At 34.4% G+C, this 72089-nt stretch overlaps 3 protein-coding genes across 6 annotated transcripts; 1 reads left to right on the top strand and 2 right to left on the bottom strand.

Moving 5' to 3' along the window:
• Positions 1 to 1138: 1138 nt before the first annotated feature.
• Positions 1139 to 38376, top strand: LOC106053410 (multidrug resistance-associated protein 1-like). Of its 4 annotated transcripts, none has more exons than XM_056018829.1 (33): positions 1139 to 1157; positions 1812 to 1947; positions 10514 to 10693; positions 11618 to 11743; positions 12632 to 12760; positions 13532 to 13657; positions 13794 to 13855; positions 14437 to 14577; positions 14670 to 14924; positions 15729 to 15909; positions 17629 to 17815; positions 18684 to 18817; positions 19164 to 19301; positions 20659 to 20802; positions 21178 to 21259; positions 21415 to 21481; positions 22077 to 22203; positions 23634 to 23810; positions 24465 to 24632; positions 24803 to 24989; positions 25082 to 25163; positions 25993 to 26161; positions 28168 to 28399; positions 29409 to 29553; positions 30182 to 30347; positions 30576 to 30775; positions 31530 to 31653; positions 32579 to 32680; positions 33931 to 34077; positions 34196 to 34354; positions 35276 to 35442; positions 36558 to 36752; positions 37055 to 38376. In XM_056018829.1, the coding sequence occupies exons 2-33, from the start codon at positions 1912 to 1914 to the stop codon at positions 37164 to 37166; spliced, it is 4647 nt and encodes a 1548-aa protein (XP_055874804.1). In that variant the 5' UTR covers positions 1139 to 1157; positions 1812 to 1911; the 3' UTR covers positions 37167 to 38376. The 4 variants fall into 4 exon arrangements, with proteins under 4 accessions (XP_055874804.1, XP_013064409.2, XP_013064411.2 ...); XM_013208955.2 differs by lacking the exon at positions 32579 to 32680 and adding an exon at positions 32407 to 32508 and having other exon boundaries at positions 1140 to 1200; XM_013208957.2 differs by having other exon boundaries at positions 1140 to 1200.
• Positions 38377 to 39016: 640 nt separating this feature from the next.
• On the bottom strand, positions 39017 to 49098 carry LOC106053411 (chitinase domain-containing protein 1-like). The gene is made up of 12 exons (XM_013208958.2): positions 48807 to 49098; positions 47785 to 47915; positions 47138 to 47287; positions 46291 to 46423; positions 45975 to 46016; positions 45655 to 45761; positions 44999 to 45060; positions 44080 to 44172; positions 43481 to 43579; positions 42290 to 42463; positions 41019 to 41099; positions 39017 to 39935 (listed from the first exon to the last, which is right to left on the bottom strand). Exons 2-12 carry the CDS (start codon positions 47893 to 47895, stop codon positions 39794 to 39796), a joined length of 1194 nt encoding a protein of 397 aa, XP_013064412.1. The 5' UTR covers positions 47896 to 47915; positions 48807 to 49098; the 3' UTR covers positions 39017 to 39793.
• Positions 49099 to 53811: 4713 nt separating this feature from the next.
• On the bottom strand, positions 53812 to 71206 carry LOC106053414 (oligopeptidase A-like). Its single transcript, XM_013208960.2, has 18 exons — positions 71051 to 71206; positions 69374 to 69537; positions 68739 to 68878; positions 68529 to 68597; positions 67589 to 67746; positions 67268 to 67372; positions 66336 to 66524; positions 65838 to 65939; positions 64670 to 64810; positions 64002 to 64098; positions 63435 to 63501; positions 62456 to 62536; positions 62224 to 62345; positions 61870 to 62074; positions 60660 to 60735; positions 59621 to 59774; positions 58654 to 58733; positions 53812 to 55684 (listed from the first exon to the last, which is right to left on the bottom strand). Exons 1-18 carry the CDS (start codon positions 71149 to 71151, stop codon positions 55570 to 55572), a joined length of 2166 nt encoding a protein of 721 aa, XP_013064414.2. The 5' UTR covers positions 71152 to 71206; the 3' UTR covers positions 53812 to 55569.
• Between the last annotated feature and the right edge of the window lie 883 nt (positions 71207 to 72089).

Consider the following 72089-nt stretch of genomic DNA (forward strand, 5'->3'; position numbering starts at 1 on the left):
GGATGGGTGGGTGGATGGATGGGTGGGTGAGTGGATAGATGGATGGATGGATGGATGGATGGGTGGATGGATAGATGGATGGATGGATGGGTGGATGGATGGATGGATGGGTGGATGGATTTGATAAAATTGAGAAGACGGAAGTTTTGAAGTTTTCCTTTTTTAAAACAATTATGACGTAGTCGTAGGGGTGTCGCCACTATCTCCTAGTGTCATTAAGCTGTATGGAAGAGCTTATCAAGATGAGCTAGCGATCACCTCTAGAATATAGTAGAATATAAGATGAGCTATTGAAAATCATATATCAAGTAGGCTTTTACAATATAGGCTAGAGATACTAACGGATCCAGAACTTTTGAGGGGGCCCGGGGGGGGGGGGAGCGATTTTTTCCAAACCCTAACTCCTAAGTCCAGCCTAGAGTGGTATAATTCATTGTAGAGACTTGGTTATATATACAATTGACCCTTGATAGTCCGACACTTTTTAATCCGACACACTCAGTAATCCGACGCAATGCCAATATATGCTTCAGATGCCTATTCGTATTTTGACATGCAAGTCTCGCCTCTTGCTTCGTGCTGTGTTTGGTGGGTGATACGTCCTTAAATTGAGTCTTTCTTTGATTGATATTAGACAGTTTATCTGACCTAGTTTGTTTTTTTAGTGTTTAAGCTTTTGTTACGTCTTATATGATGGTGTGCAAAATAGTGCCTTTACACCGTCCGAATGGAGCTCCAACAGATCATGTTTTATTTTTTTTTTATAAAGGTAGTCTTACCATCGTAAGCTCATTATGGGTGATATAATAAGAAAGATTCAAAATTATGCACACTTGTTTTTTAAAGCTATCTTTATTTAAAGAACTTTGCCAGGTGCAAAAATAACATGAAATTGTAATTTCAATATCTTTTCTATTTTTTTTTATATGTTTACGCGACGGACAGACATGCCACACAAAACTATAATAGTGTCTTTATCTCCTCTCGGAAGCCGCTAAAAATAAATTACAGTAATGCTATCCCGAGGGAAAAACGTAATGGTAGTTTTCCTATAATGCACCGTAAGTCAAATCCTTGACCTTAAAAAAAAAACTATGTTATCCAATGATTGTCTTGGGCTATTAATAGCGACGCCATATGACCACAGTGTAGAGAAGGTGTGTTTTCATTCTCAAATGTAAAGGATTATTTTGGCACTGTGTAACAAACCATAACAATTAGATTCTAGCTATAAATCCATATCTATCTAGATAATATTACAAAGGCATATTTAATAGAGACAAGATTAGATGCATTGAGTTAATTATAATGCAATAATATACCGAGATCTAGATCTAGACTCTAGATTATAGTAGATTACATTTTTTTTTAGCATAGGGCATAGGCATAGGCATGATAATTAATTATAAATAAATAGATCTAGATTTAGACATCTAACTAATAGAACTAAATAATATATCTAATACTATACTAATATTAATAGTGACTATAGACCTACTATTAGTAAGTATTAGTAATATTATATTAGAGATATAAAATATAGACTTCGTTATAATAATACTAGAATCTAGATTATCTAATCTAGAGTCTAGAATAGATTTGGTAATAGTTTACAAATTCTTAATTAGTCTTAATAATAATAATTTAAATAATAGCTGCTAAATTGGCCATTCTTTTTTTTAACTTTATCATCTTGAATCTGTGTTAATAATTATAATTCTAAAACATCTAGGTAGGTATTTACATGTATTCTATATTTTCAAGTTCAAGATTTTAATTTCTATATTATATTTATATATTGAAAAATCTAGATCTTATCATTCAAAGATGTTTGCCTATTTCGATGTAACATTGAGTTAAAACTACAGTGTATTTTTTTATGGGATATTTAAAAATAAGAAACTTACAAAAATGCCAGAAAGCTTCTGTGGAAATTCTGTTTTCTGGGTAAGTGAAAAGAAATGTACCAAAGCTGCTGTAGATGTAGGCCCTAACTTTCTTATGTGTAGATATTAACCTACATTTTTTTTGTAATGTATTTTTAATATATAGATCTGTGTATATATATATATATATATATATATATATATATATATATATATATATATATATATATATATATATATATATATAATCTATGTCAAATTTCGATTGTTTTGCACATATATAAATATACTTATATAGGCATATAAATATAGGCCTAATGATTATACATACATACATATATATATATATATATATATATATATATATATATATATATATATATTATATAAAATAATCTGGACTTTATTATTAAAAGTCTACATATAATACTAATACTACGTGCTCTTTGCTAATAACTGTGTCACACAAACTATATAATATCTAGATAAGTTTATTTATAAGTTAAATCTTTGGCTGCCTTCAAACGATAGAGTGTTGTGTTCTTAGTGTCAGTCTAAAAAGCACATTGGTTCTCTCAGCCCTTTGATATGGTTCTGAGACTTGGTTGCTGTACATAAAGCAACTTATAAGGCTTCTTAAGTAATATTACCAAAGATGATTACACTAAATTATGGGCATATTAGAAAAAGTGTCTTTTTGTGCGTATGGATTGTCACGTGGTCGTTTTTTTTTTCGATTGTCTCCCCTCCGTTCATACCCGCCCGCTGCCATCCCCGTCTTCCTGCGGGAAGTTTAGGCAAAGATGTAGATTATCTTCAACTCTGAAGAAACATCCAAAGCTTGTAAAACAATATACCACACTACATATACCACCATTTTTGTTGTAAATGCTGTTGTTTAGTATGTGGAGACACTGCTGACTGTTCAACAGCTATTCTAGGCAGAACATCTATCCCTTATTGGGAGATGACCATTTAGTATGGCAAATGCAATCAATTTTGGGCCAGCTTAAGAAGTCAACGTAATAGAAGTGCATGTCCAGCCAGTGGCGTAGCTAGGACATCACCATCATTGGGGGGGGGGGGGGGTCACATGAGCAGCGTGTTTAGGTGCTTAGTTAAATGTACATATAGGGTCTCAAGTGGATAAAGATTGTGGCTTGTGGTCACTGATTGAGGCATTTACATTGACAATGGGTTGGTTTGGTAAAATTGATATGACGGTGAAGGCAGGATGAGGCATTCGAATTAAATGAGGGATTTTCCCAATAAAGAACGATCCAGTAGATTTTCTAGTATATACCTATATACTGATATAGGGCTACATTTTTAGAATTCTATACTCAATGACCTGAGATTTTCTCTTTTTCTCCTGATATCGAACGTTTATCTTTTCATTGCGTGTCTGATAAAAGGTTGAACAGTAAGACAATCGCTCATCTTTTACAAACATTTTAGTTGGCATGATACATGAGTTGTCGAACGTTACGTTCATGTTTAACGGAGCTCTCACGAAGGCCGTGAGACACACATTGAGGCCTAAAGAAAAGTCAGGCGAAGAATACAGGCGAAGAAGACATAAAGAAAAATAATTAAAGGGACCCCCTGTGGACATCGACTTTTTCTGCATCAGGTGTGGAAAAATATGTAGGTCGCAATTGGGTTTGCTTGGCCACGTGAAACACTGCACATCCGTAATCTTCGGAATCGAAAATATTGTCATTAATTTTTAACAAGAAAATGGTAAATAATTATAATGCTGCTGGTCAAGCATTGGAGCGTTCGGCCCAACCTTCTATGAACTTCGCACCCCAGGGGGAAAAGCTGTTTTGTTAATTAATTTTACTCCGGCAGAGGCCTGGACTACAGTTCTGGAGACCACCCAGCTTCAAATATTACCCACTTGGTTTTAGCTGTGTACAAATGTTTGATTGGTCTGGTCACATAACATTCTCGTAAACCCTGGCTTACGGACACTATTGAAATCCAACTCAACATCGACCTTGCAGACGTGTTCATTTTTATAATAGCGAAATTCGTTTTGTTGTTAAGAACCTTAGCATCAGCGTGGTCGAGAGGCCAAGTGCGCTTGAACTTGGCTTGGCTTGACTACCTAGAAGTTCGACACCCGACTCGGGCAGGGTTGCGTTTACTGAGCGCCTAAAGGCAGCACGGAAAACCAACTCCTAGATACCCCCCCCCCCCACTGGTCCACAAATGAGATTGGACCAAAAGCGCTCTGAGCATGCTATAAGCATGAAAGTAGCGCTATATAAAAGCTATAATAATAATTTAGAAAGTACTTTTCTACAACAAGCATGGGTAGGAGCCATGGAGTTTGATAGCTTATAATCACATTTGCTAACCACTGTCAGAAAACGTCAACTCAAACTCGATGGCCACATCTCAAGGTGAGAATGCAGTGCTATAACTAGTTGAGCAGACCAGAAGTGACCAAGCTTACATATTGGTCTCAAAAGTGTGTTCCATAGCCTTTGTAAGAGTTCTTCAGTTATCTCAACTAGCAGTTGTTTTCCTCTCTGTCAATTCCTTTCTACTGCGCCATTCACCTACTAATACTCCAAATACCCTAACAGCAGAGGCGTAGTGAGCAAAATTTGCGCCCGAGACAAGTTACTATATTGGCGTCTCTCCCCCCCCCCTCCCATTTTCCATAATAAAAATAATAAGGCTTTTCCTCGAGTCCGAAGATAAGTGAGGAATGCAGTATTTCCCATGGCTAAGCAGCCCCAGCTGTGACCTATATATTTTGCTACAACCTGGGCAAGCATAACCATTGTCCGCAGGTGGCCGATTTAGATTTTCTTTTCGCCGTCTGCGTCTGTCCTCGGCTGCGGATCTTCTTTTGGTCTCAAATGTGTATCCCGCTCTCCATCATGAAAATACGGTGGCAAGACCGCACTACAAACAGCGATGTCCTTGCGAACGCCGGTATGAACAGTATAGAGGGACTTCTGGTCTGACAGTTACGCTGGGCAGGGCACGTATCCCGTATGGGAGACGAACGTATGCCTTAGGCAGACACACGAGACATTTTCCATAAACATCACATAGAAATATAGCTTATAAATAATTAAAAAAAAACAGACTTAATAATAATATAATACAAATTAACATAAGAATGTATTACCTAACTAAAATATCTACAATAATGTTTTTTTTTAGGCGCCCGGTAAATCGTGCCCCCTTGTCCCCCCCCCCCTCACTACGCCTCTACCAAACAGACTAATATAAATTTATAACATGGGCCCTATGTTGATTGAAAAGGTAGTTTTGCGATTGACCTAAGCCAGGAGATCAAAGGGCTTTAGTTTGGTGAAACTGTCAAATCTCATCACATCGTCTGTTGTCAGATGTGACACTGCAGATGTCTCAGTAATGTGACCGTGCTGGTTGGCGCAGTATGGCACTACTTTGTTTTGTCTAAAATGCGATTTTTTTCAATATCTGATTTACGACTATTTCTCTTCAATACGTTTTGTATTCCATGATTTTAAATAAATCCATGAGTTCATCCCAGGGAATATCTTTCTATCTATCTATCTATCTATCTATCTATCTATCTGTCTATCTATCTATCTATCTATCTGTCTATCTATCTGTCTGTCTATCTATCTATCTATCTATCTGTCTATCTATCTATCTATCTATCTATCTATCTATCTATCTATCTGTCTGTCTATCTATCTGTCTATCTATCTATCTATCTATCTATCTATCTATCTATCTATCTATCTATCTGTCTATCTATCTATCTGTCTGTCTCTCTGTCTGTCTGTCTGTCTGTCTGTCCGTCAGTCTGTCTGTCCGTCCGTCCGTCCGTCCGTCCGTCCATCCATCCATCCATCCATCCATCTATCTATCTATCTATCTATCTATCAATCAATCATCAGGTCTGTACACCGTGACAACAAGCTATTGGTCTAAACTGCCCACAGGTTGTGACGTGGCAGGCCAGTGTTGAGGCCCTCTATAAGGAATGGTCTCGGTTTGGGGCCCCTGTCAGCTACAAACAAAGAAGACGAATGATACACGCAAATAAGATGATTAGTTTAAAAAGAAAATCTGTTCGATGTTGTTTGCTATCAGACAGAAGTGATCTCAGGCCAGTGTAAAAGCGCGGGAAATCGGAAAGAGGCATGTTGAGGATAGAAGTGTGTGACAATGTCACCTTGGCGCTATCACGTGTGCTGCGGCTCTGTTTGCAAAATGTTGTACGTGTTTCGGATGTTCCTTCAGATTCTGAAGATAATTACATCCTAGCCCAAACCTCCTGCAGGGTACGAACTCGAGACTTTCGAGACCACCGAACGTTAGTCTAGAGCGCAAAGCACACGACCATCCTAGCTGTGTCTTATCTGTGTAGTGTATTGATATCCACTGTAAACTTCTTCCTCTGAGCTAGCGTAGCCACTGATCGTATGCGAGACCTGTTGGATTCATCGTGCTTGTAAACGCCAACACACAGTATACACTTTTTGTTAGACTTACTTAAGACTTATGTCCTCCCTCAACATTCGGCCACAGGCGACTCTCGCCGCCTTTTCCCAGCTGGTTCTCACGGTTTTAGGTTTTCTAAGAAAGTGCGACATTGTTATTTTTCAAGTTGTTTAGTCCATAAATGCCTTCTCTCTCCCCCTACAATGGACAGAACTGTAACAACGAACGGAACCACTGTCAAAATTACGTGTCTCTGCATATGTTAGAGTGTTTAGAAGATGCTTGCAGTGACGCAGCAAATATCTTGCAGGTTCCGGTACCAAACAGATTTAGATAGACTTGTATAGTTTATAATCTGACTGTGAGTTTAAAGATATGATAATGACAAGTTAAAAATGACTAAGATAAGACAATTTAAAGCAAGTAAACTTTTTATATGTTGGGCTGGGTGGGGGGGGGGAGGTAATTTGTTAAATAGAGAAAGAATGCCCTTTTTATTTATTTATTTTAATTATTGTTTACAGTTTAAAGTATGGCCTAATTTTGTCTGAAATGAACTAAAGGTTTCCAAGCAGAAAATAATATGTTGTATTACTAAGTCCAAAATAGTGTTTTATTTTATTGTCATTCATTTAAACGTTAAAAAATGATACGTTCCTCTATAAGAAGTTTGAAATACCTGGCTAAAAAAACGTATGTTGTTGTTTTTTTTAAAGCATGTAGAATTGTAGATTGTATAAACAGAAAAATAGCAGAAGAAAAGTTATGCATAAGATTATAAGGCAGTGAAAGTAATTATTTTGCATTTAACTGAGCTGAGTGGAACCAGGATGCAGTTGTCTTACTTAGGCTTAGATCCTCTCGCGCCGTTCGGCTCATTGGGTGGCAAGCTGACTACACAAAGATCTGTCATTGGCAATGTCTGAAGCCTCCTTCCACCTGGTGTCCACTGCTCTGAGGACTTCCATGACAGTGTGGCGTCAAGTTATAAGAACTTCACTGTTTGCGCTTTCCTCGTATTGGCCTCCATGTCATCGCAACTCTTGGTATGCGTAGTTCATTTTGTCGTAGAACATGTCCCGCAAACCTCGTGCAACGCTCTTTCACAACCTCACTAAGTGGTCGACTCCCAGTTCGGCTTAGGATTTCATTGTTTGAGACCCGATCTCTAGAACTGAAATTCAGTTATCTAACTAAAACTCCTAAAATGCGGACGTGGCACTCCTATAACTGCTGGTGCAGTGAGTGGTCCAATAATCTCATTGGATATCTTCCTCAGCCTGATTTGTCATGTTGCTGCAGAAGTGACATGTCACTTGAATGATTATTTTCAGAGTTGACAGCCTCTTAACAAATTAACAGATTATACTTAAAATGTACTGTTAATTTTACTGGGACCTTAATGCATTTATGTATTGACTCTACATTTTCCTATCTGGGTGATAGTCCTACACACGGTTACAAAAGTTACTTATTTGGAATTGAAACTGTAATAAATGTCAAGTGGGTTCAGCTGTTCTTTAAAGTAGATTCTATAGCCTACTTTACTACACAAATTAGATGACTTGTGTTCAAAGACAGTAATTTCAGTCAAGGAGGGTTTTCTCTAAATATCAGTCTCGGTCAGTAATGTGCCAACTCCGGCCCGCTTAATGGTTTAACTCTGCCTGTCAACTGTTTGGAAATAATTAACATTTTCCTTCACAATGTAAAAAGGGTTGAACTATTGGACTAATTGAACTATTGGACTAATTGGACTAATTGAACTATTGGACTAATTGAACTATTGGACTAGACTAACTGAACTATTGGACTAACTGAACTATTGGACTAATTGAACTATTGGACCAATTGAACTATTGGACTAATTGAACTATTGGACTAACTGAACTATTGGACTAATGTTGCAAAGTAAAATTTAAATGCTTCACTTCCGCATCGTCTGCTATCTGATATTTGTAAAAGCGCAGTGAACAATGAACTTGCGGTCTATGTCAAGGTCATCTGTTTCTGTGACCCACGGTTAACGAGTTTGTCATGTGGCCAGCACAACGCCCAATAGCATTTACTTTTACCTTTTAAAGCTGGGTGGACTCAAAGGCGCCTTTAAGACTCCGAAATTAAAAATCACAGGCTTTTTACAGGATTAGAACCCGAGACCCTACAGTTCGAAGGCCAAGCGCTTTACCACTCAGCCTCCTAGAACACAATTTGGTGTACGTTAAATGTTAATCAAACAAACGACGGTCGAGTTGGTGTTTCTTTATTTGTTTGTTCTTGTTTGTAAAACACTTCAACTCTAAACAAGCTTGGAAATTGTGAAGACAACTTGAAGTAATTTGATGGTTAGGAGATACTTTCAATTAACCGGGTTACCCACATCAGTCAGTAGATACTTTCAATTAACCGGGTTTACCCACATCAGTCAGTAGATACTTTCAATTAACCGGGTTACCTACATCAGTCAGTAGATACTTTCAATTAACCGGGTTACCCACATCAGTCAGTAGATACTTTCAATTAACCGGGTTACCCACATCAGTCAGTAGATACTTTCAATTAACCGGGTTACCCACATCAGTCAGTAGATACTTTCAATTAACCGGGTTACCAACGTCGATTAGGAGATGCTTTAAATTAACCGGGTCACCCACATCAGTCAGTAGATACTTTCAATTAACCGGGTTACCCACATCAGTCAGTAGATACTTTCAATTAACCGGGTTACCTACATCGGTTAGGAGATGCTTTAAATTAACCGGTTTACCCACATCGGTTAGGAGATGCTTTAAATTAACCGGTTTACCCACATCGGTTAGGAGATGCTTTAAATTAACCGGTTTACCCACATCGGTTAGGAGATGCTTTAAATTAACCGGTTTACCCACATCGGTTAGGAGATGCTTTAAATTAACCGGTTTACCCACATCGGTTAGGAGATGCTTTAAATTAACCGGTTTACCCACATCGGTTAGGAGATGCTTTAAATTAACCAGGTTACCCACATCGGTTAGGAGATGCTTTAAATTAACCGGGTTACCCACATCGTCATGCTAATGCATTAACAAATGACTGCACCTAATACAAAGTACATGTTTAACAAACGAACTTTGAAACTTGAATAAATGGTCAATGCTCATTTAACAAGAATAACAAAATGAATGGATGATGAATAGGCGGCTTTTTATAGGCCTATTATGACAAATCATGCTGCGTTACAGTACCAATAATGTTAGTGTAACATTTGAATCAATAAGACAAATTTGAACGAAATTTTGGTGACCTACTTCAGAATACTCGAACTTTACAGATCTATAAATGCATTAGTTTTTGTTTTTTTTTAAATATTATGGCCCGCCCCAAAAAATGTTTTCTCTCAGTTTTTGGTACGCTTGTTAAAAAAGGTTTGTCCATCACTGGTCTAGGTTTAACGGTTTAACTTGGGATTAAGTGTTGATAAGAATTCTCTTTGTTAACCCTTAAAACGCGTGTGGTAGTTTAGCCTCTATACATCTTAATTGTAACTCCATTTTGTATGCACTAATTGTAAAACTGCTCAGCACTTTCAGGGTTAAATAGGAGGATTCGGTTAGTCACATTTCAATGTTTGAACTCTAGACAGTGAGATTTTTTGGTGGAGTCACATTCCTAGATATGGGTGTAAAGAGCTTACGTTGATCTAGGAATTACCTCCTGTGTTCGCCATTTTGAGTTATGACAAATCTACTATTAGGTGATAGGCCTACTATTGACCTTTAGTGACTTTTTAGCTGAATCCAGTGAATTTGACCAGCCACTTATTCAGACCAAATTATAGAGCAAAGAAAAGATCCTGTTAAATCTGGCTAACTAGAGTCATGAACTAATGGATGTTATTTAATGATCCTCTTATTGACAGCGGCCTCCAGACAGAGGAGTCAGTGAAGCCAATCCTTCATCCTAGCTTTACGATAAATCTTTTCCTGGGTCAAAGGTTCATAAAAGGGATTTATCTCGAACCTTTTTGGACACTTCAAAGTGGTCAGCTGGATCTGCTTGTTATTATAGTTATTAGGATCAAAACCATTTTGTCCAATTAATGGAATTTGACTGTGTTAGAAATACTTCTTTTAACTTTTAACCTATATACCGACCTATATATATATATGCATATTACTATTTTACAGAACATAAGCTTGTTGACAGAGAATAGTTATCCAGAGTTCAGCAGATGTTTTCAGCAAACTGCCTTGACCTTCATCCCATGTGGTTGGCTCTGGCTGACTGCCCCTATCTACATACTCTACCTCAAAAAACACTCCCAGTTCCTGGTACTGCCCAGAACATGGCGGTCAATTATACGTTTGGTAATTGTAGATCTTATTAAATTTTGTTTGGTTCCTTTGGATATCCACATGAAGACAGATTCAACATCATTTTTAAATTTTAGTACTGACTGAAAATGGTTGCGCTTAGCTGCAGTGTCGTAGCTTGGGATTTGGGGATCTGGGAGGCTTGACCTCTTTAGGGGCCTCTTCATTTTGACATCATGACATGAGATAAGGGCATAATATTTAATCTAAAAAAAAAACAAATTTCGAACACTGATTTGCCCCCCCCCCTGAAATTTTCATATTTGGAGCCTCCCAACTATGCCAGTGCTTAGTAGTTGAATATTAATGTGCTGAGTAAAAAAAAAAAGTTTTACTAGTTGAGATTTGTAGCTTTGAATTGAAGAATAACCGTACTCTACTAAGTATTAAACATTGGCTGGTTAAAATCAGCCATGGTTGTTAAGGTTAAAATTGGCTGGTTAAGGTATTAGAAGTTAGCTGTTGGCCAAAGAAACAGGAACAGCTTTCTTCATTTGCTGAATGAAAATTTAGGTTTTGAATGGACCTCAACTTATCAATTACCCCATTATAATCTAGAAATTATATAGTTATCTTATTTTTCTTTCTTTATTGGTTATTTTGTTAAACGGGGTTGGGGGGTTTGGAAGATGGCTCAGATATTTCTATTGAAATTGGTCTTATTTTCACAACTTTTCCATTTTTGTTTTAATCTACAGTTGGTCTTAACTATCAATACACATTATCTTCTGTTTCCTCCCATCAGAGCATTCTTTTTTTAAAACTATTATTATATACTTTTGATTAAAGTTTAATTCAGTCGCCCCCAAAATAGTTTCTAATAAAATAAGAAGTTTAAAAATAAAATTGTTTCTGATGTTTTTTTTTCTTTAATTGAATCATGTAGTAGATTTTATCTTTGGTTTTTCTCAATTTTAGGTACTGGCCTTTACATTGGCACTAGTCAGTGGTTTCCACATGCTTGTCCCCCTTGAAAATGAAGGAAATGATGACAGTTATCCCCCTTCATTTTATGTATCACAATCTGTCTGGTCAGCGTCTTACGTAAGTTGATATATCTTTTATTTCTGTAAATATTTTTTTTAATTTTACAAGTAGATAAGCAATTAAATTGATAGCAGTTTTTAAGTAAATTACACTTTTTCTGCTGGGCATTTAAACTACACTATATCAGATGGAAAAATACTTCTAAAAGTCATCTGACTTCAGGAGGCGCTGTGGCTGAGTGGTTTAGTGCTTTGCTACCTAACCAAGGGTCTTAGGTTTGAATTCTGGTGAAGTCTGGGATTTTAATTTCAGGATCTTTAGGGTGTCTCTGACATTAGTTAGGATAAAGTAAAAGCGGTTGGTCATTGTGCTTGCCACATGACACCCTTGTTAACCATGAGCCCAAGAAACAGATGACTTTTACATCATCTGCTATATAGATTGCAAGGTCTGAAAGGGGAACTTTACTTATATCTGATTTCAAGTAAAAAACTTCAAAACTTATCATGAAAGTCAAATAAAATTTTAATGCCCCTGACAAGATGTCTGTTTGGTTTGAGTCTTTGTCCGGAAATATGAAGGGATTGATTTCATTTACCGTGATGAGTGCTAACATTTACCTATAAGCAACATAAGCTATAACTTAGGGCCCACGTTTGCTTTTGATGGCCTCCTAGAAAATGATTCCACTGATATTTTTTTTTATCCTTTTTAAGAAATAGCAAAGGAATAGTAAATTTTTAATACAAAACATAAATAATGCAGTTATAATGCTTGTTTTATAGATTTTGTATCAATTTTCCCTATTCCTAATCAGAACAAAATTTCAAGGTTTTAGAATTATTCATATGCATGCGTAAGAAAAGGCTAGTGAATGAGAATATTTATGTACAAATGCAATTTTATATTAACTTTTTATCATTTTTGTTTTTTCATTTAATACAGCTTTTTGTGAGTGTCATAATGATTCTGTCTCAGAGGTCTGGTGTGCCATCACCATGTGTTGTCTTCATTTTCTGGGCCTTAAGTTTAGTTAGTTACATCATTCCTACCTACACTCTGGCCATTCAAGAGGTTTGTAAGCATCGTTCAACCTTGTGCTGTGTACATTCTTTGAACTTTCTACACTGTTGAATCAATTTTTTTAAAAATTATTTGGAGTTAACTGAAAATTTTAATCAAATTTCATTTGTGATTTTCTTTTTAAATGAGGTGGGATGTCATAATTTTGTGTCTAGTTTTATATATTTGTGAAGAATAATTAATCAGTTTAATGAGTTATGAGTTTTTGCTGGACTGTCATTCAGTCTTCTTGATGGTCTGGGGTTCATTCCCTGCCTAATGCTATCTCCTGTCATCCTGCTGGAGGTTTGGACTAGGAAGTAGATTAACTTTAACTCTGAAGAAACATTTGAAACATGTCAAATATCTTACAAAAAGTTTTAAAGAAGCATTACAGATAAAAAATGTGCAGACTTTTGAGTGATTCAATATTCTGTTACTGATTTTACTTATGCCTCTGTAGAGAGACTGTATCACTAATTTTTAAACCACCTAGTAGCTTTATCACAATGGCCAGATAAAAAGTGGAAGAAGATATTTGTGGCAGAGTGGGAGACAAAAAAAAAAAGAGAGTTGACTTTTATGTTGAATATATCCAAAAGTAACAAAAAACGTTTTGGAAAGACATTTTATTTTGAACAATTTTATCCAGTTAATCATCTATTTTACTAACATATCCCTCATTTTGCTGTAGAGCTTTCGCTAAAATGAATGCCACCCATTTATTTATTTTTTATTTGGGTCACCGCTTCATAGCTTTTCATAAATTATTGTTTCCAAAAGGTCTACGCAGAAAACTTCTCTCATTTTGCTCTAGTCACGACAACATTTGCTTTAATTGTGTGTGAGTTTCTTATGCAGTGTTTAGGCGACACTCAAGTGTATCTGACAGAGCCAGTCACTAATGGGGTAAGGGTCTCTTTAATTCTTCTTTTTAAACATAACAGCTCTAATTAGCAAATCTTAATATACACATGTACTGCTCATTCAATCTATTCAGTCAAAAAAGCATCATAATTCAAAATTAAATATTCCTTTGTTTCAGGTACCGTGCCCAATGTTCAGATCATCTTTTGTGTCTCGGATAACATTTTCTTGGGTGTTCAGGTAAGTTGAAGTCATTTTGAAATTGATAGTTTGATAAGGCTCTAAAGATATATCATTATATATGCTAGTGCTCTGATTTCACAAGTATAGAAAGTGGAGTAGCCAAAGGTTTCTGACTTTTATTCTGAAATATTAAGTTTTAATTAGCATTATCATCTGCCCTTTTTAGCATTATTACATAACTTTAAAAAAAAAAATGCTTTTTATATAGCTCAACTTCCATGCTAATAGTAAACATAGAGCACTATGGTCCTATCTCTTTTGTGAACCAGTTGGGGGGTGGGGTGTCTGAAAGAAAGTTTTCTGTGCTGCATTCAGGCACTTGGTAAACACAACTCTGCTAGAATCAAGTGTTGAATTCGAGTCCTCTTGATAGGTAGGCAAGCAGTTAAGCCTCTCAGCCACACAGCCTGCTTACTATCCTGTTACTGCCTTGAAACTGCCCACCATTACCTTACTATTGTTTTGCTAAATTGGCCTATGACCAAGTATAATTTGATATGGATTTTGTTTTTATTTAGACATTGACATAATGTAGAAGAAGAATGAAATTTTTTTTTTTTTTTTTTTAAATCTCTTAGATTGGTGTACACAGGCTATAAAAAGACAGTTGTTCTAGCCGACATATTCGATGTTCCTATCCTGATGCAATGCCGCCACAATGTCCCAGATTTCATGGAGGCATGGCTAAAAGAGCTCAAACGAACAAGACCACCCAAAAAGTAAGTGCCACATACAATATAACAGATGTTTTTCATTCATCAAACGATTAAAAAGAAACTTGAAACCCTTATGTTGTTTTCTTTTGTTTCAGAAAAAAATTGGATTTATCTTTTGCCTATAAAAATGGCTCTGGAGGTCTAATAAAGAATGGGAAAACCAAGCGTGATGAGCTGAATGAAAGAAGCAAACTCTTGCCAGAGAAATCGAGCAGTGAGGAAAAACCCAAGGGAGAGAAGCCTTCACTGTACATGGTGTTGGCTAAAGTTTTTTACTTGCCCTTGTTTAAAGCTCAAATAGTTGGCCTTATTGGGGATTTAACAGTATTTCTCAATCCCTTACTACTAGAGTAAGTGACATTTGTGTTCTAATTAGTTTACATTCAAAATATTGTCTGTTGCTTGTATAATCACTGTCATTTTACTATTTCATAGTGTTAAAAAAAAAATTTTACTTATGAATTTTAAAATTAAAGCCCTTAAGACCTATGTAATTTTTGCCAAATGATAAACTAACTCTTTGTGTGTATGTGTATATTTATATATTTATAATGTAAAAATATAATGTAAATTTCCTTTTCTTGAAAATCTCTAGAGTTTAAAAAGGACTAATCTGATCCTCTATACTGTAGCACGTTAACAACAATTTGTTGGAATATATTTTCTCTTGATAATGCCTGAATGCAATAGTTTTACAAAGCTAGGGTACAAGAATTTTTATAACATTTCATTGATGAAAAGAGTATTGAAATTATTGCTAAAAAAAAACTAAACAAAACAAAAATTTTTTAATATCACTATTTTATGTTTGTAAACTGGTATTAAAGTACTTGCCTATTTGTTAACATGGAACTATTGTTTTATAAATTCATTATAAACCCATAAACTCATTCCATATGCTAGGACAAATTTGTACTAGTGCTATTAGAGCTATTAGAATGGGTTGCCTGAGTTAGCCAGGAAAACCAGTGACTTGGCATAATTTAAGTCATTGGTTAATATGAATTACGTGTAGGACGTAATCATCTTCTTTTTTTGAAGTAACGTCTGTATTATATAAGATAAGATAAGATGCAGGTGATAATTGTTTTCCCTTTATCTCTAGATAAGATGCAGGTGATAATTGTTTCCCCTTTATCTCTTTATCTCTAAAGTCAGATCATTGCTTATGTTGAGAACAAGTCCCAGTACCCTGTGTGGCAAGGCTATGTCTTGGCTTGCTCCTTCTTCGCCATCTCATTCCTGAGCTCCCTTATGAACAACTATCGCTTCTATCACTGCAACAACATCGGCATGGAAGTGAAAACTGTCTTGACTGCTGCTGTATACAAGAAGGTAAAACTACTTTCATAGTTACAAAGCTTATATCAACTCATTCTGTCTGTCTGTCTGGCCAAAAGTTTGTACACGTTATTTCTCCGACACCCAATATCTGATCAAACTGAAATTTTGCTCAATTATTTCCTTTACCTGGCAACACAAGAATCAATAAAAAAAAATTAACCAATTAGTTAATTAACTATTGGTAATAAATTACTTTGTTTGGTATCTTAAACAAAGGAAAGAAATAGTACTTGGCTGAAATGGTGCTATATGCTGAATTAGTCCCTTTTATAGATTGCCATTACAATTTAATTATATGACTGATCCAAACGAGTTGATACACATTGCTTTTTTTAAAAGTATTTGTTATATTTGGCTTGTCTCATTTTTGTCTTCTTTGTGTGACCAGCTTCTTGCTGGCTGATCTGTTGACTCTTGCACAATACTTACTTGCTTAGTCCTGTCTACCCCCAGGTCTGAATGTCTTTCTTCATCTGCTCTCATGTTGTTCCAATCTTCTTTTCTGCATTGCTGACTGACTTCTTCCAGGTTTTTTTTTGAGGGATGCTCAATATCCTCTTTTCCTGTAAATTCCAGTCAAGTGCCTGCCTTGCAACATTGATAGTTGTTTTTCACAAGTTGTGACCTATCCAGCTCCATTTTTGCTTTTCAGTGTTGTGGGCTATTGGTTTCTGCTTCCACTGCTTCTCATAAGTTGACAGTAGATAGCTTTATGGCCACCTAATTCCCAGTTTCCAGCTTAGGCCGCTGTTGGCAAATTGTCTGGAGTTTCTTGCACAATGTGTATTACAATTAAATGGCATAAAGTGGTTTTCTTCTGACATACACATTCAAAGTCTCTGAAATGTGGCATATTTGTATTATTTTCCCAACACACACACACACACATTTGGATTTTCTAAGAAGGTGCAAAGTTTGAATTCTCTTCCCTGCATTAAAAAAAATGTGTCACAACTAATAGAAGCACTGTTAAAATTGTGTGTCTGCATAGGTTAGCATGTTTCAAATAGGTTTGCACTGATAACATTATGGCTTGACTGACAGAATGAGCTGTTCAATAAGGGCCTACAATGGCTAACCATAAAAAAAATTTATCCTAATATTTCATCGTCTTTCTTTCATGTCTGTTATATTCATCCATCCCAGTGGTGCCCTGGTCTGCTTTTGGAATCCTTCCATTCTGATCTCTATGGAACTTTTTGTCTCCATTACCCAAAGCTGTAGATATGCCTCTACATCGTAAATTGTGTTTATGGTAAGCCTTTGGGTCACCTTCCTTTTGTACTCTGACTTCTTTTTTATTTCCGACTCAAAAGGTGGTTCTTCATACAATTGATATATATCATGGTTAGTGCATGTCCTTGACCCATGACTTCTTTTTTATTTCCGACTCAAAAGGTGGTTCCTCATACAATTGATATATATCATGGTTAGTGCATGTCCTTGTCCCAGTTTCCTCTTCTATAGATTTTTCTAAGTATTTTCCGTTCCCAAAGTAGATTATCAGTTGTCTATGTCAGTGTCCAGGTGTCACTGCATACATGGCTACTGGTCTTATCATGGTTTATAATGTCTCTTATAGACCCTCCCAAAAAGTACTATAATTCTTGACACTTTCTTGAAATATTCTCTTCAAATATTGTTTTGTTCTGGCCAGTGTATTTGCTTGCACAACTTTTTTTATTTTTTTTTATATTTCCCCTCTTCTAGTCATTGACAATGAATGCAGACTCCAGAAGAAAGTTCACTGTTGGAACAATAGTAAACTTGATGGCCGTCGACTGTCCCAGGTTTCAAGACTTGACCACGCAGCTTTTTGTGTTGATCTCCTGGCCGATCCAGATCTCCATAGCTTTCTATATGCTGTATGAGACGCTTGGCATAGCATTCATTGCAGGTACATTATCAATCTAATTTCTAAAGGCGCGCTGTAAAATATCATTATAACACACATTGAAATGTTGGTTCTTTTAGGTAAAAATAAGCAAAAGCATTAAAATTATTCAATATATTTGAGTTGGCATTGAACAAAATAAACATAAAACATAATCGAGGAGAATAATAACTGATAAAACTAGTGACTTGGTGAAAAGTGATATAAGATGAACCTTTTTTTTTTTAACATTCTTTGAAAATGTTTTGATTTTTTTTGTCAACATTGGCCTACTTGTTTCCATATCAAAATTCCCCAGTTATTTTTTTTTTCTCAAATAAAGACTTTTGACAACCAAAAAATAACATCTGATATATGATATTGATAGGAAGTGTCTGTTTGTTTTGTAAAATGTTTTACATGTTTCGGATGTTCCTTCAGAGTTGAAGATAGTTACTTCCTAGTCCAAACCTCCCGCAGGACGATGGGGGATGGGAGCGGGCAGGGTTGGAACCCGGGACCATCGATAAATCTGAACGACAGTCCAGCGTGCAAACTGCACGACCAGGCAGCCATCCTGTCTGTAAGATATATGTAATGTTTTCTATGATTGCAATACAAAAATGTGACCTACTTCTTCAAGTATTGCTATCACTCTATCATTACACTGAATTATTTCCCTTTCCATGTATTCTAAGAATCTCATTTTGTCTGTGTCTGCTCTCAGGTTCGGTTGATTGGACGAAGCTTAAATAAATTTACTGAGTGGTATTAAAGTCACCTAATCATCCTCCTGTTGTCTTGTTCTAATGTAGCTTAGCTCACACTTGCACTGCTGATCACTGCTATCAATAATATCCAAATGGTCAACTTCGTTTTCTTCTTGTCAAAGGCATTGTAGTTTTATCTCTGTTGATCCCCACCAATACCAAGCTGTCCACCATATCCAGACGAGCTCAAGCTAAACAAATTATTTACAAAGATCAACGAATCAAACTGTTCAATGAGATTCTGAATGGAGTCAAGGTAAGAAACATCACTGAATACAAATGTTTTTTGTTTTTTTTTATATATTAATTATTCCAGAATCAACCAGGAAAAGCAATGTCTTAGTAGATATTAAAAGGCATGATGAGTTTAACAGATAGGTATGCATACCACATTATTATAATATTCTTTGAAGGAATATTTCTAAATTGTAAGATAAAGATTAGTAGGTTTACAATCATTTATCTGTATTTAAAAGTTTATAAATATGTAACTCTAACTTATTTGTTGATTTTTTGCAAACTTTGTCAAAATTTTATTGTTGTTATTATTTTATTGTTGCTACTGTTGTTGAACATCAAATTGATTTACTTTCACCCTAAAGGTGTTGAAACTCTATGCTTGGGAAGAATCCTTCAGGAACAAAATCCTGGGTTTCAGACATCAAGAAATTATTCAGTTGAGAAAAGCAGCCATTTATCAATCTGTTCAAACTTTGTGTTGGCTCTTGGCTCCGATATTGGTGAGTCTTGAGTTATAAATGTAATATATACAAAGTAGAAAGTAAGGCGTATGTATGTGTGTCCAGAATAAAAATCTAAACCTTTTGACCAATATCGCTAAAACTTTGCATAAATGTTCCTTAGATCATGGCAGAGACTGTAGTGTTTGTTTAATGTCCCTGACATAACTTTAGGGCCCTAAAATTAGAAAATAATAACATTATTGTATCTCTATTAAAGAATGAAACTTTTTAACTAATCGGGTAAATTTGTTTTCACATTATTTTATATAGGATATGAATATTTCAGCAGAATGGGTAAACTCATTTTCACAATCTACTTTTATTTTTGTTGCAAAATTATAAAAAAAACGTGAAGGATACATGCTCCAAGTTTGACAGATCTAAATTCAGTACAGTATATCAGTAATACCTAAACAAAGGCCTGCAGCCAGCTAGTGAAATATAAATATTTTGATTTGATTCAATAGTTTTTATTAATATTGTTCTGTGTACTAAAGAAATAAAATAAATTATGGTTTTTATATAGCGCTACTTTCATGTTTATTGCATGGTCAAATCTCATTTGTGGACCAGCGGGTGGATGGGGGTATCTGGAAGGTGGTTTTTCATGCTTCCTTTAGGCGCTCAGTAAACACAACTCTGATTGAGTCAGGTGTCAAACCACGAGCCCTCTTCATAGGTAGCCAACCCAAGCCAAGTTAGAGTGCACTTGGCCTCTCGACCACGCTATAAGTAGTTATTACATTAGAACAGGCTGAAATTGTGAGTATATAACCTTTGTGTAAGCAGCAGATGTTCTATAAATATGAAGCTTATAAATATCTTCTATACAGAATAATATGAGGCATTATTTGAAAACTAAAAAATATATTGACTGTCTGAAGTGTTTACCAGATGGCCAGGCATTCATTCTGTGTTTAAAACCTGATAAAGTTGGATTGTGCTTTTGGTTGCCTATATTTCTGGCTTTGCCTTGATGTGATTTTCTTAAGCTGTACAACAAGCTGCTATAAGCAGCACAGTGTCTGAATTGGAAGGTTTCAGATTTGATAAAGATCTGGGTTTTCACTAGAGGCTTGAAATTGTTCCTTAGCCCACCCATCTCTAATAAATATCTTACATTGGTAGGTTTCAGATTTGATAATTTGGGTTATTGCTTAAAATTTTTCTCTAGTTCACCCATCTCTAATAATAGAGACAATTGTATTTGCCCATGTAACGTATTAGCTATGAAAACAAATGTTCTCTATTGAGCCCTATTGAGGTTAAAGAATTTTTAGATTTGCTCATCAGTCATTAAGTATACTGTCTTTGTTGTCTGTATATATGTGTTTATGTATTATACCTATTTCAGGTCACAGCATGTACGTTTATTGCTTATGTTCTGATCACTGACAACTCCCTCACTCCCAGCAAAGCATTTGTGGCCATGAACTTGTTCAACACAATACGTCAACCAATGAACACGCTGCCTATGTTGATCTCTCAAATGATCCTGGTTAGTCTTGATTATGTTTAGAATAGTTATGAACTTTTTAAGACTACAGTGCAATCTATGGCTCAATGTTTTACAATACAGTATGTATAACAGGACTGTTATTATTACTTTTTAATAATATTATCTAATAATAATTTACAGTTCTATTATTCTAATCTCATCTTATCTTATAAATTATAGATGTTCCTTCAAAAGAGAAGATAATTATGTTCTAAGCTAACATGCTACAGTCTTAACAAAATTCAAATGAAATTACTCGTAAAAGAACTTACATTATAGTAAAAAAAAAAAAACATAAAACAACTTAATCTACAAAATTATTTTGAGACTTTATACTTTCTCTTTAAAACTCTTTTCAAACTGTCTTCTCTTAAGTGTCATGTCTCTATGGAGAGACTCAGAGAGTATTTATCTGGGGAGGACCTGGAAGAGAAGAAGTCACCTGGAAGCTCTAAGGGTAAGGTTCTATTACATTTATAACAAAAAAAAATGTTCAACTATAGATAAACTTGAAATATTTGAAAGTTTGCTTTTTCTTTTATTGTTATGCCTCCGCTGTAATCATAATTAGATTGTAATTAGTATTTTTTTTTTTTTTGCCTGCTACTTAAGAATTTCCCATTGTGATGAAGAATTGCACTTACAGCTGGGACAGATCAATGCCACCAGTTTTAAAAAAGTAAGTATAGTCAAAAATTATGAAGTCAGTGACTTTTATCATCTAATTTCTTTCATTTGACAATTACATTTTTTTATAAATCAGATATTAGACTGATTTGAAACTGTGATCACTGAAAAAGTTATTTTCAAAATCCTTTATGTTGTCAACCTTGCTTGCAATATACAAATTAACCATCTATAGCGCACATTGGTATAATACACTTTAGCTCATGCATTCAAACTTTATGAAAGAAGCTATACATAGTCTCAGTAAAATTTGACTGCCCAGAAGATGGAAATGATCAGATGTACACTGCAAGGGAGTCTGTCCAAGATCAATCGTTGTACTAGTCCTCAACACTAACCTGCGACATGGCAACATATGGGCAGTGGAGACCAATAGATAGCTGCCACATCACTGGTCTGTGTTCAGGCCTACTATGATAGTTGGTCTTGGTCTGTCTCATGGAATTTGCTCTTATGAGGATTGACTGAATATTATATACATTGGTGTTAACTCCAAAGCTTGAAATTAATTTTGATAATCATACACTACTGGAAAATTGAAAAAAAATTTTACAGTGAAACAATATATTGATAATTATTTTTAACAGTATATCAGTCAAAATTCCGCAAGGCCAACTGGTCGCTGTAGTTGGCCAGGTAGGAGTAGGGAAGTCATCTTTGTTATCAGCATTTCTTGGAGAGATGGAAACAGATGAAGGCCTGTGTAGTGTACAGGTAAGTCTGATTATTTAACGTTTGAAACATCTATAGCATTTTTCATTGGCAAATCCACTATGGATCTTCTCATAGAAATTAGAGGAAAAATTTGGCATTAATGATGCTTGGAACGATGTCATCACAGTAGTCTCCCCTCTCATTGCCCCAGATGTGTCCTCAAGGAAGGGCAAGTTCCATACAATTTGGATTAGCAACATCGCAGGTTCTGCCAGGGTGTATCACTCTTTTCTGTTCTCCCTGGACCCTAAATACGAGCCCCATGTGACGGCCAGGAATTGAACTGGTTGTCAGAGACATTGTGCCATTAAAAACTTATTACGTAGTGGCTTGCTTATCTCCACTTCTAGCAACAAATAAACCTTTGAAACATAGAGGAAAGATTATTTGCTGTTCTTATCTTCTTCTTATATAATACAGACGTTACTTCAAAAAAGAAGATGATTACATCCTATGCGTCATGCATTTAGTCATGCATATTAACCAATGACTTAAATTCTGCCAAGTCACTGGTTTTCCTAGCTAGCTCAGGCAACCCATTCCATGCTCTAATAGCACTAGGGAAGAAGGAGTATTTGTACAAATTTGTCCTAGCATATGGGACGAGGAATGTGCCGTTATCTTTGTGTCTTTCAGAGTATTTTATTAAATTTTGTTTTTGTATTTGAAGATTATGGTTCAGTGTTTTATGTATAATTGGTAGTTTACTTTTGAGTCTTCTATCCTGAAGGCTTTCTAAATTTAGTGATTTTACTAATGGTGTTACTCTAGTCAAATGTGAATATTTGTTAGTTATGAGTCTCACTGCTCTATTTTGTGTTTGTTCCAGTTTCTTAATGTTTTCTTGAGTTGAGGGGTCCCAAACGGAGGATGCATATTGTATTATTGGCCTAACCAAGGTTAAATAACATTTTAGTTTTATGTTCTTATTTGATTTCTAGAAATTTCTTTTAATGCTCTCTTGTTTACATGTGAGTTAGATTATTTCAACTTAAGTTTTCTAACGTAGTCTTAGGTGGGGGAAGTGCATTATACTATTATCTAATTTAATATCCTACATTGATACTAAATGTATTTGGCTACTTCTGTCTCAAGAGACAAAGGATTTGCCATGAATGCTTTGATGTGTCCATACTTAAATAAAGGAATCATGTGTTACCCATGCGGCACAACATGGCCTAAATTGTGCCGATGTGCCTAAAATCAAAATCAATCAATCACTGTTACCCATGCGTCATGATTCCTAATCTCTCTCAACCTTGCCGCTGGGATCTCAGTTGTTCCTGTGTCTTGGACAAGATCACAATGTCTTCAATCCTGAAAATTAAGGATTGATGCAGAGTTTCACAATGGTCATGCAAACCAAGTAGCGACCTATATATTTTTTTCAACCTATAATTTAATTAATAATTTTGTTTCTTCTCTTCCAGGGATCAATTGCTTATGTCCCCCAACAAGCCTGGATTCAGAACATGACCCTCAGAGCCAATGTACTTTTTGAGAAACCAATGGATAAGAAATATTACCAAAAAGTTATTCATGCTTGTGCCCTTGAACCAGATATTGAACTTTTACCTGGTGGAGAATTAACAGAAATTGGAGAAAAAGTAATTAATCAATGTTTTTGTATATTTTTATATTGCGCATGTTTAATATTAGACATTCAGCATGTAGGTAATGTGTTAGTGGGCAATTTTATATGTTTGCTCCCATCAGTAGAACAATGCACAGTTTAAACCAGATTAAGTATCAACTATTTGTAGCGTGTTTTTCAGAAGCTTATCTAAATCCATGTATTCATTTCCAACTCTACAGAGCTTTTAAATATATATAGTACTGTCCAATATTGGCCATGGTAACTAATTAGCTTGCCATGGTAATTAATTGGCTGGCCATGGTAACTAATTGGCTGGCCATGGTAACTAATTGGATGGCCATTGTAACTAATTTCTAAAGCATTGAGCTCTCAAGTTCAAACCTGGTGAAGGCTGGGATTTTGAATTCAGGATTTCAGGATTTTTTTTAGATTCCTTTGAGTCCACTTAATACTAATGGGAAACTGACATTTATTGGGGAAAGGAAATGTCTTTGTGCTGGCTACATTAACCATCTTTACGTCTGCTCCATAGATCTCACGTTCTGAAAGGGAATTTTTTTTTTAATTCATAGTTCCTATTGAACATAACATCCTTGCAATAATTATAGATAGAATTTATACTTTTTCACCTATAAGCTAAACAAAAAATTATTTTTTTCTTTAGGGCATTAATTTGTCAGGGGGTCAGAAGCAAAGAATTAGTCTCGCTCGAGCTGTTTACCATAAGGCAGATATTTACTTGTTAGACGATCCGCTCAGTGCCGTGGATGCTCACGTTGGGAAACACATTTTTGAAAAAGTTCTCGGCCCTAAAGGAGTGATCCGAAAAAAAGTAAGTTATGTTTTTACTGTTATGATAAGAAGTTATGTTATACTGATGTTTTTGTTAGAACGCACTTTTAAAAAAAAATAATAAAATCAAAGTATTTTATTATGTAAATGACATAATGTTGCCTGAGCTTCTGTTTTTATTAATTTTACTTTCTACCCACTTTTCCCTAGACAAGAATTCTCGTGACTCATGGCATTCATTGGTTGCCATTGGTGGACTCAATCATAGTCATGGATCAAGGGCAGATAACGGAGTCTGGGACCTACCAAGAGTTAATGAGTCATGATGGGCCATTTGCCAACTTTGTTAGGACTTACTTAATGGAACATGAGGATGAAGAGCTAAATGACCCAGAGGGTAAGATACTGTTTCCTAAACATGACCGAGAAACTTTTTTTTTTCTTCCTAGTAGCTTTGAGAATTTTAACCTCCACCTTTGTTCCTAACAGTTCAGAAGTTAAAAGAACAAATGATAGAACAAGTTTCAGCTGTAACTTCAGATGAAGAACATACGTCTGTTCGACTTAGAAGGTATGGAACCTTGTCTATATGGAACTTATTAATATTCATCTGGAAGTTATCTAGAATTTATTGATATTAAGTTTGAAGGTATCTTGTATTACATGTCGCAGTGCAACACAAGCAAAACTTTAAAGTTCAATCCATATTCAAAGTAACATCTTAAAAATGACATTAAAACATTGATACACCAAAAATCTTTGAATCACAATCTATTTTTGGGTAAAACTTCCCATTGAAGGCCCATATTGAAGAATGTTACGCAAGTGGCAGCGCCGCGCTGACCATTGCTAAGGTAATCAGTTCAGAAGGTTACTACCGGCTTGACAGTGTCTGTAGTATCATGTAATAGTTCGTGATAGATCTAGTCATTCTCAAATAACTTGAAAACTCTGGATCTATATTATGTAAAATAAAATATTGTAAAAGGCTATAAAAAAAAATATGAGAATGAATTAATCTTTATTTTTTTTTTTTGTTTTTGTTTTTGAGGCTAAACAAATGTATGGTTTCCTATAAATGCCTATATAGGCCTATATATGGGTCATATTTATATATTTTTGCTGACACAATTTTTTTTTCATTTGTAATGTTTTATAGATCTAAATTATTATTTTGGCATGGCATTTTATCTTTAGATATTAATATATTTTTAAAAACTTATGCTTTGCTTATTATTATCCTGTTAAAATGATTCAATTGGAGAGTCATTTGTTAAAAAAAAAATGAGGGCGGAAAAACTATAGGGGCCTTTGATGGGAAGTTTTACCAGCTATGTATATATAAACAGAGATACAGAGAGAGATGATTTAATAGACCATTTTCATATTATTTTTTGTAGATCTATGTCAGAGCAAAAAGAGCGACAGATTTCCAGAAGTACTTCTATGAAGTTAACTCAAAGTTCTGTTCGATCTGGCACAGAAAGCAATCTTGTGAAGAAACCCAATGCTGGTGGAGCAAGAGGTGGCCATCAGCTGATTGAGGAGGAGAGAACTGAGAAAGGAAAGGTCGGCGGTGTTGTTTGTTTAAGCGACATTTTTATCTCATAGCTTGTAAATGTTCCTCTTGATTAATTTTATCTAAAGACTGCTGGTTCAACCCTTACATTTCTTGTATTCAATGGCCAGTAATACAAACCTTTAAGACTAGTGGCTGTTATTACCTCATTTAAATACCCTTTTCAGAACTTTCAATTTATGGGGCAGATGATGAAAGGGTCATCTGTTTCTATGGTCAACGTTTAACGAGCAGGTTGTCATGTGGCCAGGTCAATGACAAACTGCCTAAAGTCAGTTACCCATTTGAGTTGGGTGGACTCAGGTGTCATGGTGGGTGTTCCCGCTCATTGATTTAGGGGTATACATAAGTTCCTTGAACTCCCAGGTTCCCCCACCTTAACAGTAGAAACCAATGCAAAGAGTAATGGCAATTTAAACTATGCCTTAATGAACATCGAATACATGTCAATCAACTGAACAACAAATTGTTCAACATGAACAATATTAATATTAATGATGAGTTAACTTATATCAGTTCAACAACAAGAATGTAAATGCAACAATTTAATGAATAAATAATGTAACATGACATGAAAGATGAATACGGGTTTGGTAACTAGTATTATACATGGTCTAATACAAACAAGCAACTTATTCAAAATAACATAGCACACCTTAGTCTCAGTGTCACAACTCGAAGCTCACAACCTAAAGCCATGGAGGCAAGAACCAACCCATACAACCATACAATCAGGCTTGACTCTAACAGAGTCCCAAACCTGCATCCCTAAACAAGAAAAATAAGCATTCCTTGAGATCACAAGATTCACAAGATCATAGGACTAACAAATTTAGAGCTACACCACGAAGAATAAAGTAAAATAAACAGACTTACCCAATACTGGGGAAGAAAACACCAAAGAAAACCAACTCCAACCAAAGATCTGCCACCAGTACAGCCACAACAGAAGCAAGGAAGCTAATGACATCAACAAAAAGTGCGTCCTTAGAAACTAAAGTAAATTATTGTGCACAAAAGGAAACATCATGCAAGATGTGCATGACATCAGGGGCGTTCTTATAATCCTGAAATTAAAAATCCCAGTCATCAGCGAAATTTGAACTTGGGACTTCTTGGTTTCGGAAGCCAAGCGCGTTACCACGAAGCCACCATTAAGTCACATATCTTGTGCAAAGTTTGATTGCTTGATTGATAGATGAGTGCATGTTGTAAACAAATGACTGAAATCAGTCTCCACTTTCTAGAGAGCTTTTTGTTCTTTTTTCGACTTTTCTTGTTTCAGTATTAATAATGTATAGGGAAAAATTTATAATATACAAATATTTATAATAGGTTACAGGCTGAAACAGATGAGTGCAAACAATTGAATTTTATGGTCTTTTTTTTTCTCAATATATAGTACTGTACTATTCTAAAATTTTGGAGTAATGTGTTTCTGCTTAAAGTGTGCTACAAATGTTTGGGCTATTCTCTCGCCTCAGTGCAAGATTTGAATACCATCAGAGATTTAACAAATCTTTTTATTTTTTTTGTTTGTTTCGTTGTCCGTAAATCAGTTTCATCTGCACCTTAGTCTTATGGACCTTTTGGGCACCACTCTTGACTTAATCCTTTAGACTCCCAGTAGAGCGTAGCCCCTTGGGCACCACACTTGACTTAATCCTTTAGACTCCCAGTGGAGCACAGCCCCTTGGCACCACACTTGACTTAATCCTTTAGACTCCCAGTGGAGCATAGCCCCTTGGGCACCACACCTGATCTGTCAACTTTTTCTTTACATTCTTCTCTGTCTTTTGCAAGAATTAGAATCTATTCCATACACAGGCCCACCCATTCCTTAATTTTCTCATACCATCGCTTCCTTTGCCTGCATCCACTTTTCCCTGGTACTGTTCCCTAAAGAAAAGTATTTGTCATCTCAGAGTATCTCATTACTTTGTGTGTTATGTATTTTAAAATGTTTATAATTTTCAGATCTCTTGACAATTTTCAGGTGAGGATGGCTGTGTTTGTCACTCTCTTGAAAGCCTTTGGCTACATCTCAGCAGCCATGGTGCCTGTCACTTTGATTCTCTACAATGGCTTCAATATTTGGACAGGTATTTGGCTGTCTGACTGGACAGATGATCCTTTCCTTAGAAATGACAGCAATATTGGAACTGAAGATTACACTTCCAAGACTTACTATTACCTGGGTATATACTCAGCCATGACTTTAGCACAAGGTAAGTGTTTGTAACTCTCAGTTGAGAATTAACCAGAAAATTGTTTAAACCTTTTTTAATGCCATGTTCAAACATTTGAAAGTAGTTTAATTAGCTTTTAAAAATGGAAATGCTTCCTAAAACATTTTAAATTGAGACTTAATTCTATATATATTAAAACTTAGTTGAACATCACTTTGGATCTGGATGGCTGCCTGGAATGTCTTTCATCTAGATGGTCCCGGGCTTCTAAACTGCCTGCTGCCATCCCCTGTCATCCTGTAGGATGTTGTAAAAAATGTTTGTAAAATGTTTGACATGTTTCGGATGTTCTTTCAGAGTTGAAGATAATTTATTTCCAAATCCATACCTCCTACAGGACAATAGGGGATGGCAGCGGGCAGGTTATGAACCCTGGACCATCAAGACAACCAAACGACAGTCCAGTGCATGACCATGCAGTTTGGACTAGTACGTAGATTATCTTCAACTCTGAACCAAGACCTAAAACATGTAAAACATTATACAACCAACATTGGATGAAGTTTCATCGATCTTCAAAAAACAACAAAAAAACTTGAATAACTAAACTGTTAAATACTTTTTAATGAAATGAATAATAGTTAGATCAACCAATTGTTTCTTAAACTGTTAATGAAATAATCTATTAGTTTTAATCAAACAGTCCAATAATTGCTAATAAAAGTAAAAGTAGTAAAGTTTCCCTTTCAGACCTTGTGGTCTATAGGGCTGATGATGTTAATGTCATCTGTTTCTGTGGCCAACGGTTAACAAGGGTGTAATGTGGTAAGCACAAGGACCAACCGCCTTTACTTTTCCCCAACTAATGGCAGGTACCCATTAGAGCTGGGTGGACTCTGAGGTTCCCAAAGATCCTGAAATTAAAAATCTCAGTCTTCAACGGGACCCTCGATTTGGTATCCAAGCGCTTTAGCACTCAGCCACCGCGCTTTCTGATAGTTTCTAATGCATACATAATACATTTCTTTTTTCTTTTTGTTTTTTACAGTTATTACTAATGCTGGATTTATTTTGCTCATTTATGTTCAATTCGTCAATGCCTCTCGTCGCCTCCATAACTCCATGCTAGACACAATCCTGCATCAGCCCATGTCTTTCTTTGATACAACACCACTAGGAAGAATTCTAAACAGGTAACTTCTTGAGATTTTAGTGAAGTTCTAGATACTAATACATGCTAACATTATAATAGATTTGCTGTAGTAAGTTCACTTCTGTGTTAAGTGGGCTGCTTCTATCTCTGCCAGTCTTTACTTGACCTACAGGCTGTTTTTCAAAACAATTCCTTTTTCATTGATTGTATTGCAGATATGCATCTCCATGATTCCATTGACCAGATTTTTTATATTTTTTTTTTAGGAATTTCCTGTTTTGTTGATGTATTTAATAAAATGGCTTACTTTCTAAATATATATAGTATCAACCTTTCTTTTTTTACATCCTTTGTGTTGTTTCTACTTGTAGTTTTCTTTACAAAAATAAATCTCAAATCTTATTTCATTGTTTGGTTGTTGTTGTTTTTTTGATGTATTTAAAATATGGAGTTAAAAAGATGACTCTTGAAAGTAGCAGAAGTCAAAAGAAAGAAGAGAAAAAAAAATAAGAAAGAATTCTAAAAGTTGTATAAAGAAAAATCAACAAACTTGCCACCTTCCCTCTGGCTAGAGAAATACAAATTTGTAGATACATGAAATATATTCAGTCTCTCTTTTTTGTGTGCCACTCTTTGTATATTGTATTTATATCATTGATGCTTTGCAGGTTTTCTCGAGATGTGGATGTACTCGACAGCAACTTATCTCGCCAGCTCAGGATGGTCTTACAAACGTTTTCATCCATTTTGGGAATTGTCATTGTCATTTCTTACACCACTCCAATCTTCTTGGCTGTTGTCGCTCCAATCTTTGTCATTTATGTCTTGTTCCAAGTAAGACTTTTTAATGTATAAAATTGTCTATTACTAATGTGAACAATTGTGTCTAAAATAATAGTTTCTAATAAAACAAATTTAATAAGTATATTTTTACACTTCCATTTTTTTAGACCCAAATCTTTTTATTAAATGGTTTTGAAAAGGTCTTTAAAGAACTTTTTTTTCAAAAAGTTGGCAAGTGCTGTCATTTATTTAACCTAATTTTCTAATTCCTTATTGCAGAAATTTTACATTCCTTCATCGCGTCAGTTCAGACGCCTGGAGTCCACAACCAGGTCACCCATCTTTTCTCATTTCTCGGAAACTCTGAGTGGAGCCAGCAGTATCAGAGCTTACAATGTTTGCGATCGATTTTTCCAGGACTCTCAAAATCAGGTCGACGTCAACAATAAATGTTTCTTTGCCTCAGGTTCTGCTGCTCGGTAAGTATTTAGTGTTCTATTACAAACAAGCAGGCATTCAGGTTTTGAAACTTTTAATAATATGCCAATTCTTGACTTAATCCATATGGCAGAAAAAGTACTTCTCCATTGGTCTATGCCTATTCTGCCATCTTTGCTTCTCCTTCGACTAATGTTCTCCACGTCTGCTTTGGTCTCCAAGCCTTTCTCTCCCTCTATGGGTTCCAGTCCAGAGCCTGCTTTGCAATCTTTTCCCTTGTTTTAAATTGTATACCCAACCTAGGCCCACATAGAGCAGTGAGATTCATAACAAACGAATATTCACATTCGACTAGAGTAACACCTTTAGTAAGATCACTAAATTTAGAAAGCCTTCAGGAGAGAAGACTCAAAAGTAAAGTAGCAATTATACATAAAACACTGAACCATAATCTTTAAATACAAAAACACAATCTAATAAAATACTCAGAAAGACACAAAGATAAAGACACATTCTTCATTCCATATGCTAGGACAAATTTGTACAAATGTTTCTTCTTCCCTAGTGCCATTAGAAAACCAGTAACATGGCTGAATTTAAGTCATTGATTAACATGCTAGACGCGTAGGACATAAGCACCTTCTTTTATGAAGTAACATCTGTATTTAAGATAAATACATCTTTGATTTCTTGCTGTATTAGTGCAAACATGTTAAGTCATAGGCTTTATAATACCATTGATTGTACATTTTATTTTGTACATGTGTACTAAATTATAGCTTCCTATTTGTGTAGGTGGTTAAGAATAAGACTTGAAATTCTTGGCAACATGATCGTCTTGTTTGCTGGATTGTTTGCCGTGATTTCTGATGATGTTACAGGAAGCTTGGTCGGCCTGTCTATAACATATGCATTGCAGGTAGGGGAATCTAGAACTGTGTGTATATGCAAAGAATGCTTTGTATATTTCGATTCTTTTAGCTTTTAATTGTTTCATTACATTTATGAAAAGCTTTTAGGCTAAAATTTATAATATTTGAAGACTAATATGTTTTGTAACGGATGCATGTGTAAGTCAGATGTAGCTGAAGTATTTCTAAAGATGATTATGTAAACTAATTGCGTGCATACCTTGTATGATGTATTTTCAATCTGCGAGCTCTTCATGCACACCGTTACAAATATAGATAAGGTACTAAACAGGAACACAGACTCAATGACCAAGTTGACTCAAGGTGAATTTCAAACAAACGTTTAATACAAAATGGGTCACTGTCTAGTCTGTCACTATAGAGCGATGTTATCCCCTTGAGAATCTAGCGGTAACTGATTAATTAAACGTCTATCCTAATCTCTAACCCAAAGTCTATGTCGTCACTATAAAATATACGTTCACTGTCGGTCTAACAAAGTACGCAACCCAACTAACTAAACTAGCTATCTAACAGTTTTCTCATCAAAATTTGAGTTTGCCAAATTCTCTTAAAAGTTCCATCAAATAAAGGTGTTTAAAAAAAACTAACAGAAAAAAACAACAACTATTTTTGTGCAGTTCATTTGTCAGATTACTTCATTCTTTTTTTGTTGTTATTCAATAGGCACCTTTTGATATTTAGGTTGTTGACATTTAAAGATGATGTCACTTTTTTTGTTACATGACACATTTTACTAGGTGACTGTGGCATTGAATCTGCTGGTACAGAACACCACTCAACTTGAAACCAACACAGTTTCTGTTGAGCGAATGGTAGAATACTCCAATCTAGACAGAGAGGTTGGTGGCTTGGAACTTTTGTGCTTGTTTGTATTATGATGTAATGTTTTTTTCTATCCACTTTCTCTAGATCACCATTGCCATGAACCTGATGATTCAAAACATTACAGATTTAGAGTCTAATTCTGTTTCTTTGGAAAGGATAATTGAATACACTGAGTTTGGGCTGGAGGTTTGTCTTCAAACAAATCAAAGCACTGCTGCCGCTAATGCTAATGCTTTTGCAGGGTTGATGGTGAAAGCAAGCTGTTGCTAAGCTGCAGATAGACACTTGTTTTGTCACTATTTGTTTCACGCTTTTGTTAGCGAAAATAATGCACCAATAGAATACTATCTACTTTTTCTAGGTCATTTAACTCCCTTGAACAGTTCAATACAAGGTTAAGTAACTCTTAAATGCATTTGAATGCAACAAGTTGTTTCATTTCAGCTAGTTTGATACAATGTGATTGAACTTACTAAATTTAAATATGAAATGAAACTTAGACTGTAGAGTCTCTATATGAGTCCTTTTTTTTACTCAATGTTTGTTTGAATTTCAAAGTAATAGGCCTAATTATAAGATGAAAAATATGCAAAATGGATGTTGGAGTATTTTGAAGGAAACCTTAACCTTTGGTTGGATCTTGTGCATACAGTAGACATTTTATATGTTTGGTCACTAAGATGACATAATAAATAAAGACATCAATATTTAAATATTTTTGCTATTTTAATGAATTTCTAATTTTCAAAAAAAGGGGAGCGTTAGTGGACTTGGCATTTCTTTGTTAAAGCATTGCTACAAATCATCCTATGAGACATCTGCTAATTATTTCGTCTTGTCAGTTGTTTTTTTTAAATTAATGTTAAATAAAAATCTATGGAAATCTGGAAAGAAATTTGTGTAATCAACTAATTTGAAGTTTAAAAAATGTTTTTCTTTGACTGACAGAATGTAATTTACAAATAACTTAATAAGTTTATAATAGTACAAGATTAAAAGTTGCCAAGTACATGTTATGGCTATATGAGCTTAAGTTTTGTCATCCAATCTTTGTAGCGCAATCATTGAACATTTAAACTTCATATTTTCTTATAAATTCTTTATAAAATTTCAAATGCCATCTAAATCATTTTATATGAGAAGTTTAAGGAGTAACTAAAAGAAATATTGAAAATTCATGTATTTCTGTTTTATATTTTTAATTACAAAAATAATTTCAATTTTGAGTTAATTTTCTTTTTTTAGTAAATGAAATTTGATTAATTAACTCTGGACTAGCTTGCAGTTAATTTTTTTTTAGCTTGATAATATTAAAATTAATATATTTATATTTGTTTTTAATGTGTGCATATAATTTCCTCCTGTATATTAAAGGTATTTTTATATATGGTATACATATTCATACTGTTATTTTTCATCTAAAAAAAAACAATTAGCCTGATTGGATCAATCCAGACAGCCGACCACCAGCTAACTGGCCTAGCCACGGTCAGATTGTGTTTGATAACTACAGTACTAGGTACCGGGCTCAGTTGGACTTGGTCTTGAAGAATGTTTCTTTCACAGTCAAGGCAGGAGAGAAGGTAAACATTCTCAGTGATTTTATAATTCTTGAAATGTTCTGTATAAAATTTTTGTTTATTCATTACAAGTGAAACCAGTTTTATGTGCGATACATTATTGTTATTTATTTGTATCCAGATAGGAATTGTTGGCCGTACTGGAGCAGGCAAATCTTCATTGTCCTTGGCACTTTTTAGACTCATCGAATCTGCTGGTGGACGCATTCTTGTGGATAATGTAGATATCAGCAGCATAGGTCTGCATGACTTGAGGTCCAAGCTAACCATTTTACCTCAGGTAAGTGTTTCAGAAGGTATAGGGATTAAGTCCTTCCCTAATTATATTTTGATATAAGGATGCTGTTTAATTAATAAAAGGACAATGTACCAATTAGAAAACTGTTAATAAGTCCCTTTGGCCAGATGATAAGATAATTCAATTATAATAGTTTAATTTATATAGTGAAGTTAATAAACAATGTAGGCTCAAGGGAAAATCTAAATCGACCACCGGCAGAGAATGGTTATGCCTGCACTGAATATTGCAAAATATGTAGGTCACAGCTGGGGATTAATATGTTAGGTGCTTCTGCGCTGTGCATTATTCAGCTAAGTCAAACGAAGGTCACACTTAAATAACGAAATACAATAACTCAGGCGAAAGGCCAACAGTATAGCTAGTTGATGCTGATAGCGAAGGTCCAATTAGTTTAATATTACAAAGAAGACTAGAAGTTTCTAGGATTCTAGAAAAGACAGTTTAAAAAGCTATAAATTGTGTGAAAATTGAGGTCCTTGAGTTGTAGTGGATCCCTGAGTTGTGACTGGTCCTTGAGTTGTAGTGGGTTCCTGAGTTATAGCTGTCCTAGAGTTGTGTGTCCATAAGTCTTTGAGTACTTTATATTTTTGAAGTCAATTATTAGTGAAAGTTCAAGTTAAGAAGATAGAAAAGCTCAGTTGTATCAGTATATATTTAATTAATTTATTATTTCCGTGATTTTGAGAGATTATACCTCAAGTAGTGCTGTATTGTGAATTATTGAATAAATAATTTGAACGAGTTCATTAAAAGAAAAAGAAGAATAGAAATTTTTTCAGTGTATTTTAGTCATATTATATTGTAGGCACATAAAAATTGTAATCATTACAATGACAACAGGTCTTCAGGAGCAACAACTCTGAGATGCTCAGACTTCAAATGTATTTTGTTTTTCTATAGGATCCAGTTTTGTTTTCTGGGACAATGCGGTTTAATCTGGATCCATTTGACACTCACTCTGATGAAGCCATTTGGCAGGCTCTTAAGAATGCCCACCTGAGCGACTTTGTCAGAGAATTACCTGGCCAGCTGGAGTATGTATGTGAAGAGGGAGGTCAGAATCTCAGGTAAGCACTGATTACATTTTTTAGACCTTAAGTTACGAATTGATAAAGTAGAAATTCTCCCACCTTCCAGTAAATGATGGGGCGCGGTGGCTGAGTGCTTAAGCGCTGGGGGTCCTGAGTTCAAATCTCAGTGAAGACTGAGATTTTTTCTTTATTTCAGGATTTTTAGGGCACCTCTAAGTCCACAACTCTAATGGGTACCTGACTTTAGTTTGGAAAAAGTAAAGGCAGTTTCCAAATGACACACTGCTCGTTAACTATTTGCCAAAGAAAAAGATGATCTTAACATCATCTTCCCTATAGATCGCAAGGTCTGAAAGGGGAAATTTACTTTCAGAAATTCAAGTGTGTCTAGTTGCCCCAACTCTAAATATTGACCAAAATATTTTGTTTTTTGTCTGCAATGTATTTTTTTTTTACCAGATCTTTTTTTAGGTTGATTCTACTTTTCTGGAAAAAATTTTACATTTCAGGCAGCATACAAACCTCAGTTGTTGTTTTTAAGTATTAAATTGTTTAATTTCAAAGTTATTGCCATGAAATGTGGCTTAGAGGGGGAAATCAACTGCGTACTTATCTAGTGGGTTCAAGTTTGAAACCTGATTTCATCTGAGTTGTGTTTGATATTCCCCTCCCCCTCCCATTGGTCCACAAAAGAGATTGGACCATAACACACTGAGCATGGATGGATGGCTGCCTGGTCGTGCGGTTTGCACGCTGGACTGTCGTTCAGATTCATCGATGGTCCCGGGTTCAAACCCTGCCCGCTCCCATCCCCCGTCATCCTGCGGGAGGTTTGGACTAGGAAGTAATTATCTTCAACTCTGAAGGAACATCCGAAACATGTAAAACAAACAAACAATGCTATAGCATGAAAGTTGAGCTCTAGTACAAAAGCATTTTTTTAAAAAGTTTTTATGTTGTCATGTGGTTTCAATTGTAAAGAACAGAATCAATACAAAATCTATTTTCAATAATTAGTCATTCATCCCAAAAGCTAAGAGTGGAAGCCTCTTAGTGGAAACTTAAAACATAGTTTATAAAGGGGGGGGGGGGGGGAAGCTGAAAGAATGTAAATGTCAATGTGTAATGATTTTTGTTCTGATACTGAACAGTGTTGGGCAGAGACAGCTGGTATGTCTGGCCCGCAGCCTGTTAAGGAAGACCAAAGTATTAATTTTGGATGAAGCAACAGCTGCTGTGGATTTGGAAACTGACTTTCTACTACAGAATACCATTAGGGAAGCTTTCAAGGACTGCACTGTTCTGACGGTGGCTCACCGCCTTAAGACTGTCATTGATTACGACAAGTATGTCCTTTTCTTTGAAGAATGCTACTGTAATATTGAGCAGTGTTTCTCAACCTGGGATACATGTTCCTGGGATAATACTCAATTGAAATTTTTATATTTGCTGGATAGAATACTAACAAGAAAATAGCCTTGAATTTGTATTTAGAGAAACTGAAATTTGAACTGGGCGATAGCAAGGTTGAGAAACACTGATATTAAGTAATTTTATATATATATATATGATTTGTGTACTATTTATTATGTGTATCTTAGTCTAAATGATACTATTGTGATAGTTGCCCTCATATTGTTTATCTTAGAATTCTGGTTCTGTCTAATGGAGAAATTATGGAGTATGGAAGTCCCTCAGAGCTGCTCCAAAACAAAGAAGGAATGTTTTACAGTATGGCTAAAGAGTCTAACATTGTTTAGTGAGTCTTCACACAGAAGTCTGCAAAGCTGATCCTGTGTACATGTGATGTAGACTTTGTTGAACCAGTCATATATCTTCTCAAATTGTCTTTCACAAAGGGTGCAGGGAGTGCAAACATTAATATATCTTAGTAGTCAGGTTTGACTATACATATCACTTTTTGTTATTTAGAAGAATATGCAAGTTTTAAACCATTTTCTTCATTGAATTTCAGCAAGTCTTCCTATGGAAAGACGGATTTTTTAAAATCTAATAATGTGATACATTGTGTGTGTGGTATACTGAGAAAGAGGCTGTGGTGAACTATTTATTATAGTGAACACTGCAGAGATGTCATGAGTCTGGCAGCTTTTCACAGAGCATTTATTTAGCTGTTTAGTCACTCTAGATCATTAATTTGCTTTGGTTAATAAATTTCAAAAGCAACTTCACTGTATATTAAAAAAAAAAGATACATATTCAGACTTGTAAAAGTTACAAAGCCCTTGCCACAGAAATAGTGTCAAAACTTTTATAAACATGCCCCATTATTCTAATCTACAGACTTGTTGGGGGTCTTTGTTTGCTTTCAACTTAAAGTATTTAAGAAAATATATTTATGAACTGTAGATTAGAAGAGTGATAGATTGCCACTTTATTCTTTACTTCAGATATCAAGTTGTTCTGTATGGAATCATTATTTTATTTTTTAAATTGTTTTTTTTTTTTAATCATTTCTGATATGGCTTTTCTTTTTGGTGTAAAGAGATTAATAATGGCATCCCCATGTAGCTAGTCTAATTGCTTACATTATCAAGTCTATCTGGAAATGTTGATTCATCTAAGTGTAAATATGCAGTAACCATTAATAACCAGTTGAAATGCAACCCTCTTTTATTATTGAACTGCTGTCTTGTACTGTACTCAATCAGACTATTGGTGTAATGATATTAACAAAGAAAAACTTAACTATTAACTGTTATATTCTCTCTCATATGGCTTGTCTATTTAAATATTTATAATTATTCAGTATTATACTTGTAAAAACATGATTTACAATTGTTGGTGTAAAAATGTTATATTTTTGTAAATCAGCTTCATAAATTTTTATTTTATAAAATGTATTTTTTTATAACTTTTACACTAAACAAAAACAAATGTTTAATATATCTTATGTTTTATGCTCCCAATGTTCTTACCAGTGATCAAATAAATGCAGCTATTAAAGTATATTGATTTCATTCAGTTTTCTCTACAGGACACACAAAACCATCACATTGAAATAACGTTAGGTCTAACCTAAGTAGCCAAGCCTACAACTTGAAAAAAACTTTGGCCAGACAGTACCAAAGTTTGTTGTACGAATCCATGTCCAAATTTATTTTTAAATTCTCCCATGTAGCGAAATATTGATCTCTGAAAAGTTGAAATCTCCATGTAACATCTGTGCCAACATCTTTCAAATACTCCTGCTACTTATTTCTTTACTGTTAACATGCATTATACAGATTTATGTTGGGATAATACAACAAAAAAAGAATTGATGTTTCTCCTTTTTAGTTTTTTTGTAAAGCTGCATATATCATTAAACCACCCCGCCCCCTTCCTTTTCTCAATTGAAACCTGAAAGTGCATGTTCATATCAAAGTCTCTACCATTATAAAAGAAAGATATAACTTATAAGTTAGAATCCAATCCATGTTAATTTAATTTTTTTTGACACATCTCTCACAATGTTGAGCCAATGGAAAGATTTGAAAAATTGAACAATTGTTTTTAATTGAACACAAATGTTACATTTACAGATGTATTTGTTAAAACAATGTCTACAAATATATCTCAAAGCATAACACAAAAAAGTCAACAAAAATAAGTCTTTGAAGCTGTTCTTTTAAAAATGTAAACATAATCTAATTTATGAAATGATCACAGTAGGACTAAAACTCACTATCTTAAAAAAAATAGAATTGAGCACACATAAAGTGTGGAGCTTTAAAAAAATCTCTTCCTGGGTAAAAAGAGTAAGGAAACAAATAAATGATGGGATGAGAAAACAACATCAAGTAAGGAATGAGAGTCACTGGCAAGACCCTATAGATAAAGAATCAAGGGACAAAAAAAAAACAACATATGGCTTCAGACGGTCAATAGGACAGGTGAAGTCAAGCATTTAAAAGACATGGTATCTCATCGAAATGTTGGCAAAATAACTAGCTATCAAAATTCAGACTTTCATTTCACCTACAATATACAAATGTACATACAAGAGAGTCACACATCAACCAACCATCATTGGAATGACTTTATTCTCTACATACACAGACAGCTACAGAGTATTGTAGATCCTTTTCCCTGATCAAAGATCTATGCAAGTTATCGGAGTGTCACAGTAGTTAAAGATGAACTAGTGTAGCCTATTGATATGTTACATTGACGTGTAAAGCTTAAGAACAACAACAATTTGATCCTTAGAGTCAGATAAGAGACAGCAATCAACAGTTCCCAATTGTACCACTTTCTTCTCACTTCTCTCCCATATCACGTCCTTACACCACATTTATAATTTATAAATAATACATAGTTGGCAAGACACATTCAACTCAACATACTAATCTTGGTCATTAACATAATTTCAAACTAACAAAGGTTACAGTAAATCATAAAAATAATCTAACCCTTGACCTATTTCCCAGATTGATATTCCAGTGCCCAGCTCCCTGGCTAAATTAAGGCGATCTTGTATCGATTTCAACGATGGATAAACAATGCTGAATTTTCCTTTAGCATCACTGCAGAAGAAATAAAAGAAAAATGCAGAATCTTAGTTAAGTTTCTGTACAACATTATATGCAACTTATGATTTCTTTTTAGTTCAAAAGAAATATTTTATTTTGTTATACAATTTAATAGCAGATACCCTAAATGTAGTGCAATATCGGATTCTAAGAATTACGATTCTTTAAAGTCCTATCAACTTTAATTCTCTATTTGACAGTAAATTGCTGCCTGGTCGTGCGGTTTGCATGCTGGACTGTCGTTTAGATTTATCAATGGTCCAGGGTTCAAACCCTACCCACTCCCATCCCCCGTCGTCCTGCGGGAGGTTTGGACTAGGAAGTAATTATCTTCAACTCTGAAGGAACATCCGAAATATGTAAAACATTTTACAAACATAGTTTGGAAGAGGGACAGCAATGTTGTTTAAATGATGATGTTCAGCTCACAAAAAATGTTGGCTTAGCGGCTTTAACTATTTTTCACTAAAAAAAAAACAACAATGACCTAAATTGAAAATCTACTGTTTTAGAAACACTAGTCACAACCTTAGGGAGAGCCATCTACACCATATAAACTACAAAGAATAGTGATTGTTTTAGTAATATCTAAAATCATGCACAATTAAGAAAACGTCTTCAAAGTATCAAGTATGTCATTTAACTATTTTCATTGTTGAAAACAGCTATATGTAGCTTGTAAGTTATCTTTTCTCTTGAAGTTATGTCTGTAATTTACAAGACAACATTAAGTGAAGCATGAGTCTACTGTGACACAGCAACATCTTCATGCACAATAACTATTGTGTGGTATTATGTTTTTTTTTTATTGTTTAGAATCATAGTTAACTCTTTCTCTCCGTAATTATTTACCACATTCTGGTGGTAATCAACGCTGGTAACATCAGTTAGGAGAGAAAGAGTTAAACAAAAAAAGATTTAAAACTCTAAAAATATCCCCAAAATATTTAATCCATTAATTAGCTTTAACAACCTATAGTCTAAAGTCTAAATTAATTTGTAAGAAAAAAAAAGCCTATATAATGTTATAGATAGGTGCACAAAGAAAACTGACAATAGAAAAGACTTTTGACTTACTTATATTCAAAACTATGTTCATCTGCCTGAGAGTTCCAATGGGCATGAGCAGACTTGGCCTTCTTCAGGTAATCAATAAATCTGAAGAGATGAATAAAACATATAGTAAAGGGCATGATCTGTAGAACACTGAGCATCTATTAATTATAAAATAAAATAATAATAATAATCTTTATTATCCGTAAGGAAATTTGTCTTACAATTTGTGCATTACACCAAACAAAAAACATTATAACTATAAGAAACCAAAGTGTACATACACACCAGACTCACTCATAATTTACATGTGACAAAGTTTATACCAGATTGTTCTTATTTAATGATTTGATTGCCAGGGGAACAAAAGAGTGTTTGTGTCTGTTTGTCTTTGCTATCGGTGTCTTGTATCTCTTTTGTGATGGTAAAATCACAAAATCCTGACACAAAGGGTGATTCTTTATTTCGAGGATATTGTTAGCTTTTTTAGAGATGTTTGTCTCAAACAACTGCCCAAATGGGGTTTGTTTTTTGCCAATGATTTTGCCAGCAGCATTTAGGATTCTATAAAGTTTATTCCTATTTTTAATGCTCAGATTGCCATATCAGGCAGTGATATTGAAACTTAAAATATTGCAGATGTGAGCGTGATAAAACATAGCCAAGGCCTTTTCGCTAACATTAAACGATGACAGTTTTCTTAGTAATCGTTATCTTTGCTGCCCTTTTTTGCTGATATAATCAGTATTTGCAGTAAAATTTAATTTATTGTCTAGGATAGTACCCAGGTATTTAAAGGTTTGCATAATTTCAATAGTCTCTCCAGCTATAGAAACAATATCATTTTCCTTCTTGTCCCTACGAAAATCGATTATCATTTCTTTGGTTTTTTTTACATTTAATAATAAAAAATTATCTTTACAGTATTTTTCAATGTGTTCTATTTCTTTGAAATACTCATTTACGTCTAGCTCTCTGAGCCGCATCATCAGCGAATTTTGTGAAGGAGCAACAAGAACTCTCGGATTGCTATCAGTGTCTTGTATCTCTTTTGTGATGGTAAAATCACAAAATCCTGACACAAAGAGTTTCAGTGCATTATTTAGATCCTTAAGAATAATTGTACATAAAGCAAAGGTGGGAAAACAAGCCTACAGCCTTTCTGAATTTAAAAAAAAAGGAAAAAAAAATATAATTCACAAAATGTTGAGTCCAGTCCTATTTGCAAGGACTAGCTTGTAGTCTATAAAAGAATTTAATGAAAATAGATTCAAATAATAAATAAGTAAACTTACTGTGAACCTATAACATGTTCTCCATTCATCAAAGTACCATCTTTGTTCACCATGTAGCGGAGTCCGTAAAAATTGAGACCAACTAAAAGTTTTTTCCTGATTGGGGAATCAGCTTCTGGTGCCAACTTTAAAATACAGTCTTTTACCCAAAGTAAAGGGCTATTAGGACCTGGCCTGAAATTTAAAAAAACAAATTCACATGTAAACAAATCCAGAAACGATAGTAAATTGTACCTAACTTTTATTTAATTCTCAATAATACAAATTAGATTTGCCAATGTATCAGAATATGTTCAGTACAAGTCCTTTATTTAGCTTTTTTTTTTTTTTTTGCTTTTACTCACAAAAATGAAATTGAAAGTAAAAATAAAAAATACTGCCACAATAAATTTGATCAAAGAATGAGCACAGCAAATCTAGAATACACTGAGTCAGTGTTTATCTGAAGCCAAAAGTGGTAGGAACCTGAAAATCACATAGCAAGAAAGAGTTATAATCCTGAGATACTTGCTTGAATGAGTCTTTCCAGCATCTTTACAATCCTCAGACAACACTGCCTACGCTGGTATGGTCATGTTCGCCAGATGGAGAACAATCACATCCCAAAAATCATCCTTTATGGACAACTCGTGGCAGGCGCAAGAAAAAAATGGTGGTCACAATCTCCATTATTTGGATGTAATCAAATGGGACCTCAAAGCATAGGACATCGATGTTGAAGACGTAGCCCTAACCACTATATTAAGAGAAATGGTGACAAAAAAGCTATGGACAGCAACAAAAAACATTGGTTCAGCTCTAGAAGAAAAGCATGCAAGACAAAAACATTGCTGGCTCCTCTACCATCAAAGTGAATGCCACCCTAACTTGAGATATATGTGGACATGCATGTCTCTCAAGAATATGTTTGCCGCAGGAGGTAGATATTTTTACAGACAAAGTAATGACCGTCGGTAATGAAAACACTAAGATACTGAAAGTTAAAAGTTTGAATATTTATTAAATATTAACTATAACAAAAAATTAGTAAATTTCAAAATAGCCAATTATCTTTTTTCATAAAATATTTTTAAACTGTTATTGATATATAGTCACCATAACCCAACATAAAAATTAAATTGCAAACTTCCGATATATTTAGATTTGAGAAGTCTATTTATACTATATATTGTTATTGAAGTTACATCTTACCTGCTTGGACCAGAAAAATCATAAGTCATTAAACTGAATTTGTCTACATTATTGGCCATGGCATCTACATCCTGCTTGCTGATTAGGCCATCAACATCTCTGAAAAAGTAATATACATAGTATCAAACAAATTTTCTACATTCAAACTAGTTTTGGGCATGATTGGTTAGCATGACCATCACAATATATGGAAACAGAAAGACAATGTGAATACAAATTATAGCCCCTGCAGCTGGGTATAAAGTCATTGTAAGCTCAAACATTCAGGAAAGAATCAATATTTGTTAACAATTTATGAGATTTACTTTCCCATATTATTATTTCAATCCATTCTTTATTTCTACATATTATTTTTAGGTGAATTAGACTAGGAAATAGGTTGCATGCAAAAAAAATGAAGTAATAAAAATCTTATTAGTAGGAATAACAAAATCAGCACATTAATAGATAATATTCATATTTGAAGGAATATTTGCGGTTTAAAATATTGAGAACCAATTAGCATCTATTTGGAAATATTTGGTCCGATTCAATTATTATATTCAGACATATGTTATTTTAACTACTGAAGTTGAAATACCGCAGCTGGTTTCAGTTACCTTCCATACAGTGGAGGTGGTATGACAATGATCAACTCTTTCTTAGCTGCATGGAACATTTCTCCCATATGGTTAATTAGATGAACCAGTTCTCTAAAATGAATGAATAAATATTAAATAAAATGACATGACACATTTGTGTTCAGAGTTAAGATGAAAGAAATTTGTTTAAAGCTAAGCCTTGTTTTTGTTTTTTTTTACTGCCCAGAAAAAAAGGTGTCCTAACATTGCATTGAGATAGACTACATAAAAAAAAAAGAAAGGAAGGGTTTAAGGCAGGGGTTCTCAACCTGTGGGTCGATTGACAATTTGCCAGGGGTCGCCAAAGACCATCGAAAATATGGATTGTTTTTGCCTATTCTTCTATGGCTGTGTGTGTGTGAGGAGGGGGGGTCGATAGACTACATAAAAAAAAAAGGAAGGGCTTAACTCTTTCTCTCCGTAATTATTTACCACATTCTGGTAGAATCAACGCTGATATCGTCAGTTAGGAGAGAAAGAGTTAAGGACTTTAGAAAGAAGTAGTGGTGATATCAAGATTAACTTGGAATGAATGCTATTGCCTTGTTCACAATAGGAATCCATGGATTCCCTAATGTTGTATGGAATAAAGATTTAAGGTATACATACAACAGATATCTTGATGAAGCTGATTCTAAACATCTCATTTTAAGACAACTGAAGTGCAGAATCATAGGCTCCATTACTTACCAATTATAAATTCACTTTTTTGAAAGTGTAAATAAAATCTGAGTAATTTCTAATTCAATTCCAAGTAATTTCTAATTCAATTCTAAGTAATTTCTAATGCGTTTATATTCTTTAAAGAAGATGAACAAAGAACAATAGTAGATTCTTATTAGCTTAGCCCTTAAAAAAATAGAAAAATGCATATTGCTGCCATTAGGATGTTACTTACTTTCTTTGATTGCCACCAAGCTGGGACCAGACCTCAATAACAGCTCCTGGCCACTTGTATGTCTGTTGGAGATAGAATGTTTGGAAGTTCTGAACATTCAAAAGAGTAATTTTGTAATGGATCCAAAAAATAAGGAAAGTGTTTTTCAAACTGGACTATGAAAGTATTATAAGTAATAGGCAGACCATTCGGGATATTCTCTAAACATATTTTGATACCAGCATAAAGAGGAAGAATGGGAAAGGGGATTCATCGTCATCTTCTTCTTCTTGAAGAGTTCAGATCAGTAATCCTATATCTGAGATAAACTGTGCAGTGATTTCCAAATCAGGCAGTTCTCCATATAGGTTTTAGTTATATAGGAAGGTTTTGGGGCAAGAGTCTTCTTCGGGCCTCTTGATATAGTATGCAGCTTTGAAACACATGGTTAGCATTCTGTGGTGATGCTGCACAAGGGCAGGTTTCGCTAGTCCCGACTTTTAGCTTCTGGAACATAATGTTGTCTCATTCTGTTTTGTCCGGTATTAAGTCAAAAAATTATGCGTTGATCATGTCGGATTAGTATTAACTATTGAAACACTAATGACAAATAAGGTGGGGAGGGGGGAGAGTTGAAGAAAGTAAAAAGGTTGACACTAGCTGAACTGCTGAATTACCTTGAGTGTATTGACAATAGTTTCAATACAGTCTTCCATAAGATCTTCACTCTTAAACAGAGCATTGTAGTCCTCAGTGCTCCAACCATCAAACAGTATTCTCGGAACTGTAACAGTAACAACAAACCATTAGCGTTCTGGAGCCTTCAAGATGAGGATACCAAGTCAAATCATCTTTTTTACCATGTAGAACTGAAAACTTTGTTTTAAACATTTTAATGAACAATTATATTGGCTTAGTGTCTATATGAATAATTTATATTTGTTCATTGACTAAAACAGTTTACTTTCATTATAGTTACTTAAAACATGTATTTTACCTAGGCTAGTCTTGCGACCTTGTACAACATCAGTAATCCAGCCTGAACAAGAACAATGGAAACATTTAACAACACTTGGACAAGTTAATCACCTCTATTAAGAATAATAATAATAATAATTAAAAATAATAATTGTTACAATTTACTCAAGCTTATTTTGTTTAGATATGCTTTATAATTTATTCATGTTTTGAATAAATCTTGAAGTGATGCCCCTAAAAAATAATTTATAACATTCAATATGACTTCCGTCTGCAAACATAAAACATAAGTGGATATTTTCAATCTTGCAGTAGCTGCAGAAAAGACACTCGACCTTTATCCACATCATGAGTTCCTTGAATATAGAAAGCACCGCCAGGCTGACGTTTGATCTGAAGCCACACTGGTGAGACGTAATTAAACTTGGCACCAAAAAGTTTAGCTATATCATACCCATGATTGTTCCACTGAAATAAAAAGAACAATGTTATCAACATTGTATCACAAAAGAGATACAAGACACCGATAGCAAAGACAAACAGACACAAACACTCTTTTGTTCCCCTGGCAATCAAATCATTAAATAAGAACAATCTGATATAAACTTTGTCACATGTAAATTATGATTGAGTCTGGTGTGAATGTACACTTTGGTTTCTTATAGTTATAATGTTTTTTGTTTGGTGTAATGCACAAATTGTAAGACAAATTTCCATACGGACAATAAAGATTATTATTATTATTATAACATTGCCTATTTAATAGTTTAAAAGTTTTAGAACACTGTGTAAAATAAAAGATATACCAAAACAAGTTTTGAAAATAGGCAAATATAAGTTCTCTATACACACACAAATTTGTGTAGGCTTAGAAAGCATTAAGGTCATAGATTCTTCTTTAAAAGTTAATAACTTTCCCTTTTGTTTTCAAAACAGTGCAAGGTTGAAAGAAAAAGTATTTCATTTGAATGCTTCAACATGCTTCTATACTTAAAGTGAGATATTTTAAATTGAAACAAAACCTTAAAGTCCTAAAACTATTAAAAACTAATATTTCAAAGACAGAGGCTCATACGTTTCAACCAAATAAAAGCTGATGCAGACGATAATCACTAAAGATGATAAGAGAACAACTCCACACAAATACATACACATATATATATATATAGTTTTGAAACTTACCGGTGTAACGTATGCCAGCGTTTCACCTTCAAAATTTTTCACCTCCCTATCTCTGTCAAAGTATAAAGAATGCTCCCTGATGATGTCTCTAATGGATGGATTCACAGAGACAAGGCCTCTGTCTACAACATTCTTATCTGCTACTTCTACCTAGAAAATGTAAGGGAAAAAATGAGAAGCAGAATGGCAATAGAAATAAGGATGTGATGAAAAAAGGAAGCCAACACAATAGTCAGCCAATCTTTATTATCTTTGACAAAAGTTAACTGATAACCTTGTGTGTTCGTTTTAGACAAATAAGTCTCACAAGAAATCAAAAGAAGAACTACCATATAAATAAAAGCTTAAAAAATAAACAGCTAAATGTTACTAAATAAATATACTATTATTTTTAATTTATACTCAAACAAAAGTATGCTTATCTTAGCAAGCCAGACAAGGGGGGCCAGTTAATAATAATCAAACAAACAAAATTGTTGTGTAAATTATATTAACTTTAAGCAAACTTTAAGCAACATTTATTTATGATATAATCATTTCTATTATAATCTTGAATCTGTTTATCTTTTTTTAACCTATCTATAATTTAATTTTCTGAAGCTTGTGGAAGAAATTCTGTTTGTTAAAGTACTTTTTCAAAAATCTACCTTTGATTCTTTCTTTTTCTTTCCTCGTTGGCTTTTAGAGAGAGTACAATGAACAGTGTAGAAGCAAGAACAATAAAATATGAAGACAGCTAACTTCCAAAATGTAGTCATTTTAGTACTTGTATACTTTTCTGTAATAGATCTATTTGGTGTCAGTCAAGATATTAATGTTAACATAAAAAAGCTACAGTTCTATCTATTAAATTTAACAATGCAGTCCAATGAAATATTCCTTGTCCCAATGTTCTAAGTATTAGGTGTTGTTATTCAATGTCTCTAAAGGTGCAATGACACAGAGGCTAATACGAGGAAAGCACAAACAGGGATGACCTCGTATAGCTTGGCGCCACACTTTCATGAAGGGTCTCAGAGCAGTGGACACAAGGTATCAAGAGGCTTCAGACATTGCCAGAGACAGATGTTTATGGAGACAGCTTGCCGCTTAATGTGCATTATGGCACAGGAGTATCTAAGTCTAAGTAAGTCTAAGTCTAAAGGTGATCAGCAAGCACATCCAATTCAATTCCAAATTCTAACTCAAGCCCCCTTGATACTCATCATAAACCACTCAGCCACCCATCCCACTAGATCTCTAGTATAACTTTAACTAGATCTAGATTTTGGTTTAACATGTTTGTTTAACATTTTTCAGATTTTTCTTCAGAACTGAAGATTATTTTATTACAGCTTAAACCTCTCACAGGATTGCATGGGTCTGGGATGAAGGCTGGTAGAGTTTGAATTTTTATAATCAATAATCATGAATAATGCTTGGAAGCCCCGGACCCAGCTGGAAGAGCTCACAGCGCCACCCCCAGACCTCCTAGTAGTCCTAGCTGTCATAGTCATTGGTTATGTGATATTATTACTAATATTACCATTTGCATTATACAATAAAAATAATAATACATTACAATAAATAAATATTATAATAATATTTTTTTAATAATGCCATAATTACATTCAATGAAATTAATGAATGATAAATTTATCATTTTTATTATGATTCACGATTCACACACCTGGCTTTACTTTACTCTTTAGTTAGAGTCTAGTACTTTCAACTTTGTCTTTACACTTACAGTTTTGAGTTTACTACTTTTCTTTAGGCTAACCTTTAGGAGGGTTAGTTAGACTTAAGTAAGTTTAGTTTAGAGCCTTGTTGAAATTACAAGAATTTTGCAACCTTTTCAATTGTTTAAGAACAAAAAAAAAATTAGAACCAATGATCTACTTTCATATAGATCTATAGATGATAAAAAATATAGATCTAGAGATTCTAGATCTAGATGTAAGTGTATGTCTTAGTTTACGTTCGGCAGAGTTGCAGACGAAACGTAATGGTAATTATACAACCCTAATCTTTCGATGCACAAGAGGCCTTACAACCCACAGACCTATATATATTAGGTCTTTGACAAATCAAATAAAGCATTTCGCGATACATGCCAAGTGTGGGTAGGGAAGCGGACAATAAGTCAAATTTAAGAGTTTGTATTAGAAAATAAATTCGTCTATGCATTTTATTCATTCTTTACTACGTACATAATTACTTTACGAGCCTTGCGTGTAGCAAAGTCATACAGTAAAGCATAATAATTCTATTTCCTACATAGATCACGCTCAATAGCATGAATTACCAAATGTTTTAATCTATCTTTGAGAATTGTTGACCTCAAGTAATTCTTCATTAGTTTGAGGCGCGAGAAGCTTCTTTCACCAGATTACACAATTACGCTTATGCATAATGCCGTTTTCTTTCCTGGAATTTATACCCTGACTTGATCATCTTAGTGTCAGGGTATATTAGTAAATATATATAATTTATAATCCCAAATAATTATTAATACCATTGCCATTAATCTAAAATCTAATACCTGGACTAGGTCTAGTGACTAGATTTTGTATATGGTAAAATAGTATAAGGCCTACATTATACAAACCACTTATAAACTAGAAAAGATCTAGATTATCTAGAATAACCTAGATCTACTGACAAGACTAGATTAGGCTACTAATACACAAAAATGGTAATTCTAGATCTAATATCTTAACTGTAATTTACTCAATGCATTATGTGTCTAGTTATGGATACTTTAATGTTTCTGGTCCAAATCTTGGACCATTAAAAAATTGATCCTATATTTTCAATATCAAAATGAAATCTTAACATTTGAAGTTTTAGTAACTAAAAGGCTATTACACTGAAAAGGTCAATAATGTTTAAATAAATTTTTATGTATACAAAAAATTAAAACAACAATGTTTATAAAAAGAATATTATATATTACATTTAAAATAAGTGTATAAAACTCTGTATTCTTCATTAGTTTAAAGACAAATATTGCAATACACTTTAAGGTATTACCAAATAGTTTTAAAAATCTGAATTAAAATGTTATCTCCCCTGTTTACAAAATTAAAAGCTCCATTTACATCCCATATTGATGAAACTATAAAAAAAATCAAACAAAGCATTAGGGTTTATTAAAAGAAATTTCTATAAATCAAATAAGAACATAAAAATAAAATGTTATTTAACCTTGGCATAATATAATATGCATCCTCTTCTTGGGACCCGTCAACTCAAGAAAACATAAAGGAACAGGCAATGTCAAACGAGACTCTGACAATGACAGTTACGGTGAAATAATCTTGTGGGATTGTTAAGTTAAATACTTTCAATCAAGGGACGACCCTTGAAAATAACAATAACACCATGTATGTATGAAGTACTTACGTCATGTAAAGCTCCATACCAAAAGCGAAGATATAAAGTTGATACATCATGTCAAAGTTGTAGGTGTGCACGCTGGCTGTGGGAAAAAAAAGAACTACAACCTAATAACATAAGGATGAGGTAGAAATGATTGAATGGTGTTTGTTTCTTTAGCTTGCCATCCTTCAACCCAACCCAGAGATTCTTCAGTCATTGCAAAGCAATTTACAGCAGCTAATTCGCTGGAAATAAATTACTGCAACTAATTTACATCAAATAATTAATGCAACTAGTTTACAGCAAATATTTGACTGCAGCTAATTTACAGCCACTAATTTACTGGAACTAATTCACTGTAACAAATTTGCACCCACTTAATTACTGCACCAACTACAAATGTTTGTATAGATCTATACAGTTTCTATGGATTATAAACTCCCCAATCCTTTTTATAAAAACAATACATCCAGTCAGGTCATCAGCTTGTCAACTGTGGACTATATATAAAGTTACACGTCAATGTGGTCACTTAAATTAGTGGTCAATCTGTCACCAGTACTGTAACAATGTTAGGCGGATGAACATGCACATTCAAAATAACAACCTAGATTAAAGATAACTTAGGAGACCGTCAATTGTATTGATATTTGATAACAAAGTGTCTGGAATGACCTAATTTGTTTGGTAATGTCCACTAACAGATTTGACCAGACTGGGCTGTCAGCCACAACCGCAGAAACCAATTAGATAAAAGCTTTTACAAAACAAATTTTATTGTTCTCTGCTCTTCTCCTGAAGCTGCAGCAAGGCGAAAATCAAATCTGCTAAGACTAAGACAAAGACTATAAGACTAAGACTTTCTAAGACTATAAGACAAAGAGTGCTAGCAAAGATTTTGGGCCCAGTAAGGGCCCCAACTGGGCAAGCCCATGCTAACCATATGGGCCCCAAGTGGGGGATGAACATTGGCCCAAACGGGTGCCCTTAGGGCTGAGTCTGGGCTCAGTCAGGGGGGCCCAGAAAATCCCAGTGTTAAACCCTTGTGGGACCAGTAAGGGGAAGGGCTTGTGGGTCCCAACAGGGCAAGAGATACTTTGCCCTTTGGGGACAATTAATGAAAGCCCAATTAGGGCCCTTAAGGGTCAAGTCTGGGCTCAGTTAGGGGGCCCAGATGAAACCCAGACGGAACCCTCATGGGGCCGGTATGGACATTTGTTGTGATTACAAGGACTCTTTTCTCATGTAAAGAAAATACAACAGATTCATACACATAAATAGAACATACACAACATAAAGAGTTCATTCAGCGACTACACGCAGGCATCTTGTTCCTTTTCATGTTTCCTGAACGAAGAGTGGCGTTGATATAGTCTGACCGAGTAATGTACGAACGAGTTTTTGTACCGCTCTGTTCTTGTCTTGATTGACAGCAGTCGCCCTCTTCACGACGACTTGACGGAGTTATAGATCTACCGGGCCTAACTTTGTTCTGATAAGATCTGCAGCCGTTCTAGTAGTACTCTTGCCTTTCCAACAATGCTAAGCCGTGAAATACCTTACTAATTGTTACTATCAGAGCAGTCGGCTCTTTTTTTTTTTCTTATTTTGTAACACTGAGACCCAACACATGCTTTCCAAACTGAATTGTTTCTGCAGGAATTAGGAATACCAACTCTTCCGGCTTCTTTCCAGCATATAAGCTTGTCAGTGGCTGCTCTCAATTCCTTTAAAGAGGGCGTTTTATTTAATTCATCAATAACTACAAGTGTTGAGAATTGTTTTGTTTGTTTTATATGTTTCGGATGTTCCTTCAGAGTTGAAGATAATTACTTCCTAGTCCAAACCTCCCGCAGGACGACGGAGGATGGGAGCGGGCAGGGTTTGAACCAGGGACCATCGATGAATCTGAACGACAGTCCAGCGTACGATTTAGTAGAGTTTGCATAATGCTCTACCAATCGTTTGGCAACTGCCAAAACATGAACATGTCTTTGTAATCCTTCTTGCCAACCTCCAAATTATAAATACTTAAATAAATAAATAAATACTTTTAGGGTAAAAGAAAAATTACAAAGTTGCATTTTAGTTTTAAAAGTAATAACTTTCATTGATATAATTCTTAAATTAAGGAATTATGTAAGTCTATTCATTTTTTGTGTGTATAGGCTATTAGCTTTTTTTTTTTTTGACAACTTAGCATTTGTATTGCATTGACAATAGTTCAAAAGTGTGAAGCACTTGTCGTAACCTTCTACATGGGCATACAATTTGTAAAGCAGTTAAACATATTTCTTATGTTCTTAAATATTAAAACTTTAATACCAAAATAGTCTAGATAAAAGTACTCCAATGCTGTATTCTAATCACAGTTTGAGTGCTGGGACAAGTTCCAGAAAGCCCGTGGAGTCTGTGAGCGAACGAGGCGCCCTCACAGCATTTCTCCGTGGTGGAAGCTGTCCAGGCCTGAGCAAGCTATTATAGCACAGTGCAGGACAAGCAGATGTCCTGTTGGCTCAAAGGGGAAGAAGAGGAAACCGTGTTTCATATTCTTTTCGACTGCCCAGACTTGCTGATCAATCTTGACAGGCCTGGGAAGCCACAAGTTCTTGACCTGTATGACTACGCAAAACAGCAGGGTTTCTGTTCAGGGCTTTTGCAAGAGAGGATTTGAGCCTCTCTAGCCTTCACTCAAATGGAAATCGATGATGCTGAATCACAGTTTCTGGTAGAAGATAGGAATGACAAAAGATGTTGGGATGATGTAAAAACTAGGAACTTTTCAGCCTTGTATCTAACTAGGGCATCCTGGTTGACGACCCACTTTTAATAGGGATGTAACAAATTACATCTGTTTGGATACCTTCCAAGGGGCGTGGGTGGCTGAGTGGTTAAGCACATGGCTTCCAAACCAGGGGTCCTGGGCTCAAATCTTGGTAAAGACTGGGATTTTTAAGGCACCCCTGAGTTTACCCAGCTCTAATGGGCACCTGACTTTAGTTGGGGAAAGTAAAGGCGGTTGGTTGTGCTGGCCACATGACATCCAGCTTGTTAACCGCTTTCCAAAAGAAACAGATGACTTTAACATCATCTGCTGTATAGATCGCAAGGTCTGAAAGGGGAACTTTACTTTTTTTTTTTTAACCCTTCTGGATCCCTCTCCTACATAACAGCAGATAAGTTTTGACAGGCCGATGAAGGAGCCTAGAGTTCCAAAAGTCTACCACTCACCTCTTATTACACTGTTACTTTTATTGAAACATAATTTACTAATATTGACAAAATGAACAAAAAAACCCACAAGAGAAAAGTTGAATAAAATGTTTCATTTGTTTGAATATTTTTGTAACAGGATGAAAGCTTTATGCACCTACCAGAGTAAACAACTAGGTAGGTTACTTACACTGAAAGGACAAATCAACAATAACATCTCAGTGACTCTAACAGTGACACAACTTAAAAAAAAAAAAAAAAAGATGCATAATATTATTAGCATGTTGTTTTTTTTATACCAGCAAGCAATATTCTTTTTATATTCTTCATTCAAATAAAAAAAAATACCTTGTATTTTTCTTATGAAGTTTCATGCCATTTAATACAAACTTATTGTTGGTTAAATTCAGACCAACTAAGTTTTAAAATATTTTCAATTTTTATATCTACAGAACTAACAGAAAGTGATGTTATAATCTATATCAACCTGATCACTGTTAGCACATCAGACTAATAGTAGAATAAATACACCACTTGTTTTGTTAGTGACTCAAACTGAAACTGTGAAAAACAACGCTGAGAGTTAGGATGATAAATGTTAAAACCTAGAAGTGATCTAATTCAATTTTTAAAAAATTACTTCTATATAGTGCAACTTTTATATAGCGCTACTTTCATGCTTATAGCAGGTTCAGAGCCTGTGGGAGGGTGTATCTGGGAGAAAGTTTACTGTGGAGCCTTAAGGCGCTCAGTAAACACAAGTCTGCTTGAGTAGGGTGTTGAACCCAGGCCACCTCAAGCTGAAGTCAAGTGTACTTAGCCTCTTGGCCACACATCCCACACCATCCTGATTCAAACTACAAGTACTATCAAACTGTAATCATAGCTATCAGAAACTATCAAATTGTAATCATAGCTATCAGAATATTCTGGTCAGTTAATTTGTCTCAATGGACCACAAGGCAGAACCTGAGATATAAAAAAAAAAATCTAAAAACACAAAGTATTTTTCCTTCTCAAGAATAGAGGTGTAACCATAAATCCACTCTCATAAAAATAAACAAATTAATACTTTAAATTATCTACAAATAGACATGAGTTCTGACAGGTCCTGACAAAAATTATCACTTTGTTAAACTCTTTTTTTTCTAAAGACTTTTTATTATTTTTAAAAGCTATATACATATACTCTTATAATTCCTATTGTACTGTCTATGACTGGCGCAGACAATAACAAGAAAACATACATTCAACAGAAGAAAACAAAGGCTTTACTTGAGTCAAATGTTAACAAAATATCTCAGCTGGGTCAGCCAATTGTCTTGGCATTATTTCTATTTGTTACTAAACCTGTCAGTGATTTCAACTTCTTGATCATTTCAGATAACTTAAATTATCTTTTTCAAGAAAACATTTTTGGGGGGTTGTTCTACATTATTTTCAATAAGTGAATGATTTAGATGGGAACAATCTCCAAGTGCGTAAGAAGCAGATTGCTACAATTATGTACACAGCAATTTTGTTGTAAAGCATAATACATGATGAATTTATAAAAACATTTCAAGGGAATACAACCATGCTCAATATATTGAGAAAAAAATTGTTTCGTTCAATATTCATCCACAACACATTCAATGATTTCAAATCTGAAGTCTTTCTAGCATTATACTATAATTTCATTTCCATCTGTGGCGTTTCTCAGGCACTACTGCTTTGTTAATCCGAGACAGAAAATGGCCTCACATGCTGCATATTTTCTTCCATCTGGCACTGAAAGTTGATCTTTAACATGTTGGTGTGGACTGAAGAAAATAAAATTCATATTGAATGGATGTCAGTTAGACAGTGAAGATCTATCAAGAAAATCGAGGAGGCTGTAATGAATCTGTTGTTGGGTCCCGACCTCTGAATCTACGAAAGACTTCACTAGCAGGAACTCCACCACCTAAAGACAAAAATGTGTCTCTGAACCTGAATGGAAAAAAAGGAAAATGTTTTTTTCTATGAACTATTTTCAACCAAATATATATATAAAAGAATAGCTTTAACTCTTTCTCTCCTAAATGACGATACCAACGTTGATTCCACCAGAATGTGGTAAATAATTACGGAGAGAAAGAGTTAAAAGAGCAATATAAATGTATATCTATTTCTTTCTTCTATATTTACAGACATTAAGGTAGAAGTAAAGATATACAGATAAAAAGATCATGCCACGTGTCAGACTAGCTTAGACGTAGCATTACACAAAGTCATATAACAGCATTAGTTAGCATAGTCATGTGAAACACTGCACTCATCCTTAATCTTCAGAATCAAAAACATTGCTATTATTATTATTGTAATATCATTATGAATGACCTCTCGGACCTCATTTCGGTCAATAAGGCACTTTATGCACATGACCTCTTAATTTGAACTACAGAGAAATATCCAGCGCTGATTAGATCCAAATCAAACAGAGCCCTCACAACAATCTCCACGTTTTCAAAATTATGGAAAATGGAAATAAACAAAGAAAAGTCAGTTTATTCAATCTTTAGCCACAGCAACAAAATAGCAAAAAGAAACTACATCCTAAAAATAGACTTACAGCCAATAAATAAAGAAGAAAATCCAACATATCTTGGTGTAAAATTAGACCAAAGACTGAAATTTGTAATTAGGGAACACTACCCAAAAATAAGCACTTTGAAATAAGATAGACCTGTTAACTACCTCACCCTAAGGTCAATGTTAATCAACAACCACGAAGAGGAGTGGCTCAACCAATGGGCAAGAGGAAACACATGCAGAGCTATGTACAAAGAAATAAACAAGCCTAACAAACTGGACAGTATTATTTTCCTCTACAATCTTCCAACTAAGGACAGGACACACACCTCTGTTAAATGACCATCTCAAAAAAATTAATTCCACACAACTACCCCTTTGTAGACACTGCACCCACCCTTATGAAACCATAAACTATATCCTTTTTGAATGCCCTTCCTAATCCACCTTAGGCAGACCCTACTACCACTACAGCCAAACATAACCAACACCTTGTACGGCAGTGCTGAACAACTGAAGAAAACAGCACAATATTTTTCCTTTGCACAGTCTGCAAAAGAGCTGACAGCTCAGCAGCAAAAAGCTGGCTAGAAGAAGAATACAATAATATATGTTGATTGCTTCACTACAGCCCAACATAACCAACACCCTGTACGGCAGTGCTGAACAACTGAAGAAAACAGCATACTATTTTTCCTTGGCACAGTCTGCAAAAAAGCTGACAGCTCAGCAGCCAAAAGTTGGCTAGAAGAAGAATACAATAATATATGTTGATTGCTTTGAATTTTAAACAAAGTATTCAGAGTTGACTCGGCATATTTTAAATGTTCCTGGCCCAATGTTGGACCATTCAAAAATTTTCGTAACTTTTTTTCTATGAAAAAAAAAATTGTAACAGTTGAAGTTTTAGTAAGTAAAAGTCTACAAAACTGAAAAGGTCAATAATGTTTAAATAAATGTTTGTGTAAAAAAATAAAATAAAACAACGATTTGCATAAAAAGAAAATCTTATATCACATTTGAAATAAATGTATAAAGCTCTGTATTCTTCATTAATTGAAATACAAAAATATTAATACACTTCAGGGTATTACCAAATTGGTTATTAACATTTAAATTACAAAGTTATCTCCCCTGTTTATAAAAATTGAAAGCTCCTTTTCCATCCTACCAAACATTAAGGCAGTATTCATACAAACGATGCGATTATACTACTAAAGAAGCATAAAGGTGGTATTATACGATTCCTCTTATTAACATGCAAGCTCTACTTGGTAACTGGTTGGATCCTGAATATTGGACGGGCATTTGAAATCGGCTCTAACAATTTTCTTAGCAATTTGACAGTATAATTTAAGGAAAAAAAAAACAATTACATTATTAAACGTACATGGAAAACTCTGGATCTGACTGTTATAATTAAATTTAGCGATTTGGAACACCATTTAGCGGTTGTTCCAGCACTTGACTCAAATGTTTCTTTGTATTTAGAAAATAGTTGAATAATAAATAAACATCCATGAACATTTTGCCCACAGTCTTGTGTAGAAATGAGCTGGATTGTGGGATACTTTGCTACATTTCCAAGGCAACATTATGTTCTGGAAGATAATAGTCGGAACTACCGAAACCTGCCCTTGTGGAGCATCACCAGAGAATGCTGACCATGTCCTTCAAAGCTGCATACTATAACAAGAGGCCCGAACTAAACTCTGGCCCCAAAACTTTCCTAAAGAAGAAAAACTATACGGAGAACTGCCTGATCTGGAAACCACTGCACGTTCAACTCAGATACAGGATAACCGATCTGAACCCTCCAACATGTAAAATGAGAACGAAGAACAAGGGATGACAATGAAGACTTACAATCTTTGTCAGTATTTACTTGGCTTTAGCTAAGAAGATTGTTTTATACAACTTTTCAAATAAACTTGGAATGAGCAACCATGTAATGAATTTAGCAACATTGGCTTTTAAAATGGAATGGTTTAAAATCAAGAAAAAATAGTTTGCCTATGAGATCAAAGGCTGGCTGCATTAGTAAAATTATGTTTTACATTGCCTATTCCTAACTCCTCATAAAATTTGAGGTTTTCATGAAATATTTATTAAATAAATTATTTTTTTCTCCAATATTCCAACACGCAAAGAAATTATGAAAAGAAATTATTTAGTTTCAAATTTAAAACAAAAGAATTAAAAGAAAAATTAGTATCGATTAAAAAAAAAAAAAAAGAAGGAAAAAGAAACATTAAATATTTTTTAGAATCTAAATTATAATATAAAAATATGGCTCCTTTCTGTCTTGAAAGACTTTGGATGTGTCAAGATGAATCACTGGTTCTAGTTACTATTTGCTACTACAAAAAATAAAAACAACAAATCACCTTCTTCCCAAAGCTTTCATTTCCTTTTCATTGTTCAGTCCTGCCTCTTTGAAGGCAGCAAATAAATCAGCAGCTATCATCTGTTAAAGTAGAATGTAATACAAGAATACAATAAGTGGATGACAATTGAGCTTAAGGTATTAATGTGATCAAAGTTTTGAATAAAAATTAAGTAGAATTCCCCTTTCAGACCTTATTATCTCTGGGGCAGATGATGTAAAGGTCATCTGTTTCTGAGGCCCAGGTTAACGAGAGTGTTATGTGGCCAGCACAACGACCAAGTGCCTTTACTTTTCCCCAACGAATGTCAGGTACCCGTTAGAGCTGGGTAGACTCAGAGGCGCCCAAAGATCCCAAAATTAAAAAATCCCAGTCTTCACCTGGATTTGAGCTATCCCGACAAGACCAACGTCTAATCTTTCGACTCAGGACCGGACACAAAAGAGTGCGACAACACATGTACCGGAAGCTCAAAATTGGAACCAGTGAAATCTGCCCATGTGGAGTATCACCAGAGAATGCTGACCACGTCCTCCAAAACTGCTCTCTTTACCAAGAGGCCCGTATAAGACATTGGCCCCAAATCACCCCAATACAAAGAAAACTATATGGAGAGCTCCCTGATTTGGAAACCACTGCGCAGTTCATCTCATGTATTGGTCTAGTCATATGAACACTCCAACATAACAATGAGAACGATGAAGAAGAAGAAGAAACCAGGATTTGAACCCCTTCCTCCAGTTCAGAAGCTAAGCACTTTACAACTCAGCCACCGCCCCTGCGATAAAAGTTGTAGAAGACATTAAAAGTGATTTTTGGAACAGAGAAAAAAAAGCTTTTTGATTTGTTTTCTTCCATTAAACAACTGATCACTGTCATCTTGAGAAAATCTGTACACATCAAACTGAACTAAACTTGTAAACAATTAATTCCACCTGACTAAATGGATACTATGGGGGTCACTTACTTCAGACCACTTGTGGGAGTAGTAAGCAGCCGGATAGATCTCACAGAATATAGGAGTCATGGCACAGGGGAGGTTATCTTGTTCGTTGAATGGTACAGGCAAATAGGACTCCCAGAGTTGAAGCATTATGGTCTTCCACTGCGTCTGAGGTTTGCTGTAGAAAGTAAACATTAAACAAAACATTTTTATCATTTTTAATAATACAAAGACTATGTCAAAATGTCCAAAAAGATGGACAATTTAATATAAAAACAATAAAATCACTGATTTAAAGAAAAATCTATAACAATGTCAAACAGATACTGGTTACCTAATCAAAGTAGTTCATTTGTTATAGTAATTTCATAAAGAAAAGTCAATTTATTCACAAGTTATATCTTCTTATCTGTTTATGGGCCTGTGAAATGTTAAGCTTTTTAACTTGCATTTGCTCGCAAACATTCTTTTGCCTGTTATGAAATCTATTTATAAGCTAGTATATATTTTCAGAAATATTTATTTAGATTTTTTTTTTTCGAAGGTATTTTCCATCAGAAAAGAACAGGTTTTTTTTTTTCTATGACAATGTAGCATATGGAATGTAATCTTTAGTGTTATAGACTTGAAAGACATGAAGAGAAACTACGATGATAGGATTGGTCATTGTGCTGGCCTAGAAACAGATCCTCTGCCCTATAAATTGTGGCCTGAGGCCTGAATAGGTGCTTTACTTACAATAATAAGGTACAAACTATGTTTTCAAGTTTCTAGCAGCTAAAAAACTTAGTTGGTCCAAGTTTCTTATATTCATCTTGCATAAAACAAACACACATTTTAGCGCAGAGAGATAGCCACTAATAATTAAGCTATGTTTATAACACTAAAGATTTGGATGGCTGCCTTGTCATGTAGTACAGGCTCCAGACTATCATCACGATTATCCATGGTTTGAACCCTGCCCACCGCCATCCCCTCCTGATCTGCAGATGGCTTAAGTTAGGATGTAATAATTTAGTGGGATAGTTAAAAAAACAACAACATGTATGTAGTAAGTACTTACGTCATGTAAAGCTCCATATCAAAAGCGGAGATATAAAGTTGATACATCATGTCAAAGTTGTAAGTGTGAACACTGGCTGTGGGGGAAAAAAGAACAACAACCTAATAACATAAGGATGAGGTAGAAATGATTGAATGGTGTTTGTTTCTTTAGGCTATCCTTCAACCCTGAAATTCTTCAGTCACTACAAAGCAATCTACAGCAACTAATTTACAGCAGCTAATTCACTGCAAATAAATTACTGCAACTAATTCAAATCAAATAAATTACAGCAGCAAATTAATGCAGCTAATTTACAGCAACCAACTGACTGCAGCTAATTTACAGCTGCTAATTTACTGGAACTAATTCACTACATCTAATTTACATTAACTAATTTTCTGCAACTAATTTACAGAATTTACTGCTTCAACTACAAATGTTTATATAGATCTATACAGTTTCTATAGATTATAAACTCCCCAATCCTGTTTATAAAAACAATACACCCAGTCTGGTCATCAGCTTGTCAACACTGGACTACTGTTACATGTCAATGTGGTCACTTAGTGGTCTATCTGTCACCAATACTGTAACAGACAATGTTAGACTGATGAACAGGCACATTCAAAATAACAACCTAGATCAGGGATAAGCTTGACGCGTAGGACGTAATCATCATCTTTTTTGAAGTAACCTCTGTATTATATAAGATAAGATAAGTAAGGAGAGCTTTAAATGCTATTTCTTTAGTTATTCCCCTTCCAAAAAAAAAAAAAACATGGTATGATCTCTGACTATAGTAGCTAAAGTAGTGGTTGATATATTGAGCAAAAATTTAGAGTAAATAGATTTATATTTAAAAATAAGGAAAGTGTGTTTATATTTATGATATGAGGGAAACTGGAATTTAGCTCATTAAAAAAACTGTGAATTCAGTTTTTATCCTGAAGCTAATTTAATTAAAATTGATGGTTTTAAAGAAATAGTCAAAGGAAGAGATTTTATGGTTAATATAAAAAAAAAAAAGGCTGTCTGACTCTGCCAGCATATATACATATCTTAAGCATCTAAGGTAGTTTGAAGCTACATTGAAATACTTTTAGCAGTTCACAAGGGCAAGTTATTTGCATGGTTGCTAGAATATTTGCAATGAAACGCATCATGCAAATAAAACTGCACTAGCAGAATTATCTTTTAACTTGCTTGATTATTTAAAAACATATGTTACCTTTTAAAGTATTTGATAAGAGAGTGTCTGGAATGACCTCACTTGTTTGGTAATGTCCACTAACAGATTTGACCACACTGGGCTCTGTCAGCCATAACCGCAGAAACTTAGAACAGACCTGGACAGCATCCCACTCAATGTTCTTCTGACCAGAAATTTCACTGTATGGCACAGTTGTCAGCAGCTGTTGTAGACCATGGCCAAACTAGAAAAAGAATAATGCTTATTAATAACTTATCTTAAATTTAAGACCTCAAACATAGGAATAAAGTAAAAAGTTTCACTAATAATTATCATGAGCAATAGTCAACAGAGTGAGAAGTTGATTATGAGTAAGCCATTAAGGTTTGTTACCTCTTGAAACAAGTTTTGCACATCCTCAAACCTAAGAAGCACAGGATCAGAAGAAGTTGGGGGCCTAGGAATCTTCAGTGACAAGTAGGAATAGGGCCATAATTTCAACAAATCACTTTTTTCTGTGTATATAAATAGTAAAACATATTATAAGAATACTATATATCTATATATATATCTAATCTAATCTATCTCTCCAATCTTACAGCACAACAAAGTAATAGATGTATACCTCGACCAACATCCATATAGACAGAAGATGATTTCCCAGGCCTTGAAAATGGATCAAAGTAGAATGAACTTATGTGTTGACCTGAAAGTTAAAAATTGTTTGGAAATAAAACAATAAGTAGATTCTATATATAAATATGTTTTGCTACATTAGTTTACAAGTTAACACAAAGATTTAAATTAGTTGTCTTATAGAGGTAAAAGAAATCTTAAAAAGTAAAGTAAAGTTCCCCTTTCAGACCTTGTGGGCTATAAGGCAGATGATGTAAAGGTCATCTGTTTATGTGGCCTACGGTTAACGAGGGTGTCATGTAGTCAACACAACGACCAACCGCCTTTACTTTTCCTTAACTAATGTCAGATACACATTAGAACTGGGTGGACGTAGAGGCGCCCAAAGGTCCCGAAAAATAAAAATCCTAGTCTTCACCAGGATTTGAACCTGGGACCCCCCAGTTCAGAAGCCAAGTGCTTTACAGCTCAGCCACCATGCCTCCAAAAGAAATTAAAGTAAGGCCCAATAGAAAATCTGAAATGTGCAGTTATAGCCAGCTTTCAAAGTTCAACATCAATTTTTGTGTGAAAAGTTTTCCACAAATTTTTTACCCAAAACCTGCTTGAACAAAAAGCAGGACTGAAAGGCAAGGTCAGTTGTTGTTTTTTTAAAGCAAAAAAACATTTCTTTAGTTACAAATGTTCAGGATGTCTCGTGTTGAGCCGATTTGATATGATTTAATCTTTTAATGAACATTTAATAATCATCAGGTTTCTTAAGAGGTCATGGCAAGAGGGAGTCAATTTTATACAATTCTCTGGTCTTGGTTGTATGTCTAGTAAGCAATCAAGTTCTTAACTACCAATTACAATAGAGTTGAATAGAGCTGTTTGGACTAATATTGTAAAACATTCATAATAAACTAGAATTTTCAAATGAATTCCTCAGCCACCATTCAAAATACTTTTATTTGCTATCAACTCACCATTCTCATCCAAAATGTTAAAGAATCTAACATCAGAGTGCCACAGCTCAACATTTGGTGTTACCTCCTAGAAAATCAAATACAAACAACTATAAGTGCTGATGGATATCAGTGCATCTAGAACACCAGGTTAAATATACCTTCTTTAGAGTGTATGTATTGTACAAAAATGTCAGCCAACCAGCCACACAGTAATTGTACAAAAATGTCAGCCAACCAGCTACACAATAATTGTACAAAAATGTCAGCCAACCAGCTACACAATTATTGTACAAAAATGTCAGCCAATCAGCTACACAATATTTGTACAAAAATGTCAGCCAACCAGCTACACAATAATTGTACAAAAATGTCAGCCAACCAGCTACACAATAATTGTACAAAAATGTCAGCCAACCAGCTACACAATAATTAAGAAAAATTTGAAAAGAGCTAAAAAAATTTTTTTATTTGTGGAACATTTTTATCAATTTGTAGCATAATGTTATAAAAAATAATTTTATTAAATGAATATCGCTGTTCCACAAATGTCTTCCCAAAAAGTAGCCTGGCTCAAATATCACCTACCTCAAATGTAATGTGAAATAACTTTGTACAAAGGTCAAAAAGTCCTAGCAGCACAGTGTTCAAGGGGAAATACTCTGCAACTTTTTCTTTTGTTTGCCTAAAAAAACAAAAGATAAGAAATTAATCATGATTAGGACAGGTGATTCAAAGAGTGACTGAGATAGGTTAAAAAAAAAAATTAAGGTAAAAAGAGTTTTATTGCTTGTCTACTGTCTATCCAATGGTCAAGTTGAAATATTGTTGGTACATGATGTTATATAATACGTATAGGTAGATGCCTGTACCTGAACTGCCCCCATTCATAATATCAAAGAATTCTATTTGTGCAATGAGTCTTTCAAATGTGTATGATTAAACACCTTTTATCATTGCTCCTGTGATGTTATTCCTACATTTCACCGACTAGTTGAGTTAATATTACTTGGTAGGTCTAGGTTTTACTTTGCATATATATATATATAAAACTCAATTTGACATCAAATGCTTAGGCAACCATTAAAACCAAATAAAAATTATAACAAGCTTCATAGCTTTTTGAAAAAAATATTTTTTTTTTAAATCACGTTACTTTAACCATTACAACAAATTAATACCAGGAAGTAAATCTTCTTAAGACATCAAGGATCTGCTTTTAATAAACAATTATAGATCAGGGAGTTTAAACGTACCCAAAGAGGTGTTCTTTTTGTCGTCTCTGCCAGTAACTGAGATCCCACATCTCCAGCTTATGTTTGAAACCCTCTGAATTAGCAAACTTCTGAAGCTGAGCCATTTCTTCCCACAGCACAGGAGCAAACCTTCCCCTAAGTCTAAAGATAAAAGCACATAAACATGTATTAAAATAAAAACAAAAAATATTTCAGAATTTATACCAAAAACCCTTTCATCTGTCCATCTTACTGCTTTGTCTGAAGCAGATCACTTGATAGTCATGTTAAAAAAGACAAGAATTACAATAAGTTGAGCTCCGAATTCAATATCACAGGAAAGTGTTTTTGATCTATGAGCTTCTTGTAATGATAGAGATTCTGAATAACATTTCTTTACTTCTGTTCCATTCTCTTTTCTTCTTAAACATATTCTTTACACTTTACTCTTTGGCTACTATATCTATATCATCTAAAGTATCTTCCTACTTAAATATTGTCTTATTTAAATGAATGTGACTTTTTGTATGGATGACTCCACTTGATCTTTCGAATGGATCAATGTTGTTATTTGTGAGAATGACCAGTGTAAGCCAAGCAGCCCAGTACTGTAGTGGGTGGCTAGAGTGTAGGCTGATGTTGTATGTTGGTCTTATTTTTGACGCTAGATGTTTCAAAACCATTCTTATTTAGGGTTCTGTCCCCTTTTAGTGAGGCCAGTGCTGAAGTGACTTTAGAACTGTTGTAGTACATGTATTGATGATTAGAGATACATCAAGTGTTGGACAGAATGGGGAAAGAATCTAGATCTAGTATCTTTTTCAAGACTCTTCCTTTTCTACATCACCAACAAGGAGTCTGGGAGGATGCCTGATTGAGGTCATCAATTTGAAATATAATACTATTTTGTACATTTCATTATTTATCATTACTGTGTTATACGATACTTTACTTTTTTTTTCTTTCATGTAAATAAACACTTTAATGTTATGTACATATAAAAACTCTCTAGGTGTCACTTTATTGTATTAGTTTCTTGACAACATAATCATCCTATCTAACATCATTTATGGGCAATATAACCATCTATATCACCTAACTAGGTTTTAGTTTAGTCAAAATCACTACCACAACCTTACAGAAACTTGAAATCAAATGTTCATTATAAAACTTATATTAGCAATCTTACGTTTCAATCATACTGAGGACATTTTCTGCCGAGTTAGCCATCTTGGTTTCCATGGACATTTCCACAAAATGTGCATATCCTAGCATCTGCGCTAAGTCTTGTCTGGAACAAAGCCAAAGGGAACAAGTCTATAACAATTCAGTGGAAAAGTTTTCAGCAGCAAAAACTATTTAATTGCTTTGAAAATCATTGAAAAGATCACAACTTGAACAATAAACTACAGAATGTCTTAGCTGCCCTTTTAGCGGGTGCAGTAAAATACTACAGACATAAACAAAAAATACTGCAAAGACACAGATGGATGAAGGTTATTATTAGTTAAGTATTGATTCAGAGAATGTGAGCTTATCAAGGACCAGAACATTACAGACTTAGGTGTTAAATACTTTTTATTTTACTTTTGAACAAAAAGAAATATTTAAAAAATAAGGCATTATAATGATGCAAGTAAAAGGCTGAATGTATAGAGGCTCAAGCTAATGTCTCATTTCAGCCTACCTGTGTGATCTCAACTGTTCTATTAGTTTATTGTTGTTTAAAAACTTTGTGGAGTAGATGACAGACGCTCTGTTGTGGTACGCATACCACAGGTTCCACCGAGTCATCCTGTCGCTGCAGTATGTCATCATAGTCTGGTAGTTGGCTGGTTGAAGGGTTGCCCTCCAAGGTCCTCCAGTCGGATTGTCCCTGAAATTACATTTAACAGTCTCAAATTAACAGAAAATATGTAGCAAATAAAACAAGCGATCATTAGAAAATGAAAATGTCTGAAAGATATTTACATAAAAGCAAAATAAAATTTGCTAGCCAGGAATGTTGCTATTTTTGTCAAGCACATAATCAGAGCATTTTTCATAAGTACACATAGGTGCCCAATGTTAATCTTAAACAGGTGGCTGCTATGAGTGCAAAGATAAGTGAGATCCAGAGAAAACCTGTTCAATTTTTCTGGATTATGTTCTCAGCATAGATAATGTTACACACAAATTTTTTTTTTGTTACTGATGGGCATTGACAAAATACTAGATTTTGTAAGGCCAAACATCCAGAATACCAATTAAAAGATGAAATAATTAGATTGTGGGGGCGAGGTGGCTGAGTCGTTAAGCGCTTGGCTTCCAAAACTGGGGTGCTGGGTCGAATCTCTGTGAAGACTGGGGTTTTGAATTTGCGAAATTTTTAGGGCGCCCAACTCTAATGGGTACCTGACGATGAAAGTAAAAGTGGTTGTTCGTTAAACTGGCCACATGACACTCTGCTCGTTAACCATTGGCCAAAGAAACAGATGACCGTAACATTATATGCCCCACAGATTGTAACTTTGTTTTCCCTTTGGAACTTTAAGAGAGAAATATCACAGCAAAAAAAAATTGGAATATTCTTTGAAATGACCTAATTTCTTGATCCAGCAAGTGTCACATTTCACTTACCTATCTCTAGACATCTGGACAAGTAGCGGCCAAGGCATTTCTTCAAGATGTTTATAATCTGTGACATCATGTGTGAACATTTCAGTACAAATACGAACTTTGTTTCTGTCAAAAGAATAACAAAAATTTTTTTCAGTCCAGCAATTCAAACTTACCCACTAAGTAAATTAATAACAAATAAATACTTCCCACTAAGTAATCTAATTTATGTTGTATTTATTATAAATTCAATATTCTTAGCAAAATATTTTAATCCTGAACTGAATGAAGCAAGAGCCACTGGATATTTTTTAAGCTTAAATGTTTTAAAATGCAATTTACCTAAAATTATTGCTTTCTTGTGTTATAAGTTTTACCAGCTCAAGCAGACGAGCTCTGTCTGCCGATGGTAGATCCATTCCATTCAGTTTCCCTTCCAGAAGATATAGATCCACCAACCTTCTCTGATACTCATTCAGATTGACATTAGCATCAAGCTCCTAAAAAAAAAAAGGCAAATAGTGAATTACTCGTCTTAATTGTTACATTATCATTCTACTAATTACACCTGGAAATGCAAAAATTTGAACAGGTAGCTAGAATTTCTATCTGCATTTTAGGGACATCATGGCAGAGTGGGACAGTGTTTGGCTTTCAAATTTGGGAGTCAATAGCTCTAATTCATGTGAAGAATGGAATAGTGGGTTCTAGGCTATTTAGGACATCCACCCAATGAGTACCTGATAGCCACATGACACCTTCAAAAACAGAAACAGGTGATGTGTTATGTTATCTGTCCTCGCGGACTGCAAGGTTTTTTGGGAAAGGGAAATTTACTTTTTCTTTCATTTGGATTTCACAGGCGGTTCAAGAAAATATGTAAATGATAGCAATTTGATAAAATGACTGATAATAACAATAGTAATATTAATAAGGCTTTTTTTTTCGAGTGTGAAGATTAATAAGAGTACATTATTTCATGTGGCTATGCAGTCCCAGCTGCGACCTACATATTTTGCTACATTCAGCTAATTAATATAACATATTATGATATTATACTATCAAAACTAACCAAACAATAACAAACGACATCAAATCTGTAACACACTAAGGGAGAAAGAGTATTATAAAATAAAAAATAACTAACTAGTCTTGATAAATGTTGGCAGACTTTTCTAATTTAAAAAAAAAAAACATTACAAACGAACACGCTTTTTTATCAGGAGAAAAAAGTATTAAGAAAAAAAGGACTGTGTCAAACAGTTTGTATTGTGCTACTTACTTTAAAGGAATAATAAAGTGTTTCATTAACCCATCGTTCATTTTTAGCTCTTTCTATTTGCGGGTTGACCTAAGACAGAATGAAAGGATAAACAGAACAATCAATAAGCATTTATTTCTCTCAAAGAAATAATTAAAACTTATTTAGTCGTAATGCTAAACATCTTTCATCAAAATCAAACAACAGAAAAAGGTCAAGTTGATACACTACCCGTGAAAATGCTTTGTTATATTTCTCCTCTGGTGAGACATAACTCAAATTTTTGACTGTTGACCAGGCTGTATTTAGCGGTACAGAGGTTTCTTCTATTAAATTGTAAACATTTTCAAATGTTTTCCCTGTTTTCATTTCTGAGGAAAATTAAAATGTCTTTATGTAAAGAAATGCGAGAAAAAAAGACAAACATTTTAGAAAAAAGAAATAAGCTTCTTTAACTCTTTCTCTCCTGATTGACAATACCATTGTTGATTTGACTACTCTAAACTATTTTTTTGGTTATATAAACATTAATTTGTGTTATATAAAAAGAGCATGCATTCCCATTTATTTCTATACTAAATAAAATATTTTCTGACAACAAATTTATTGAAGTTTTATCATAACAAGGAAGTGAACTGCAAATTAGATAAATGATTAATTCTGTCGGATCATGGGAAATAATTACGAAGAGAAAGAGTTAAAGAAGAAAGACATCACTGTTTCTTTATCCCTAAAATATGTCTTTAAGAAAATCTCATTTATACATGGTTCAACTACTAAGTCTAATATTTAGAAATTAGGCTAAAAAAATAACAAAAAAAAAATCAAACTTGTTATAATGTTTAAAAAAAAAGGTCAATCACTACCTTTAATATTTTCAACATGATTTTCTAGCTTGGTCTCAAACTCAATAGCTAGCTTGGCACATGCTGACACACACAGCTCTGGTGTGATCTGAGAGAACTGTGGCAGTTGGTCTACCCTCATGACAGCATTTGTTTCTGCTGTGTCTGGTGGTACTTCTGGTAACCTAGAACAATATCATACAGTCAGTCAAAAAAATGTTTAAGTTTATGTCTGGGGATAAGTCTTTCTAGCTAGGTGAAAAAACCCGAAGTGCAAAAGTAAAAAATGAAAGATAATTTTGAGATCACACTTTTTGTGTTTTTTTCACACAGGCTGTACTTGGAAATAGATTATACTTTATGAATGAATGAAAGAGGTTTTCAAGGAGTGTTATCACTTCTTTAGACAATGGCATTTATGATACTTAATGAGAAATTTTTTATAAAGTTAATTAAGTTTTTTAAATTTATTATATGAAAAATACCCTTATATGTTTTTACCAATACAGGCCAGGAAAATCGTGAGACAATAATTTTTTTGTTCCAGTTAGATATTATGCCTGACATAATTCTACCAAATTTTATCGCAATATCTTATGCTTTGATTACAAAGTTTAAAAATACAATTAACATTGAACCCTGTGGAAATTTCAGGTTTTGAGATAGTCTTTATAAAAAGTATTTGATTAAAAAAAAACATGTCAGCAGCCTTGTAAAGCCTAATATTCTGCATATATATTAATATAGTTTTTTATAATAAAAATACTCGCACAAGTCTATATGGGCATTTTAAAAAAAATTGTTACAGATTATTTTGTTCACATTTTTTAAATATTTTATTTTCTGCCAGCACAATGCCATTTCGTCGACAGGGTTGTAGTCTAGACTATTCCTGTATAGTAAGTAACCTAGATATCTAGAATCTTTTGAATTGATAGTGCTTCATATAGATCTATTTTTTGTTTATTAAAATGAATGCGGGAATCAGGAATTCTTTATTTGCATTCAACTTTTTTAAGCTTCACAATAATTAATTTCTACTAATGAACTTATAAAAAAAAAAAGTCATATTGGTGTAGTAGCAGCTAACTGACTGTACCAACACATCACTTCTTTATTTCTTGACTAAATCTAATTGCTATCAAGAACCAATCAACTATAGATCAGATCTGGGCACAATGTGTTCACCCCACCTTTTCTGTTCCCCTCCCCCCTCCATAGGATGGCTTAGCCTTTAGCGTAACCTCCTTGACTGCTCGTAAGCTATTCTAAGAGAGGGGGAAAAAAAGGATACAAAATGTGTAACGCGACGGGTTAAATTCATATTTGCGTACTTGGTACTGGCTGTCATTTTTGGGAGATTTTTTTAAATTTTGCGTAATACAACGAATACGCTTTTTGCATAACGGTAGGCGAGTCTGCAAGTTAGTAAGTCATTAAGTTAAGTTGAGTTAAAGTCACAGAAAGTTTGGGAATTTGAGTGAGAAAGTGTCTTAAACTTAAGACTAGATCTAGATCTAATTAGACCGACTAAGTTTTAAAATAAGTGAGTTCACAGTTACTCAGAGTCAGAGTCTCAGTCACTCAGTCCTCAGTGAGTTAGTCGCCATCGAGAGCTGTATTAGATCTGGATTCTAGAGAACTACACATTAAAGATAGGAAGAGCAATATATAGAAGATGAAGCTAGATCTACGCACAAAACATAATATGAAGTTCTCGATGACAGTCGGGCAGGTTTCCATAAATGAGAAGATAGGCATTGTGCACAAAATCGACCTCTAGCAAATGCTGCAGCCATTGTTGTTTGGAGTGGCTTCCCTTAGAGAAGCCTGGTTATAATAAAAACTTTAACTTTTAATTTTGTTTTTCTCGATCCTAAATCTAGAATCCTATCATTATCATTCTGAGATCTAGATCTAGAAAATAATTTCAGTTCATCAAGAATTTTCAACTTTTTTTTTCAATGAATATTATCACACTATTAGAGCAGGGAATGGGTTGCCTGAGCTAGCCAGGAAAACCAGTGACTTGGCAGAATTTAAGTCATTGGTTAATATGCATGACTAAATGCATGACGCGTAGGACGTAATCATCTTCTTTTTTGAAGTAACGTCTGTATTATATAAGATAAGATAAGATAAGACTACGACCTGACTTAGAATTTATTAAGAACATAGATAGATGTATCTAGAATAGTGGGTGACGACGCGACATTGACATTATTGATTTATTCGTTCGACAAATTACAGTCGGTGTGGCTGTAGATCTACACCTTTACCGGCATTTGCTTTTAGGAGATGGGAACACATCTTTTTAAAGCATCGTAAATAGTTTAAATCTCAATAGTACGTAGATCTTGCGGCCTGGTCGTGCGGTTTGGGGGCTGGACTGTCGTTTGGATTTATCGATGGTCCCGGGTTCAAACCCTTCCCGCTCCCATCCCCCGTCGTCCTGCGAGAGGTTTGGACTAGGAAGTAAACTATCTTCAACTCTGAATGAACATCCGAAACATGTAAAAACATTTTACAAACAAACAAAACATCTTAGTAGATTCTGTACACCGGAGATAAAAATCCTAACTTCACATACTAAGGGAGGTAATTATAAGATTTTAAAGCTATGATATTTTATTAGGTGTTTTCCCTTTTTTTTTCTTCATATGCTCCATTTTGAGATGACCGTTTCTAAACTTCACATACCTTACATGGTACTTCTCTTTTATAGGTTCCACGACAA

Source organism: Biomphalaria glabrata, chromosome 2, assembly GCF_947242115.1.
Source record: "Biomphalaria glabrata chromosome 2, xgBioGlab47.1, whole genome shotgun sequence".
In the NCBI taxonomy this organism is placed as follows: Eukaryota; Metazoa; Mollusca; class Gastropoda; family Planorbidae; genus Biomphalaria; species Biomphalaria glabrata.

Coding starts and splice junctions, on each gene's coding strand:
- LOC106053411 (XM_013208958.2), bottom strand. CDS start 47,895: ATGACTACATTTTGGAAGTTAGCTGTCTTCATATTTTATTGTTCTTGC. Junction 46,424..47,137: donor CGCTGGCATACGTTACACCG/GTAAGTTTCAAA, acceptor TTTTTATTTCAG/TGGAACAATCATGGGTATGA. Junction 45,762..45,974: donor AGGTCGCAAGACTAGCCTAG/GTAAAATACATG, acceptor TTACTGTTACAG/TTCCGAGAATACTGTTTGAT.
- LOC106053410 (XM_056018829.1), top strand. CDS start 1,912: ATGCCAGAAAGCTTCTGTGGAAATTCTGTTTTCTGG. Junction 22,204..23,633: donor AAGGCCTGTGTAGTGTACAG/GTAAGTCTGATT, acceptor CTTCTCTTCCAG/GGATCAATTGCTTATGTCCC. Junction 32,681..33,930: donor ACACTGAGTTTGGGCTGGAG/GTTTGTCTTCAA, acceptor AAAAACAATTAG/CCTGATTGGATCAATCCAGA.
- LOC106053414 (XM_013208960.2), bottom strand. CDS start 71,151: ATGGCTGCAGCATTTGCTAGAGGTCGATTTTGTGCACAATGCCTATCT. Junction 69,538..71,050: donor AGAACTTCATATTATGTTTT/GTGCGTAGATCT, acceptor ATATTGTTCTAG/GTTACCAGAAGTACCACCAG. Junction 62,075..62,223: donor TGCAAAACTTGTTTCAAGAG/GTAACAAACCTT, acceptor TTCTTTTTCTAG/TTTGGCCATGGTCTACAACA.